The sequence below is a fragment of the Pleurodeles waltl genome, chromosome 12 (assembly GCF_031143425.1).
Source record: "Pleurodeles waltl isolate 20211129_DDA chromosome 12, aPleWal1.hap1.20221129, whole genome shotgun sequence".
NCBI lineage: Eukaryota > Metazoa > Chordata > Amphibia > Caudata > Salamandridae > Pleurodeles > Pleurodeles waltl.
In genome coordinates, this window is record NC_090451.1 from 445,115,863 (window position 1) to 445,187,951 (window position 72,089).

The following is a 72,089-nucleotide window of genomic DNA, read 5'->3' on the forward strand; positions in this document are numbered from 1 at the left end:
TGTGCAGGGGCATTGTTTTGGAACTGGGCAGGCACCTCAGGGGGAATGCGGGTGGGGGTACCTCAGCTGAAGTGGGGAACTTGCCCACTGGTTCTGGAGGGAGCTCCATGCTTATTTCCCAATCCTGGGAGTGCAAGGTCACAGTATCTGTGGTGGGAAACTTGCCCACTGGTTCTGGCGGGGCTCCATACCCATTTCCCAATGCTGGGGAGTGCAAGGTCACAGTTTTTGAGGTGGGGAACTTGTCTACAGGTTCTGGAGGGGGATCCCTGTACAACAGTCCTTGTGGGGTGGCCTACATGCCACATTCTGCTGGAGGTGAAGGCTGTTTTGTCTCAGCTGGAGGTAAGTGTTGCTTTGCCTCTGCTGGTGGAGGTGTTTCCTTGGCAGCCTCTGCTGGAGGTGAGGGCTGCTTTCTCTCTGCTGGTGGTGAGGGCCTCTGTGCCTCAGCTGGAGGTGAGGGCTTCTTTGGTGGTTGAGTGGGCCTCTTGCCTTTCATTTGTGGTTGAGTGGGAACCTTTCCTTTCATTGGTGGTTGAGTGGGAACCTTCCCTTTCCTGGCTTGTGGTGTGGGATCCTTCCCCTTCTTGGGTGGTGGAGTGGGATCCTTCACTTTCTGGCCTCCATGACTAGGAGGTGCTTCCACTGTCCCTGTGGACTGTTTGGGTGAGGGGCTGGGCTGAGTCATTGTAACCATGCTCTTAAGGGGATGATGGAGGGGTGCAGGGGGAGAAGATGTCAAGTTGGGCAAGGTAAAGCTTCTTAGGGACGGTGGGGCGGGATGAGGGAGGAGGGATGGGAGTGGAGGTTGAGGGAGTGGTTTTTGGAGGAGTACTTCTGCTGAACTTGGGTGAAAGTGCAGGTGCATGGGCAATGTGCTGATGAGAGGTGGATGGCTGTTGGGTGTCTGAGTGCATGCGTTTGTGTCCCTTAGGAGGGGGGACACACAGGGTGGGAGAAGACACAAGTGATGAGTGGATGGATTTTGTGGAGGTGTCTGCTAGTGAGGTATGTGTGCTGCTTGGTGTGGTGATGGTGGTGGTGGCTGTTGAAGCAGTGCATGCAGGTGTGAGTGCGGATGTGACTGTGAGGGAGGAAGAAGAGAGGGAGACAGTGGAGGCAGTGGATGTTGTTGTGTGTGCAACTGCCTGTTGTTTGTGTGAGTGCTTGTGACCTGAAGTGTGCTGCCTGTGTTTGTCTGTGCCACTCTTGTGTGGTGTTTTGTGTGCATGCTTGTCTGTATGTGTGCATGGGATGGGGTTGAGGAGACTGGGACTGGGAAGTGGTAGTTGGAGGGGGAACGGTAGGAACAGGGACAATGGCTGCCATCAGAGAAAAGGTCAGAGCCTCGAACGATCTCTGTTGGGCCGTCAATCCACGGTGGATGCCCTCCAGGAATGCATTGCATTGCTGCATCTGGGATGCCAGCCCCTGGATGGCATTCACAATGGTTGTCTGCCCTACAGAGATAGATCTCAGGAGGTCAATAGCCTCCACACTCAGGGCAGCAGGGCTCAATGGGGCAGGGCCTGAGGTGCCTGGGCGAAGGAGCTGCCCACCCTCCTGGAGGAGTAGGCACGGGCAACTCAGTGAGGGGCTATTTGGAGGGGTTGCTGCTACGGGGGTGGCAGCTGTAACTGTAGCTGGGGTGGGTCCAGAGGTGTCCACCACCACCAGGGAGCTTCCATCGGAGGAGGAAACAGAGTCAGTTTTGTCACCTCTTGTCTCCTCTGTGGTGCTCCACTCACCCTTTGTCCCACTTCTTCCCTCGACATCGGTGGACTCTGCCTCCTGGGTCCTGTGGGATAAAGCTCCCTCTCTCACCAGTGCCCCTGCTCCTCTGCCAAATGATGCTAATGCACACGTGAACAGGATGACAGAAGAAGAAAAGGGGAGGAGGGAGAGAAAGGGAGCCCTGGGTCAATTGCAGCACCAAGACCCCAGGATCAGGATTGAGCACTATGCATTGCAATTACATTCAATTGGCTATATGCCACAGCAAGGTGAGGGCCAAACACCGCCGACTGCACCTCTCCTGGGTCCCAAAAAGACCTGACTGACATGGAATGCAACCGAGTTAGGTTACCTGCATTTGCCACACATCCATTACCCTTAAGCTAGATCACGCTGCAATGCCTGTCCTGGCATTAAGGGGCACCCACTAACTCACACCCACCACCTGGATCCCATTTTATCTACAAAATATTGTAGTAATGCCCACTGTACTCACCCCCTTGTGATTTCTGCAATGCTGTTAAGTGCCCATCCTGCTCTGGGTAGGCCATCAGGGGATTCAGGTTCCAACGGGCACCTCTTCTTCATTGGGAGGACATCCCCAGCTGGGCCTCGGTGGTCTTCCGTGCCCAGCATCTCAAGTCCTCCCACCGTTTCCTGCAGTGGGTGCTCTGCCTGCTGTAAACCCACATGGTCCGCACGTCCTTGGGGATGGCACACCACAATACCTTATTTTGATTGGGGTTGACCTTCAGAGGTAATACAGACAGGAGGACAGCATTACACAGACAATCCAGCCTGTCACATATGTGGCCCACTCCTTGGCACACACATTGCCCAGAGCACATTATGTACACTACCACCAGACATCCCCCCCACAACTGACGCGATGCCTGCACACACATCTCCATGCAACCTTCCCACATGCATCATGCCCAAGGTGTACTCACCTGTTGGTCTGGAGGCCCATACAGCAGTCCATACTGGAGTAGGACCTCATCCACCAAGCGCTCGAACTCCATCGAAGTGAAGGCAGTGCCATGGTAGGTTCCAAACACAGGTCACAGCAGCACACCCAGTGTAGGTGCTGTCCTGTGGAAAGTCAAGAATCAAGTGAGGTTATAGACAGAAAATGGCAGTCACGACCGCGGCGGTGTACACCGTCACTGCCGCCGCTGATCCCCATTGGCCATTGCACTCCATAGAGCCCCGTGTTAGCCAATGAGGAATTGCACGGAGGTGCAAGACCGCCTTCTGCCACGACGCCCAACCTCGACGGAGTTACCTCACTTCCACTTGTCCCTTGATACAGGATAGGCGGTCGCCATTTCATGGTGGTGGACAACATTCAGATCTTCCATAACTGCGTCATTGCCGAAAATTGCACATAAATTGCCATTCCCACTGTTCTATCACATTAATGCTGTGTGCACACTGAGGTGGTGGTTCCATTATTCAAATTGTGACAACTTACTCACTCTTGTGTCCCTTAGATACCTATCACTGCAGATGAACAGGAAGAGCAGACCAACCCCTGTTTACAGACCACTTGTGGACGTGGCTACACTGGAGGACAGGCACATAATAATCAATTATAGACTGGACAAGGCCACAATCACAGAGCTGTGTACCCAATTGGAGCCTGACCTGATATCAGCTGTCCATCATCCAACTGGGATCCCCTCTCTTGTGCAGGTTCTATCAGTGCTACATTTGCTGGCAACTGGTTCTTTCCAAGTGGCAGTAGGCTTGGTAGCAGGAATGTCACAGCCAATGCTCTCAATCATGCTGGCAAGGATATTGACTGCCTTGGTGAAACACATGTGCAGCTACATTGCTTTCCCCCAGGTGGAAGATTCTGTCACTGTGAAGGCAGGATTCTATGCAATGGGACATATGACCAATAATATTGGGGCAATTGATGGTACACATAGTGTGATTTTCACCCACCACAATGAACAGGTGTCCAGGAATAGGAAGAGTTTCTACTCACTCAATGTGCAAATGGTGTGCCTGGCCGACCAGTATATCTCCCACATCACTGCCAAGTATTCTGGGTCAGTGCATGACACCTTTGTTTTGAGGAATTGCAGCATCCCAAATGTGATGGGACAACTACAGAGGCACAGGGTATGGCTTATAGGTGAGCCTGAGTTCCCACCCAATGTATGTCAGGGTATGCCTTCTGGTTATAACCCCATACTATTATGTAAGGCTAATGTTTGTCCCTCAGTACTTGCAGGTTACTCAGGCTACCCAAACCTATTGTGGCTCCTGACCCCTGTGAGGAATGCCAGGACAGGGGCTGAGAATCGTTACAATGATGCACATGGGCAAACCAGGAGAATTATTGAAAGGACCTTCGGCCTCCTGAAGGCTAGGTTCAGATGCCTCCATCTGACAGGTGGATCCCTGTGCTATTCACCCGAGAAGGGCTTCCAGATAGTAGTGGCATGCTGCATGTTGCACCACCTGGCCCTCAGTTGAGCTTATCTGCAGGAGGAGGAGACTGAAAATGCCCCTGTGACAGCAGTGGACCCTGAGGACAGTGAGGAAGAGGAGGCAGAGGATGAGGATGTGGACAACAGAACATCAGTTACACGTCAACACTTCCAATTACACATAGATGAGACAGTGGACCTCACCATTCCTCTGAATATTGATGTTTTCTGTGTGGCTGAAGCAGGATGCATTAACTTCCTTTGCATCTCAACTTACTGTAACATATGGCTACTCATTTTGCTGATGTTGGTGTTATAACAACTGTGTACTGATGTGATGACTACAGACAGCTACAGGTCATTAATTGTATGCTATCACAGTGTTCAGGTCATTTGCACATGATGTGACTGTTTCCATAATTGCACATTTTCATCACATAAAACACTATCAGTCGTGTTCAAGGGTGTTTATTGTAGTGCAAATAACTGACAGATAAGTGCAATGGCATGGGGTGATGGTAGAGGATAATCCAGGGTATTGTTCCAGTCTGTTTGTAGCATTGGTCCAGTGTCCACGGGGCCATAGGAAGGGGAGCAAAGGTAGTTCAAAGTGAACAAGGTGACAGGGTCGGACCCAAGGGGGACATTCAGGAGGGTCTCATTTCCTGGTGGTGGTCTTGGGCATGGCAAGTGTCTCTGGCTTCTGTGTGGGTCGCAGGGAGCATTTGCGGGGTGGTTCACTTTCTGCAGGGGGAGGGGTGCTGGTGGCCTGTGGGTCCTTTGGCAGGGCCTCCTGCCCACTAGCTGCAGCAGAAGTGGAGGGCTGACCAGTAGACTGGCGAGTGCTAGGAGCCGACTGGTGTGCTGTCCATTCCCTCATTATGTTGGCCATATCTGCCAGCACCCCTGCTATGGAGACCATGGTGGTGTTGAGGGCCTGAACATCCTCCCTGATCTCCTGATGGTGTTCCTACTACAGCCACTTGTTCTCCTGCATGTTGGTAAGGATCAGGCCCATCTTGTCCTGGGATTGTTGGTATGCCCCCAGGACATTAGTGAGTGCCTCCTGGAGAGTCAGTTCCCTGGACCTGTCCTCCGCCTGGCGCACAGTGGACCTCCCAGTGTCCATGCTCCCCTGTGCCTGTGTCCCCTGAACGGTGTACCCACTGCCACTGACCCCAGGTCCCTGATTGTCTTGGGGGTGAGGTGTGGACTAGGGTCCCTGTTCAGGTGGGCACACTGCTGATTGACGTGTCCTGGGGACAGAGGTGTGGGGACCTTGGGTGGGTGCTGTGGTGTTGGATCCTGATGGGGGAGGCTCTGTGGTGGACTGTGAGTGGGCTGGGGTGGCTGATTGACCAGTGGTTACAGATGGGCCAGGTAGTTCTTCCAGATCCTGAAGATCAACATGCTGTTTTGATGCAGTTAAGAAAACCGTTAATTGTGAGTTTGTCATTTCATATTTTTTTTTATTTACTAGTAAGCTAATAACTTACTATGTTTGTTTCCAGAATTATGGTCTCAGTACTATGTGGTGAGGCTGCACACTTTGCCGGGCAAACAATTTAGAGTGCCCGTAGATAACAGCATGTACCTGCCAATCATACTACATATTTACTTATTATATTTTTGAAAGATTGTACAACACATAACATTACATACTTCTCAAACAAAGAGTGAGTGTTCAATTATTAAATATGTCTCTGATTCTAAAAAACATATTTCAATGAACTGTAAAACAATATAAAAATGATTGTATGTAAGAGAATGTCCCAAACATGTGGTAGAGTTGCCTTGCCCCGCTGTGAGTGCCTAACTGAGACAATCTGGTGTCCTGGTTTTTACCTTTGTTCTTGGCTCATGCAAATCTACTGGGTATGCAAAGCTCTGTCCTTTGACAATAGAGAGATCCTAGACCTGTTGTGGACCTGAACTTTGTTTTGTTAAACAGCAGTGGTGATCAGACCTTTTTATCTGTGTCACAGATGTAGAGGACTAGTAGCCCTTTCATATAAACATTTACTGCTGCACACTATCCCAGGTCCTGTGCTAACATTCACCTGCAGGTTTGCATGCCTGTGTGTGGCCTCCATGATGCAAACCTTGGGGGACATTACGAGTTTGGAGGTCTTTTAGGAAGACCACCATGGTGGTGGCTGTTAAAAGACCGCCATGTTGGCAGTCATCCAACCTCCATATTAAGAGTTACACTTTGAAGTTTGTGAAAAAACAGCAACATTTTGTAAACCGACAGGACACTGGAGGATGGAAAAGAGGCGGTTCCACCACCAGCTCAACAAAAATCCTCCCATCAGATTACGATTCACAAATCACAACAGCGGTTCTTCAATGGCAGTAAATCATTGGTGGTGCGAACTGCGGCGGTCCCAACTCAATTCACACTGAAAACAACACCACATTGAATAGTTTGAAAATCACACACCGGACACACATCCACACATTCAACACACCTACACACTTCACTATATAACACACACCTACATAACCCACAACCTTTGCAAACAAACCCCACACACAGCCACAGAGGAGCAATGCAGATATCCTAAAACAACTTCTGGCACCTATGCACATTCCACCATGGATACATGAAACACCTGCATAACACACAATTTACGTTTACACACAACTACCAATACCCACTCACATCACAGCACCTACACTCACATTTTTTCAGCCTTTTTTATTTTAATACTACCTCACCATCCTTACCTCACCGTTACTACCATGTTCCCACAAAAACACACATGTTTTACTGATGATGAGTTGATGGTCATGGTGGACAAAATTGTCAAGGTAGAGCCACACCTATTCAGAGCACAGGTCCAGCTAACATCAATAGCCAGGAAAATGGAGTTGTGGAAAAGAATAGTCAACAGGGACAATGATGTAGGCACCTATCCATGCAAAAGGGAGGACATCAGTAAGAGATGGAATGACCTCCTTGGGAAAGTGCGTTCCTTGGCATCCAAGCACCAGCTGGTGCTACTGAAGACTGGTGGGCCCTCACTTCCTCCCCCTACTTTCAAATCTTGAGAGGAGAAGGTCTTAGACATATTGCATCCTATGGGCCTGACAGGAATTCCTGGGGGAGTGGAGTCTGGTAAGTCCCCACAACATTCATGTCACCCAATCGTTTTGTCCTGCATGCTCCCTTACCACTGGCATGCACACAAGCAACATTCAGATGCACACACAACAACTGTCACAACCTGCTGTGACACCCCCAGCATCACTGACAGCACACCCAACACACCGGCAAGACACTACACCAACATTCACAGATCCATCCACCACACTAATCTTACACACAGACATCCCCACAGCAGACCCTCAGACATCCACACCCACAGACACCACAACCACTGACACACCTACATGCATCACATGCACCATAGCTACAGTCACCACCCCAACAGACAGTCACCCATCCACCACGGCATCCCCCAGCACCTACACCCCCATCCCAAGACACATAAATGCCCAAACTCACCCGCCCAAAAGACACCCACCACCCACAAACATACCTCTCATAGCCATGTACCCAAAACATCCACACAAACACCTCAGACAACCACTCTCTCTCCCGCCACACCCCAACCCTTTTGCTATGATCGTCCCTGTGTGTGAAAAAAGGTTTCCTTTTGGAGTTTGCCTTTTTCCCTACTTCTCTCCCACCCTGTGATACCCCTAGAGATTCTGGCCCTCATTACAAGTTTGGCCCACCATGTTGGTGGCAGCGGTCATACCGTCAACGGCCCAGCAGTGAAGACTGCCAAATTATGACCATGGCAGTCCTCCCAACAGGATACAACCAACCAATCACCAGTGTCACCAGTGCGGACATGCTGCCACGGATGGCAGTAGGCACCTTGAGGCTCGCATGGACCATGTTTCTGACAGACATATTATGAAGCAGCACACCCCCAAGGTTTCTGCCGCAGTCACACCACCATGAAAACCCTGGCGGAAACCAACTCTATAAAAGGAGACATTCAGGAACACACACCTGACTGGAGCCGGCATGGAACTTGAACTGGAAGTCCTCCCATTGCTCCAGCTCACACAATGACTCCAGAACCGGTGACGGCAACAAAGTTAACAACCATGAGTACACAGATTGGAGGGAACACCCAAACTACAAATGCATACACAGCACAAACATCCAAGATGGCAGGTGACGGCGACACCCACACATGTAACCACACACCCAAATGCACATACACACACACAACACATACATACATGCACCCATACTGCACACATGCACACCCGTACTACACACACCACGGCCAACACACATGTGCCATACACACACCGATCTGCACACACAACACCAGCTGTGTCTCACACAACCATCCGCAACCAACCACATCAGCACCAATACACACAATGCAACAGAAACTACACAGATGCTACATCAAGCGATATCATTGCACATCTCAACATGATATTCCATTCAGGCCCTCTGGATGCAGTATGCCCACAATCTTCTCCTCCCACATTGTGAACTGTGGGGGAGGAGGTGGGGGCCACCGCCAGTCTTCTGCACAGAAATATGATGCCTCGAAGTCATGGAATGTGCCTTCCCACGTAGGTCATCCCACCTCTTCCTGATGTCCTCCCTTGTGCGTGGATGGTTGCCTAATGAGTTGACCCTGTCAACAAATCTCTGTCATAACTCCATTTTCCTGGCTATGGAATGTTTGCTGGACCTGTGCTCCAGACATTTGTGGCTCTACCCTGACAATTTCTTTGACTGTGACCCTCAACACATTGTCTGTGAAGCGTAGGTGCTTTTGACAGTACATGGTGGTGGTTTTGTTGTGGGTAGGGGTGGGTGTTATGTGTGTAAGGGTGCAGTGTAGGGTGTTTGGTGGGGTGGGGGTATTTGGTTGTGTGCTATGGTTGGTTTTCGTGTTTGTGTGTTGTTGTGATGTGTGTATTGTGTGGTTCGTGCAGTTGTGTGGTGTATGCTGAGTGTGAAATATATATGTGCCTATAGTGTACAAAGGCAATATCATTAAATTTTGGCTCCTCGTTGTCCATGAATGTCGTTTTAGTAGCAAAAGATTGTGGGTAGTGTGGGCGGGTGTTATATAGGGCAGTGAGTAGGTGTGTCCGGTATGTGTATGTGTGTCAGGAATGGGGAATTCGAACTGTCCAATGTGGTGTTGTGTTTTGTCTGAAGTAAGTTTTTGAACGCAGCAGTTAACTCCGCAAATAGTTTTACGCCATGGAAGGACTGCTTTAGTGATTTGTGGATTGAAATGTGGTGGGTGGGAAGTTGTCGGGCTGGGGATGGTGATGGTCGAACCGCCTCTTTCCCGCCCTCCATTGTCCTGGTGGTCTCTGATTTTTGGCTGTATTTTGACGGTCTTTACTGTGTGAATCTTAATACAGTGGTCATATGACCCCCATCATGGCAGTCTTTTGGCCGCAGCCACCAGTGGCGGTCTTCCGAAAAGACTGCCAAACTCATAATGAGGGCCTCTGTGTCCCTTCCCAAGACTAGCCCTACAACTTCCAAGACCTACGCTGGTCCGCCTGCCAGTGCCCATGCTCCTTTTCCGCCAAGAAGTCTACCCCTCCTAAAAAAAACAACCTTCCCCTAAACCTGAGATGAAGCCAAGACCCCCCTCCCAAACCAGATCCGAAAGGCCTCCTCCAAAACCTAAACCCAAACCTCCCCTCTGCCACCCCCCATTGATAACCCTTGAAGTGCCTGCCTGCCCCATATGTGCCCCTATCGGTGGAGGATACATGGCAGTCAGGAGTCAAGTGCTGGGCACATATATGTGCACTGTGTGCATTAAGACTGTTATTTAAGGACTGGGCGATGTGTTTCTTGGTATGTTGTGCAGCTTTGTGTGCTTTGAGTGTGGGCATGTGCGTGTTTTGTACATGGTATGTTAGATACGATGTTCTGTGTAAGTCGATCGGTAAGGAGTATGGTTGTGTATTTTTTTGCCAAGAGAATGGAGATGGCACAGTTGTGTTGTGGTTGTGACCTGTTGTGGTGTTGTGAGGTACTCTGTGAGTGTAGGCCTGTGCAGTGTTTCCGTATGTACCTGTGTGTGTTTGTGACGTGTATCTGGGTGTATGTGTGGTGGCCATAGTGTGGTTGTTTTGTATATGGAAGTGTCTGTGTGGCTGTAAATGAGTCTTCGTATTAGTGTGCGTTCCGTATGAGTGTCCCCTTCGCACACCTTTCCAGAATATATGTTGTGTGAGTGTACAAAAATTAACATTCCAATACAGTAACAGGTAAGTGTGTGCACTTAGGGTAGCTGTCGTCGCCATCATCACCAATTCCGAAAGTCTTTGGGCGAGCAGGAACAGCGAGAAGACATCTAGTACAAGTTCTATGGAAGCTCCAGACGAGTATGGCTTCCAGAAGGTAGGCGTCTTCTTTTATGCAGTTGGTTTCCACCTGGGTTTCCATGGTGGTGTGACCACTGTGGAAACCTTGGTGGTGTGTAACCTCGTAGTCTGTCTGGCAGAAACATGGTCTGTGCCGGCCTGCAGGTGGCTACCCATCGTTCATATAGGCCAGACCACAGAGGTGGTGCCAGCGTTGCTTTGGCTGTTTTGTGCACTGAATGCCACCAATGACTTAATTTGATTGTCTTCTCTGCCAGCCTCTTGGTGAAACAACCACCACAGCCAACATGGCTGTCCTGAGACCACCAAACTTGTAATAAGGCCCATTTTGTCAATGAATGAGCTACAGTAATGAAGGCCTGTGGGTTCCAATGTTTAAACCCATGGACTTCTCTTGTGCAAAGGATGGAGATGAGGTTTTGACAGATAATTGAAGTACATGGCTGACATTTCAAAGGCTGTTTGGAGGAGCCCTAAACAATGAAATAGAAAAAAAGGAGGCTCTCTTGTTTTTAAATTTCAATTCCTACTTTTAAGAGGACCAATTGATGAGTCTTCAGGAACACCATCATTTGGTAGATGACGGTGCTGAAAGTTCAACCTAATTCCGTGTTGTTCAGAGTGTAAATAGTCCTTTAGTTGAGGCTAGCCTTTTGTCACTCTTCATAATAATTGGAAGATGACCTGCAACCACTGTTGCCTGTTATTGATGTTGGAGCCTGCTGACGTTGGTTTGCAACTGGTATTTCCCAAACCACATCTGTTGTACCACCACTCTTGCAACCAGAGCATCTTTCTCTGTGAAGAGTGTGGAGAGACCAGACACATATTGCTGGCCTGACAAGAGCTGGAGGCCAAATAAAATAATTGCAGTGCTGAGATTGATATTGAAACTATTCTACAAACTCAAAACACCAGAGAGTTTTATGAGTAAAACCTACCATATCATACTTTCACAGAGTTAAGAAGAAACTTGTGTGGGAAAAGCCAGTCTAAAATCTGGAGTACAGTGGCCCCTGGGCAGTGGGTTAGTATCCTTTATTATAGTAATTTCAACCTTGATTTGATTAATAATTATTATGTTTTCAATATAAATAGGCACAGGGTTAGACAATCTTTTTGTGAGCAGCTGCTTCATCATTATTGTTTGAGATTCATTCTCTCTCATACTAGCTTCCTGAGGTGCATGTCATCCATAGCATTAAGACTCCAGTGAAGAAGGGGTTGCATTTGGGCTATTTTGTAGCGCCATAGTAGGATATGCCCTAGAACATCTGAGGTGCATAACCAAGCCCCCAAGCCTGTGGTCCAGAAGTCCTTGCTTGACCTTTGTGAATCCACACTGAGTTTGAGAATTATACATTTTAAAATGTTATTAACTTTTATAACCTACAGATCTTTTTTTAGCATTGATCAAAGAATCTATTTCATCCTGTTCAAATGGAGGTGGTCTACCTAGAAAAATGACATTTTCAAACAATGTTAATTTAAAGTTATACATGGTAAGATAGTGGAAGGTATCTGAATGGAGAAAATACACATTAATAAAATCTAAAAATTAGCTAAATTAACCTTATTTTTTATATTCTATTTTTGAAAATGAATTCTCACCAATTTCACTGACAATTCAAGGCCAGGTAGTGTAGAAGGTCACGATTCCCAGAGACCACTTCAGCCTAATGATGTTGCACTTGTAAGAATGCCCTCTCTATGTTGTTGCCATTAACTAAGTGTTGGGTCACTCTCTCCCATCAGTAACGCCTTTCTTATAAGGGTTAACTGTGCACAACTCTACCACTTCCCACTAATATAGGTGGAATGTAAAAGAGCACAAGCCAGCACAGAGATTTGGCATCTTTTTCCACAAAATTAGCCTAAGAAATCCCGTCCCTTTTTGTTCCAGATATACAATACAAATATTAAAGTGAGAAACAAATTGTAGTACTTTACAAAATACTTTGCAAAATTAGACAAAGAAATGCTTTACAGAACTAAAAATGAGCCAGGCACAATAACAAACTTCAAACACAACTACAGGAACAAACACAATAGCTAAACTCTTAAAGCTCTGCAAAACACCACAAATTCTCTAGCCAACTCCAGAACACATCATCTCACACCTTCTACTAAACCCACAAAAGAAAATGGCTAATACACCTTATGTATGTTTTTTTCAAGCCTAATGACATTCTGTGACATAGAACTCGACTTTCTCTGTGCATTGATAAAAAATAACAATTATTTACACAAATAACAATTATTTACAAGTATTTACAAAATAATGAATTTCTATTTTTAATAATTAAAAAGTTAGCATATTACTAAATCATTTTTAAAAATGTCAACATTTTATTTACAGTACCTCATAATCAAATATAACGATGGTCAGAGGTAAATATAATAATATTACAATATTTTCATAAAATAACATCCCTGTTTATCATTTTAATTTAATGTTTATTTAAATAGTTTAATAAATACATGCATGTATTACTATTTATATTGTATGTTTATTAAAAGCTATTATAGGTATTACAAATTAGAAATAAATAAAAACACATACATACTCGTTTGCCGAATAAAAGCACATTTCTTCCAACATTTCACATGTGTTCTACTATCATGTAGTTGGAATTTAAAACTTTTTGGGGGGGTCAAATTGATCAGTCTCAGATGCAGAGCATCATTTAAAGTGATTAACCAATTGCCACTTGTATACATTTTATAATTAGAAACTTTCAGTGGATATGCAACAGTGGACATTCTTTATTTGAAGAAGTCGAACATGATGCATCATAGTTAGCGCTTCACTACGATGTTGGCAGTCTTGAGACCACCAGCCTCGTAGTGGCGGTCAAACTACCATACCCCTGGCAGTCTGACTACCACATTACTACAGTTGGCCTGCCAGGAGACCGCCGTCCCATTCAGGAACATGTTTCTCCATGGGTTGATGGCGGTCAGACACTTTTTTCCAGCCTTTTCATGGCAGTTTAACCGCCATGAAAAAGCTGGCAGAAAGGAAATGCTGGGGCCACAGAGGGGCCCTTGCACTGCCCATAAGCATGTCATGGGCATAACAGGGTCCTACCTGCCCAGAACCCTCGGAATGCGCACTGTCTGCTTTGCAGACAGTGCGCATTCCGAGGTTGCTGTTCTTCTATGGTATTGGCCTTGGCTTCCTGAAGGGAGCCAAGATGAATACCGTAGCACTATTACCACAGGACTGACCAACGTGAACAACATAATACGATTTTCCCGCCAGTCAGCCTGGGAGGACCATCATAATAGGTCTGGGTTGACAGCAGTCTCATCCCTGCGAGTTTGGCAGCCGGCTCATCCAGCAGCTATGTTTTTTTTCTTTATTTGTATCACATACACAGCATGTATTGGTGTTGCTATGCAGCTGCATTCTTTATAGGCATGTGGCTCTATGAGGTAGATATATGACTCAGGCAGTTGTAAATTTACTTCTAGGCTTTACAAGAAATGTAGCTCAACCTGCATAATCAAATATTGCACTCTATGTCAATGATTGCTTAGGTGCTGCAAAATGTTTCTCAGTGTATTTTTATATACAATATATTTGTAAAATCCTTGGATGTGAAGGAGGAGACATTCAAGTACTGCCCCTCTCCAACACAAAGGAAGTGAACAGCTGTCTACGTTCAGGCAAAATTTTAATTAAACTTGAATAATTCATGTAATTTCAGGAATTTCATGTTATACTTGTGACTCGAAAGTCCTGAAATTCCAACGTTATGACACTTCACTTAATTACATGGTATTCACTATAATAATTTAACACAGATGCACCATTCATGGTAAAAATGTATATCATTTCATATACTTACACAAGACGTAATTGTCCAGATTTCACACACCCTTAACTTGGCCTTTTGGGTGCCCACAGTGAATCCCCAGTTGCTTTCACAGAAGAAATCCTTCAGTTCATTAAACCAACTGTGGTAGATAATGGGGGTACTTTTGCATCACATTAGACCGCTCTCCAACACTCATCAATGAATTAGTATGCTGTATGGTGCAGTGTCATCATTTCCTCACTGACAATGCAAGTGCCATCAAGAAATAGGTATTACACCATGCAGCTGTTTGTGTACTCCATTCCCAAGGCTAGTACATACAAGTGAGATTTGCTGCTTTGAAGGAGCAAGTGTGACCTTTCCAGCAGTGCCACTTAATTTTTTTTATAAAAAGTTGTGATTGTGTATGGGACCACAATTCTCAACACTGAGGGGCATATTTATACTCTGTTTGCGCCAGAATTGCGTCTTTTTTTTGACGCAATTTCGACTCAAAACTACCTCCATATTTATACTTTGGCATTAGACGCGTCTAGCGCCAAAGTCCATGGAGTTAGCGTAATTTTTTAGCGTGGACACCTACTTTGCGTTAATTATATGCAAGGTAGGTGTTCCCGTCTAAAAAATCGACTCTGAGGCATGTTCGTCGGATTTATACTCCCGGGCAAAATTCACGCCCGGGAGTGGGCGGGTCAAAAAAAATGACGTACGGCTGCTTTTGCGCCGTTTTTTAGCGCCTGCAAAAGGCAGTCGTTAAGGGACCTGTGGGCTCTGAAGGAGCCCAGAGGTGCCCTCCCATGCCCCCAGGGACCCCCCTGTCACCCTTGCCCACCCCAGGAGGACACTCAAGGCTGGAGGGACTCATCCCAGAGACATTAAGGTAAGTTCAGGTAATTTAAAAAAAAAAAAAATTGTGGCATAGGGGGGCCTGATTTGTGCCCCCCTACATGCCACTATGCCCAATGACCATGCCCAGGGGACAGAAGTCCCCTGGGCATGGCCATTGGTCAAGGGGGCATGACTCCTGTCTTTGCTAAGACAGGAGTCATTTCTATGGGGGTTGGGAGTGAAAAAAAAATGGCGCAAATCGGGTTGAGGCGAAAAAATTGCCTCAACCTGACTTGCCCCATTTCTTGACGCCCAAGCCCCATATCCCCATACGCCGGCGCTGCCTGGTGTGCGTCGTTTTTTTTAACGCACACCAGACGGCGCCGGCGGCTAACGCCGGCTAACGTCATTCAATAAAAACGGCGCCCGCATGGTGCTTCAGAATGGCGTTAGCCGGTGCTAATTGTTTTGACGCAAAACTGCGTTAGCGCAGTTTTGCGTCAAAAAGTATAAATATGGGCCTGAATCGCCAAAAGAATGCTAATGTGCATTTGAGAGGACTTGTCACTCCCCTTAGTATGGGTTGACAACCACAGGAGGCATGTGCACAGATTTTAATGGATTTTAAGGTCTTTGGGGAGGAGTAAATGGGTTGTGCCCCCAATAATAAAGCGTATATTGATGCCACATTGTTATAGTTCTGTTTTGTGTGTTGCAAGTTGAGGTTATTATTAATTTTATTTATTTTTAGTGCTGGTTTAATGATTGCTGTGATCTAGAAGATACTTTAATTTTTTATTGATGCACTTCTTTTTGATGACACTATTTTTGGTGCACTTACACAGCATTTCATTCCAATCTATCTGATCATATTAAATAAACAGTTTTAAGTGCATTAACATTTAAATGAGGGTGTTTCCTTTGTAGCAAGCATACCTATTCTAAGAAATAGAAGTTTGAGAACGTAAACACAGATGTTGTATTTTTTAACTGCTGCTATCTGGCTTTAACTCACTAAGTAAGGGGAGCTCTGAGGCAGTTTATGACACAGAGAATGCACCTAGATGAGAAGATGAAGGTTAAGTAAAAGGAAAAGGAAGAGATATCCTATGTGTTGAAACGCCATCTGTTAGAAATGGGGTATTTGGATGGCAGTCAGGCTACCCCTGTCCAAGCAAGGACCCTCACTCTAGTCAGGGTAAGTCATACACAATCCAAATTATCCTGTGCCCACCCTCTGGTAGCTTGGCACTGAGCAGTCAGGCTTAACTTAGAAGCCAATGTGTAAAGTATTTGTGCAATAAATCATACAATAACACAATATAGCACCACAACAATATACCACATAGTGTTTAGAAAAATATATAATATTTATCTGATAAGATGCAGGTCAAGACAATTAAAATGCAATAAGTATATACTGAGATATCACTGTAAAAGTGATACAAGTGTCTTACATCTTTTAAAAACAATCAATGTCTCTTTCAAGCACAAAGTACCTGGTTTGTGAGCAAACTCTCTGCAAAGAACCGCAGAGGAGGAGATGTGTAGAAACAAAGGGGTGTGCATTGATTTCTCGGGCAGAACACGGCGATGCATTATTTAGTTTTCATGCAGGGACGGCTGTGCATTGATTTATGGTGCTCGGTCATGGATCCTCTTCAGTTTGCGGGGTTTTCAGATGCTGCGGGGATGATGTGTGGATTTCCTCTGCTGGCAGGACAAAGTCACAGAAGCAGCGTCGATTTGATCGGCATTGTGTCAAATGTTCTACCGCAAGGCAGGCGCTGCGTTGATTCCTCTCTGGAAGTCGGGCTGTGTCATTCCTGCTCGGCTGTGCATTGATCTGGTGGGCCATACGCCAAATTTCCGGTCACTACGCTGGTGCTGTGTCGATCTTCCTGATGCGAAGTTGGGCTGTGTTGTTCCAATTCGGCGTGCAGTGACTTTTTTTACTGCGCTGCAGGCTTTGTGCCGTTTCTGGTGGGCTGTGCGTCGAATTTCGCCGCACAAGGAGTCCTTCTTGTAGAGGTGAAGTCTTTTTGGTCCTAAGACTTAGGGGAACAGGAGGCAAGCTCTATCCAAGCCCTTGGAGAGCACTTCTCACCACAGCCAGAGAGCTGCAAGGCAGCAGGGCAACAGCAAGGCAGCAGACCTTCACAGAAAGCAGACAGGTTAGTCCTTTGGGCAGCCAGGCAGGTTTTCTTAGCAGGATGCAGGTTCTGATTCAGGTTCTCTTCTCCAGGAAGTGTCTGAGTTGGTAGGGGCTGAGGCCCTGTTTAAATACCCAAATGTGCCTTTGGAGTGGGGGAGACTTCAAAGAGTGGCTTAGAAGTGCACAAGGTCCCCTGTCAGTTCAATCCTGTCTGCCAGGGTCCTAGTAGGGGGTGTGGCAGTCCTTTGTGTGAGGGCAGGCTACTGTCCTTTGACATGCAAGTGTCAGGCCCTTCACCCTCCCAGCCCAGGAAGACCCATTCAAAACACAGATGTATGCAAGTGAGGCTGAGTATCCTGTGTTTGGGGTGTGTCTGAGTGAAAGCACAAGGGAGCTGTCAACTAAACCCAGCCAGATGTGGATTGTAAGGCACAGAAGGATTTAAGTGCAGAGAAATGCTCACTTTCTAAAAGTGGCACTTCTAAAATAGTAATATTAAATTCAACTTCACCAGTCAGCAGGATTTTGTAACACCATTCTGGTCATACTAAATATGACCTTCCTACTCCTTTCAGATCAGCAACTACCACTCAAACAATATATAAGAGGAGCCCCAATGTTAGCCTATGAAGGGAGCAGGCCTCACAGCAGCGTAAAAAGGAATTTAGGAGTTTTACACTACCAGGACATGTAAACTACAAAGGTACATGTCCTGCCTTTTGCCTACACAGAGCCCTGCCCTATGGGTTACCCAGGGCGTCCCTTAGGGGTGACTTATATGTAGAAAAAGGGGGGTTTAGGCTTGGCAAGTACTTACAAATGCCAAGTCGAATTGGCAGTGAAACTGCACAACCAGGGCCTTGCAATGGCAGGCCTGAGAAAGGGTTAAGGAGCTACTTAAGAGGGTGGCACAATCAGTGCTGCAGGCCCACTAGTAGCATTTAATCTCAAGCCCTGGGCACATATAGTGCACTTTACTAAGGACTTATAAGTAAATTAAATAGTCCAATTGGGTATTTATTTATTTGAGTTCATTCGGTCTAGAGATCTAGGCCATTTTGAGTAACAAAGATAACAATCATACATGATAAAATAGTATCTGTTAAAAAAAAACAAGATAACAATAAAAAAAACAGTAATAATCAGGACAGTATAACAATAAGATCAACAAGACTAAGTATTTGATTATAGATAAAAAGTACAATAAATAAGACATGGCTAAAATATTAAGGATAAAAAAAAGATAAAAACTAGAATATAAAATTCTGTCTAACATACCAATGTGTGCAATTGCTTCCCCGTAAGACCTGGCCCTCGTCAATCCTCATATAGAGGCAAAAAAATAACAGTTGAGACTCCTTCTGTCGACTAATGTCAGGATGGCTCACATGCCCTTTGAAACAATAAGCCTACGCCGGATGTACCAGGCCTCTGCTAAAAATTTGGTAACTGTAATAGCTACCACGGAGGTAGAGTCGTATGTACAGATTCTGGTGGCGTTTGCTCTATCATGTAATGACATATTTTTGCAGAGGGGAGTGATCCACCTCCCTCTGGGACTTTTATACAGAGGGCAGAAAAATAGTATATGCTCTATTGTTTCTTTACAATTTTGGCAAGAGATACATCTATCATTTGAAGCGGTGTTAGATGACCAGTGAGCCGTAAAACCATTAATAGGCAGTGTACCATATCTTAGTTGGAGATATAAAGCACGGGCGTACGGAGGCATGGGAAGATTCAAGAAGTTCTCAGGCCAGGGCTCGTGCTTGAATTGGAGAAATTCCATTGTTAGCCTGCCCGCCCCTTTTTGGTGCAAGGAGTCTTCGTTAACTTTCTCCCAATATCTTTTTGTGACAAGTTTCTTTGCATTATTGGGGATTTGATCCGGATAGTTCCAGTAGGAAGGAAAACCTATTTTGACCCAGGCAGATTTCATTTCCTTCAGCCATGGGATTTTCTCCAGTGCCTTGGGGGTGGCTATGAGCTCTCTTATAGCCAGCCTATAGGGTTCGAGTTCAACAGATTTCCATAAGCGAATCCAATAGGAGAGAGGCCTTAGGGCTGCTGTGGTTTTGATACTGTTTAGACCTAGTTCTAGCCTTGGAGGGGTCATTGGTGAGCCCATACCTAGCCGGGCAATCTGTCTAAGGAAATGGTTTTCCTTGGTTTGTAGAGTATCAAGGTTTTTTTGGGACCCCCAAAGTTCCGCTCCATAGAGGGCCGCTGCTCTGATTTGGACATTGTAAATCTCTGCAAGTATGTTCAAGGGGGGACTCGGAGCCTTTCTCGATCTACGGACAAGGGCCCCACCTCTCTGGCTTATAATGAGAGCCCCTTTGTCAATGGCTGCCATCCATTTGCCTGTGGTCGATAGTCTGAAACCCAAGTAGTCAAACTCTTCTACTTTCTCCAATGGAATCGAGTTCATTTCTATGCTAACGCGCGAGCGTTTCTTGGAGGTACTATATATCATGAGTTTTGTTTTCTTAATGTTTACGTCCAGACCATAGTCACTACAAAAAACACAAAATTGGTTGATCAGGTTTTGGATTCCCATTGGCGATTTAGATATCAAAATTGTGTCATCTGCATATAGCAGACACGGGATTTTTTTCCCAACCAATTTAGGTGAATCATTTATACAGTTCTCTAAGGAGTGGATGCAATTATTGATATATAGCAAAAAAAAGAGTGGGTGCCAGAACACATCCCTGTCTAACTCCTTTTTTAATAGCTACGGGGTCAGTCAACTCACCCCCCTGGCCACATCTAATTTGAGCGAAAGTATTTTCATGCAGTTGAGCAATGAGTTTCAGGAGACCAGATGGCACTCCCATGTTTGATAATGTTGACCACAGCAGGTTCCTGGGGATCAAATCAAATGCGGCTCTGAGGTCTATGAAGACCAAATAGAGATTACCCCTCCCCAGGTCAACATTCTTCCATTTTATTGACATGAATCTTAGGGCTTGGTCAACTGTACTCACTGCAGGTCTAAATCCTGCTTGTAGGTCAGAAAGAGCTTCGGACTCCATAATCCATTCCTCAAGATGGAGCAAAAGATGCTTTGCATAAATTTTTTGGGAGTTATCAAGGAGACTAATCGTACGATAATTGGCAGGGATGTTCGGATTTCCTTTTTTAAAAATGGGTACTATTTCGGCCCCTTTCCAAGTGGGAGGAGCGGGGGCCCCTGTTGCAATAGCATTGCAGATAAGGTTGAGATATGGTGCCCATATATCTGGTCTTGATTTGTATAGATCGCCTGGGATCTTGTCTGGGCCAGGGGCCTTTCCCCATTTCAATGAGTCTATTGCTGCTCTTGTTTCGGTTAGAGAGAATGTGATCGGGGTAGTCTCATGGTTTATTGGGGCATCAGGGGCCCACAAAGATGCTTCAGAAGGCCCTTCATATAGTTGCCCAAAGTGCTCTACCCATGATGCTGAGAGAATTGAGGAGCCAGGTGCGGCAGGGGAGATGCTACAGTCATCAGTTATTAGTTTCCAGAACCTAGATGTGTCATTGGATTTAGCAGTCTCCAAAATAATAACCCATCTGGCCTCTTCCCAACTTCTGCGTGCCTTAGAACATTCCTTCTTATAAACTTTTCTGGCTGTTCTTAACAGCCCAACATGGCCATCTTTTATTGCTTCCAGGAGAGACAGTTGTGCTTCTCTGCAACAGTTGTCAAACCAAGGAGCGCAGTGCTTTTTGTTAGAATTATTGAGAAACTTGTTTGTGAAAAGATGCTTTAAAGATTGGAACAAGTCAGTGTGGGCTGCTAAGACTCTGTCACCCTCCCCGTTCTCGTTTAGGCGGATCATACACTCCATCTGGTTGGCAAGCAGGTTGTAAATAGATGCCAGGTGTTTAGGGGAAGAATTAACAGATTCCCATTTTAGGTTGCGTCTGTTATTAGTTAGAGCCAGCTGGGAGGCATGGCTCTTGGAGTAGGGCACAGTAAACGAAGTAAAAAGTCCTCTGGTCGATAAAATCAACGGGTCATGATCACTCTCAATTTGCTTTTGGACCCTCATATCAAACATGTGGCTCCACAGTCGGATGTCAAGAAGTATATAGTCAATACGACTGCTGAGCCCTCCGCGCCTAAAGGTAGCTTGTAAATTTACATCCGAGCGTGAGCGACCGTTGCAGGCTCGGAGGCCATGGGCTAGTGTGATGTCGGCCAGTAAGCGCGCAGATTTATTCAGCCTTGGTCTTTTGTTGGAGACTAGCTGAGGGATGCCCCAATGGGCATCCTCTTCTTTACATATTCCTTGGACTAGAGGATTAGGTTCAAAAGTGACATTAAAATCCCCTCCAATCAAAACAAAGGAGGAAGAATTGTTTTTAAGAAAACTGTCCAAAATGGACAGGACATCAGAATCGGTGTGGGAGCTCACATTCCTGTTATAGATATTAATTAAAAGTAACGGTCTCTCTTCAGAAATCATTATTAATAGGACTTGCAAGTCAGGGCAACCCGTATCTATTTCTTCTATCTTGCACCTAAGAGAAGTGTTGATCCACACAAGCAGCCCTCCCGATGGTCTCCCAGAAGAGGACTTGCGTGCTGGAACCCAATAGCTTTTAAAGCCTAGTCTATATTTGGGTTCTAATGCCCACGTTTCTTGGAAGAGGCAGATCAGGTGATCATCAATAAGACTGCCCCATCCTGGACTTTGTAATTTGCTTTCCAACCCTGCTATGTTCCAGCTGAGTACCTTATCGAGATCCTCTGTTTTTATGGACCCTGCTTTATTCTGAGGATATTTCCTACAGGGGGAGGAACTGCTAGGAACCATACTAATTCCCTCAGGTATATTAGGACCAGTGGCTTTCTCGCTATGTGCCATGAGAACCTCGCTGGATGTGGCCCCAGCTATATATGAATTAGGTAGGTTGGACATGCGGGTGGACACCAGAATGTATGGAACAATTGACAGGGACGGAATACATTCCTCGCTGACTTGGCTCGTGGTGCTTATGGGTGATCCCTGGTTAACAGGATCTGCCAAGGTAGAAGGGGCAACAGAGTTAGAGATGCTGAGGGCAGTAGGGTGAATGTCCTCAGCCTCACCATTGCTCGGAGCCACTTCCGAAAGGTCGTCTCCTAGTCAGTCTGTTTCAGAAAGAGATGACGAAGGGCATCTGGGGCCAAATAGAGGTATAGACTGTGTGTGGATAGCCGGGGAAGCCCCGTATAACGTTGGCGGTTGTCTACTCCAAACTGGTGTGGGAGGTGGATAAAACACTTGTTACCTGCAAAGGGAGGCTTTTCCAGTTATAGGATAAGGTCTGTTAGAGTTTATAAAGAGCCGTTGGACAAGGTCTGGAGAATTGAAGTTGATAACTATGCAGTCCCCTGAACCGATCTTTGCTAGGGAACCCACCCACCCTACCCTTCTCACCATCAGTATAGAGGGTATCATCCAATGTTACCATGTTTAAAGGGAGAGAGCATATGGACTTTAGCAGTGGTTAGCAGTGGTAAAGTGCGCAGAGTCTTAAAGCCATCAAAAACAGTATCTAAAAAGTCGAGGGAGGCAGGCAAAAAGTTAGGGATGACCACCCTAAGGCTGTCAGTTCTAACACTATCCAATGATGACACATCTCCCAGTGATTTTGAAAAACATGACTATGACCATTACCAAAGAAGTAACATATTCAAGACAATTTCTATTAAAAAAAACAATATTTCTGTCACTCAGGGCCTGATTAGGACCCTGGCAGTCTTAACACCGCCACGGTCGTGGTGGCGGGTAGGACCGCCGCCAATGTGGCAGTCGGACCACCACATTACGACTGTGGCAGTTGCATCACATCGGACCGCCAGCACTGAAAGTTTTCCTCCACAGGAGGTGCTGGCGGTGGTGGTGGTGCTGGCGGTGCTGGCCGTCCCAATCCGCCAGGGCAGAGCTGCTCGCAACGTTGCCCTAGGGATTACGAGTCCCTTTCCTGCTGCCGACTACATGGCAGTAGCGCCATCATGTAAATTCTGGCTGAGACAGTGCGCAGGGGGCCCCTGCATGGGAAGTGCAGGGGCCCCCCGGCCAACCCTTTTGTGATTTGCAGACAGTGAACATCGCGACGGGTGCTAGTGCACCCTATGCACAAGAGCATTGCTGCTGGCTCTATTATGAGCCAGAAACAATGCTGTTGTGCGTTTCCCGGTGGGCCAGTGGGAGGAAACATGGTTTCAGTGGGAAACTCCTAATGGAGCCTGTGGGAAGGTAACCACACTGGTCAAATTGATCAGTCTCAGACTTTGACAGACGGTCTTTTCCATCCACCAAAGTTGTAATGACCCCCTCAGTGTGTAGTGAATATGAACAGATTGGAAATACTTGTGGCCTGCTTGCTACCTTGTACTTCCATCAAAAATGGTAGATCCTCCTATTAATGGACATAACAGTGGCTATGACATTTGCTACTTTTTGATAGAGTACCATGTCCACCAAACACTAGGAGCACCAGGTTTTATGGACTTTCTTTTTTATATCTTGGGAAGTTTGTCCCAGTATATTTAACTTGGACCTTTAATGTAGTTATGTCTCTACATAAATTATAAAATGATAATGCTTTTAAAATGTCAATACAAGGCGTTATCAGCAAATGTAAAATTTGTCATTTGGAATGGTGCCTTATCTCTGAGGCAAAATTTGTGTTGTAAAATGTGTATCATTCCATCTTTATTATTTTAAGAACTAGAACTTCACTGTATTTTATTAAAACCAAAACAATATATTGTCCACATAAACAGGCAAGAAGCACAAAAAAGGTCAATACATCTCTCCATTATTCAGGCTCACACAAACAGTCAATGCATGTACAACTTAGGCTACATACTTCAAACTACAATATATTGGTCATATAATGTAGGCTACAGATTGGTTCTTATAATCACACTAGGAGTTAACATTGAATCCACTGTAAAAATGTTTTGTGATGTAGCAACCGCTACAATTTTATAAAAGAAATTACTCCAGTAACATCACTGAAAATGCTGCAATAGCATTAATGATTGTAGTGTAGTGTCTGATAACTAGGGGAAAAGTCAGTTAACTCCACAAGATCACAAGGAAAGAAAAGAACCTCACTCATGTCAAAGCAAATTACTTCTTGTGTACTTTAATAGAGAGCAACTATATAAAATGTAAAACACCAGAGGAATGTCCATGTGTAGGATGCAAAGCAATCCAGATCCTGACCATGAAGCTCTGTCTTGGTCTTCATTTTTATGCACATAGTTTAAGTACATATAAATATATATAAATATAAAAACTATGTTATTTAACCTTTATGTAATAATGCAATATCTTTATGTCTGATGTCCCTGTTCTAAAGATAATTATTTTTATTTTTTAACATGTTTTTATAGAAAGTAATAATGCTTATTTTTTTTTAGTAATGTTGTTAAACAATTAAACAATGCACACAGATACAGTGATTTTTCTGATTTTTCTACACTACTTTGTTGTTGACATACTACAATATTCTACATCTGGGGATTTACAATAATATTGGATTTAGCGTATTTTAAGATACAGTTTTCTTATTTTTTATCTATTTTTGGTTTTGCATTTACAAAAATATAATGAAGAAATAAAGATTGTCTCTGTTTAGTCAATACCTTGGACTTAAATGAAAGGAAACAAATCATAATATAATTACAAAAACATAATTAATCACATACCATATTAGTGTTTTTAAAGATTCTATATTTATTAGGATTAATATAAAAACACAATTTCAAAATGCTTATAGTATTCAATCAAAACACTGAATAGAAATTTTAATTTCACCGTTTTATATTCATGCAATATAAATTCTTTAATAGTGGAAAAAAAAGAAAAAAATCTTCCAGTAGACAGGAATGTCAAATGGTTTTAAAAGATAACAGGACTGTTTTGAAAGGAGTAAACAATGACATGATTGCAAACACAGAACTAAGGAGAAACCTTCATAAAATATTGCACAGATGTCTACTTTTGGACATTGAGGAGTACTAAATTTAATTCTTTATCATCATTCTCTAATACCTTCTCATGCTCCCTCATATTTTGGAAGGAGCAGACAGAGGTGTAGATATCTGCATAAAAGGAGATACGAAATGTGTTGTAGGCCGCATGCCCTCTAGGGCTCCAGTGAGTTGACTGAAGGCCGCACTTTATCCCCACCAAGATTCTGTTGAGAAATCAAAACAGAGACACTGTTTTGATTCAGGACATTTTATAATTGTGCAATAATATTCTCTAAATGTTTCTCTGTGTTTATAATTTTGCATATTAAAAGCCACATTATGAGTTTGGTGGTCATGAGACTGCCAAATGTGCGGTGGTGGTTGGACTGCCATAGTTTTGGTGGTCTGACCCTCAAATTACGCCTTTTGTGGTTGGACTGCCAAATGACTGTCAGCATGACGGCTGTCAGCTTCGCAACCAGCCGTGGCGGTGCTGAACTCAGAGCTGCCTGGATGATTACAATCCCTCTTTCTGCCAGCTTTTTCATGGTGGGGAGCCCTCCATCACAAGGCTGGCGGAAACGAAGTGCTGGGGACCACAGGGGGGTCCCTACACGGCCTACAACTATGTTCCGGGCAGTGCTGGGACCCCCTTGCCTGCACCATCAGAATGCGCAAGGTCTGATTTGCAGACAGTGCACATTGCAAGGGTGCTGGAGTGTTAGGATATTGGCTTTGTCTTCCTTAAGGGAGCCGAGGGTAATATCCCAACACTCTTCCCACCAGTCAACCCAGCGGAAATAAATATTACAATGTTCCCATCGGTCAGCCCCTGCATTAACATTGTACTATGCACAGTGGGGATGTAACTGCCATGGCAGTGGCATCCTCCCCGTGACTTTTGCGGTCTGACGGAGGGACTGCCAAACATACAATGAGCCTGTAAATCTTTCCTTTTTGTTGTTCCTTTTTAATGGCTTTAGCAATATCAGCTAGTAACCTACAGATGCCATGTTGCCAAGAATGAATTTCTTTATTGGTCCCGGATAGTTTTGTTTTTGGCTCAAACATATTCAGACTCCACACATAGGGGGTCATTCTGACCCCGGTCTTGGGGACCATGGAAGCACCGCCAACAGGCTGGCGGTGCTTCCCAGCCCATTCTGACCGCGGCGGTAAAGCCGCGTTCAGAAAAGGGGATCCGGCGGTTTCCCGCCAGATTTCCCCTGCATGGGCTGAATCTCCATGGCGGCGCTGCAAGCAGCACTGCCATGGAGATTCCGACCCCATTTCCACCATCCTGTTTCTGGCGTTTTTTACCGCCAGGAACAGGATGGCGGGAATGGGTGTCGTGGGGCCCCTGGGGGCCCCTGCACTGCCCATGCCACTGGCATGGGCAGTACAGGGGCCCCCTAACAGGGCCCCATAAAGATTTTCACTGTCTGCTTAGCAGACAGTGAAAATCGTGACGGGTGCAACTGCACCCGTCGCACCCCTGCAACTCCGCCGGCTCCGTTCGGAGCCGGCTTCCTTGTTGCAGGGCCTTTCCGACTGGGCCGGCGGGCACTCTTTTGGCGATCGCTCGCCGGCCCAGCGGGAAAGCCAGAATGGCATCAGCGGTCTTCTGACCGCAGAGCGGCCATTTGGCGGTTCCTGCCACGGTCAGAATGACCCTCATAGTGTCAGAGAGTGTTGCCATTCCCTTCTTCATTTTTACAGCAGTCTGTTTCTATGTCCTGTAGATGTCTCTCAAAGATGACTTCTGAATCTTCATCACCCATAAAAGTGTGCCTGGAATGCTTGTTGATGTATCAGAGATGCTCTAGCATTGTCTTCCACTTCTGGTTTTGGTGAACTGTTGTCCTTCTCATCAATGACACTGAAAAAAATATCTTCATTCCAGGAGGGCAGGTTTAGCAGTATTGAATCCAAGATTTCGTCCTGAGTGGTGAGTGTATTAAAGCAATGTCAGGATCAATATTAAAAGTCGGAGGGACTGCCAAACATACAATGAGCCTGTAAATCTTTCCTTTTTGTTGTTCCTTTTTAATGGCTTTAGCAATATCAGCTAGTAACCTACAGATGCCATGTTGCCAAGAATGAATTTCTTTATTGGTCCCGGATAGTTTTGTTTTTGGCTCAAACATATTCAGACTCCACACATAGGGGGTCATTCTGACCCCGGTCTTGGGGACCATGGAAGCACCGCCAACAGGCTGGCGGTGCTTCCCAGCCCATTCTGACCGCGGCGGTAAAGCCGCGTTCAGAAAAGGGGATCCGGCGGTTTCCTGCCGGATTTCCCCTGCATGGGCTGAATCTCCATGGTGGCGCTGCAAGCAGCACTGCCATGGAGATTCCGACCCCCTTTCCACCATCCTGTTTCTGGCGTTTTTTACCGCCAGGAACAGGATGGCGGGAATGGGTGACGTGGGGCCCCTGGAGGCCCCTGCACTGCCCATGCCACTGGCATGGGCAGTACAGGGGCCCCCTAACAGGGCCCCATAAAGATTTTCACTGTCTGCTTAGCAGACAGTGAAAATCGTGACGGGTGCAACTGCACCCGTCGCACCCCTGCAACTCCGCCAGCTCCATTCGGAGCCGGCTTCCTTGTTGCAGGGCCTTTCCCACTGGGCCGGCGGGCGCTCTTTTGGCGATCGCCCGCCGGCCCAGCGGGAAAGCCAGAATGGCATCCGCGGTCTTCTGACCGCAGAGCGGCCATTTGGCGGTTCCTGACACGGTCGGAATGACCCTCATAGTGTCAGAGAGTGTTGCCATTCCCTTCTTCATTTTTACAGCAGTCTGTTTCTATGTCCTGTAGATGTCTCTCAAAGATGACTTCTGAATCTTCATCACCCATAAAAGTGTGCCTGGAATGCTTGTTGATGTATCAGAGATGCTCTAGCATTGTCTTCCACTTCTGGTTTTGGTGAACTGTTGTCCTAATCATCAATGACACTGAAAAAAATATCTTCATTCCAGGAGGGCAGGTTTAGCAGTATTGAATCCAAGATTTCGTCCTGAGTGGTGAGTGTATTAAAGCAATGTCAGGATCAATATTAAAAAAATACATAATAAACATTTTATTTAAATTAGCCTAAATGACAAAGTGTAAAATAACATAATTTGAAAGAAAAAATCAGTTTTAAATACCTGACAATAGAAATCTCTAAGAACAGATAAACTAAGTTAGTGCAATAGTGTTTTTTATGAGAAATTGGCATGTACTTAACATTCATTAAGAAAATGTTTTTTTAAACACAGTGAACATCAAATCAGTTTCCCTAATGCACATTGTTTTAAATAAATATGTTTATAAATAGTCTTTGCAACAATTAATACATGATTACATTTAAGGCATTCCTAACATTTTGTGACTGGGACACATCTCAAGGCATGCCTAAACATCAACTAACAATAATATGGGCCTCATTACGAATCTGACAGGCTGAGGACCGCCAGACTTGTGGTGACTGTTGGATTGCCACACTCCTGCTGGTCCGTCCGCCACATTACAACCCTTTTGGGCAGACATGCATGGTTCCGGAGGAGTAGGCAGTGGTCTGAGTTGTGCTCAGCAACAGCGGTGCTGAACTCAATGCTGCCATGCTGCTTGCAACTCAGCTTTCCACCAGCCTTTCCATGGCGCTCACCAAGGTATGGAAAGGCTGGTGGAAGGCTAGTGCCATTGGCCATAGGGTGGCCCGGGGCCCTGCACTGCCCATGCCCATGGCATGAGCAGTACAATGCCCCCTCTGCCCAGCACCATTGGAATGTGCATTGTCTGCTTTGCAGACAGTGCACACTCCGATGGTGCTGGTGTGCTCCTGTATTGGCTTCAGAGACCAATATAGTAGCAGTATTCCTACCGGTCAGCCCAGTGGGAATGCATAATACAATGTTCATGCTGGTCAGCCCAGGTGGAATATTGTAATATGGCTGGGGGAACACCATAGGCATGGTGGTGACTTCCTTCCTCTGGCATTGGCGGTCCTGTGGTGGGACCACCAATATCGTAATGAGCCCTTATATTTAAATTAAATTAATGTATTTTATACAAGTTAAGCCTAAAACAATATAGAATAGGGAATAAGTGACTGCACAAATTAAATTATATATGGGAGCCCAACATCTTGATTAATAAAAAGAGGTTTGGTAACATTTAGAGAGGGTAAATTTGTGAAATATTAAGCAGCTTACCAAATGACTAATTGACAAATGACAAATATGCAATATTTTGCAATAATTTAAGGCTACTTTCCAGCACAAGTCAATATTAGTTCTGGTAATTAAATCCCATTCAAGACTTTGCACTAGTTGACACCACTTTTTGTGACACTGTACTGGCACGAATCCTTGATAAATCTGACCTATTTATTTTACTCTGTAAAATATCTATGTAGCACATTTTCAGCTTTGAAAGGTAAATAAATGGATCTATTATTATTTTGCTCTAATTGTAATTTTTTAACATTTAATCAGCAGAAAAAACTCATTAATGAGGTCCCAAGTGGCTTATATGATGAAAAATAAAAAAATATCAAGGAACGTGTATTGCTAACATGTTACTGTTTTATGATAATTAAATAGCCATATTAGAACAAAGCCTATGCAATTAGATGAGAAAAATCAAAAGTAGACAAACCCAGCGTGACAATTCTCACACACAATAAAATGAAACAATTTAACATGAAAGTAACATGAAAAAGGGTAATTAACACTAAAACATGAAACAAAAATATATAACATACTATTTGTGATACTTGACATAACGTACCTCAAGATCTGGTTGTGTCCGCAAGGTGGAGGTATGTGTGACCTCAGTTCCAGCATCCATTATAGATACTATAACCAATGCCATTTACTCCTCCATGAGCATCAACTCCTCCTGGGTGTCCAGAATTCAGACATATACCATTGCACCCCTCAAGTTCTTCTCCAGTTTCTTCTAAGTACTTCCCTTGTAATCAGGTCACCATTTTTTTACACTTATCCACAGCTTTTTCTGTTGGTGCCACTGAAATTACTTCAGCCACATTCACTCTCCACAAAGCAACCTTCTTAACTAATTGACATTTTAAAATGACAAACAGATATTTTTCATTTCCTAGTAGTTGCCTTAGTCCCCTTCCATGTAGCTGGTTGACCTCCTGCCTGGTAGCTCTTTTCTAATTGCCATGCTGTTTCTAGGAGGAAAAATCCCAAAAGTCTGCATCTGAGCTGCATTACTTTTTATATAATAATGCTACAATGGATCCCTTGCATCATGCGTCAATGCCTTAAACCATGCAGTTTTGTAAGTATACTGTGCATCATGCACCAAGTTGCATTATGACAGACTGAGCTACAACACCAAGCTTTGCGTCCTTGTATGATGCATAGTGAATGGTGCTGTCCATCTTAAAAAAGTGTTGTAGCAAAACTTTTTTCACTTAATGCAGCAATGCAAAACCTGCCCCTCAGTATGGCTTTGAGTTAGTCTTCAATTTTGAGGCTCCTCTTCATGCAGCTGGGGTTCCTTCCCTCTGCAGGAGGCCCACTCCAAATATGTTTTATGGAAAAAAGTGCTTCATGCTCCTCAGTCAAATGACCTACACATCAATCGATCCATTTGTAGTAGAAACCTACTGAAAAATGCTCTACAGTGCATGTAACCACCAGATTGTGAGAGTCTACTGTTGACAGTACTTTGCTTGACATTATGACACCAACATTTGATGCAAGGACGCATTTTGCACTAAAATAAAACAAGAAATGATGGATTTGCTTTTCACATAATTATGCATAACTTCCTAGAAATTTCACAAGTTAACTCAAAAGCAAATTAAACAAACTTCACACTACCCGATTGATGAGTTCCTCCTGCTCACTCTAAATAACTTTTCTGAACTACAAAGTGTCAAAAGAGTATATAGATACTATGTGATAGACAAAGAGACACTGATTTAGTGTGGTGGGACAAGGAAGGGAGAGAGATTTCTCCTAGAATGTTGTGCCCAAATTTAGTGTTACTACATCACAGTGTTGCTAGTGTTAGCTGAGACAACCTGATTCGTGCCTCAAGTATTCACTGTTTCGCTCCCTTTTGTAGTCCATATCCCACCAGCATTGTCAAACTTGTGTCAAGTGCCAAGTCTTCAAACAAAGTAAAGGTTTCAAGATCACCTCCATGGGACTCCTTTATCCACATGGAAATAGATTTCATTCAAATACCTTGATGCTGCACTTATGTTTGTGTAATTGTTCTAAGCTGCATATTCTCTGGATGTACTGAAGCCTATCCATCTACCCAAGCTGACCCTGTCATAGTCGCTAACAAAATACTTTGAGACTTTATCCCAAGCTTAGGAATTGACCTCTGAATCGGAAGTGGAGAATGAAACCATTTGACGTCCTCTGCATGTCAGGATCTCTGTAAAGATCTAAAGTTTATGCAACACTTTAATTGTGCTCATCACCCTGAGTCTTCTGGAAAAGTTGAATGATGCAGTAAGTCCTTGAAAAGAGAAATAGCTTTATTTCAGCAGAACTTGGCCTCAAAAGGCCCATGCGCCAACTTTGCACTCTGGTTAATTGTAGCCACCCATAACCAAAACATTAATTGTGTTTATATGATTTATCATCCTATGCTACCTCATGTCACTCCTAAATTGTCTACAGCTTTATGTGATTTGCACTTGAATGTCCATATGACTGGGACTTAAGAGTACTGATTCTCTGTCCCTGATGTTTCTATTCCTAGATCCTATCCCCCTTGCTCACCAATCCAACAGAAGCTATCTGTGGTCTGCAACCTTGAGACTGGGTCAATGTGAAGATCTCCCAATGCAAATCCCCTCAGCAATCCCAGTGTTGTCACCCTTAACAGGTCCAGCACCACTGTGAAATACATTCCTGGTCCTCACATTGCACAGCCAGCTAACTACCAAACCAGGAGATGCTGAAACTACAACCCACAGCTCATCTGCACCTGCACATCGAAGCAACACAGCACCCAGAAATGGAAGAACTTCTTACTCTGCTTCAGCTCCCACAAGCTTCAGATTTCTAGCTTCTGTAAGCTGCAATGCCCCCGCTCCTCTTTTTTGTGCTGTACCACTGCCCTCAGAATGCTGGCTTTCCTTGTGCTCATGGCTACAGCTTGAGACAATTGATAGGTCTGGCTGCCCTCTTCACTAGCATCAGGCCATATGGAGGCCTGGATACTACTAATTGTGTGGGAACAATGCCTATGTGCAGTTAACTAAGGACTGGTCTTGATCTCGCTATCCCACCTACATCATGCCTGCAATGTTACATTCCTCAGTACACTCTCCTGTTCCAAGCAAGAGCCAGGCCAGAGATATTTCTGAGACTGCTGGATTTTCTGCTGTCATGATCCCAAGCACTGGAGTGGGGGTGTCGATCTGTGAGATACGTCAAATTCCCAAAGTATTGGAGGAAGTAACAAACTCAACTACAATCACCTTGGCATTGATCTTTGAATAATCCACAACTGTTTTTGGAGACCCCTATTCCAGTGCTCTATCACAGCAGGTCAAAAATAGTGACCCGCCTTATTAATTTTAAATAGGGAGGGCAGTATGTGAAGCCCTGTGACTGGATATTGTGTGATTTGATCTATTAGTATGGGTCACATGCCAACATCTGTAGTATTGATCCCATCACAAAATCAGACAGGTTGCAAAAAGTGATTATGTGTTTTATAACCACTTATTGCATCCTGTCTCATAGTACATCAAACCCTAGTTCACAGCAAATTGTTAGTGCAGGAGTGCAGGAGCAATGAGTACAACCAAAGCATAGAAAACTGTTGTTCTCAGAAATGTATTTATGCTTTTTGGTGCAACGTGCACCTTTGCATTACAAAATACCGTCCTAAATGATATATTTTAATTTTGGAAATGATGAATAATTTATAGCGTTCCTGAGATTTTGCAATTACACATATTTTGTAATTACACAAAACCAAATTGTGCAAATTCAGCAGACCCCTAGTGATAACTACTGCTCTAATAGACTACTTTGTCATTTCCTATAAGCTGTTCATTCATATTGTGTTCACATTTATCATTCAGTGGACTGTAGCAATTGAATAATCATAGTTGTTTCCAAAAAGCAGGCAATGCTAAACAAAAGAGTAGGTAATGACTAATTCATGCATAAATTACTTATACTAGGGGTATTAATAAGTCAATTCGGCAACAATAAATAATACTTGCAAATGGAAACCTGAGGAGAATCTCAAATTTTAGTCCCAGTTTCCCAGATAAGTTTGCATTGTCCCTTACAGGGAGATTCCATCTTCTTGACGTTGCACGGATAAGTGGATTTACCATGGGTCTTCTTACTCCTGACATTCACCAATCCCAATTACTAGGGTCTTTGTAATGAAGACCTTAGTGTTTTATTTGAAGAAGTGGAGGACAGAGAATGAAATATCTGAACTAAATAGAGATGTTCAATTAGAGCACAGACTGAAATGCACATGCACACAGAACATAGGCATTGTTTAAATTGGGAATAAACTTCAGTGTCATGTGCTGTCAAGTTCAGACCTCACTTGGAATCTACTGCCACCTGTTGCAATATACTTATGCTGCTATTCTCGGTAAGAATTTAACCTTTCTCCAACTACAAACAATTGACAGTATTTGCCCCCACCCAAGTCCCTAAAAAATAACAACCACTACATTTATTTACACCTAACCCATACATGGTATTATTAATAATTGCAATTTCCTGTTGAATACTTTGATACAATTATGGAGAATTGTTTATAGAAAAAGAGAGAAACCTGTTCAGCTAAATATCTTCCTACACTACACCATGCAACAGTTTGATAACCCATCAGAAAGTTAAATTCAAGATGATCCAATGACAGACTAACTCTTCAATGTGCATGAAAGAATGTAGTACTATCAGCTGAATAAACAGGCAAGACCCAGGCAAGAGATCACACAAGGGACTTTCTGATAACAGGAGGATCAGGTCATCCAAACTAATTCTGGGACCATGAAAGAAGAATAGAATTACTGTAACAATTGAAGGGCCTAGATGTAAATGGTCGATGAGGAATAGGGTTAGATTTTTTGAATATCCAAATCAAATGATAATTCATGGAACATAATATTGTCACAGCATTTATTTTGGAGCAATTAGTAACAATTCACTAAGCGTTATGTTTTATAAACCGTCATCCATATAATCATCAAGTACCTCAATTTTATCATCTATTGATCGCCATCGATCATAACAGGATGTCTAGCGCCTACCACCGGCATCCCAATCAGCATGTCAAGTGAAACTCGAGTAACTGTTCAGCAGGTGCTTGCAGAGGATTCCAACTTAGGTGAGGTACTTTCTAAAGAACTGGTTTTACATTGCAGGGCATGGTCTTTCATAGTTCTAGCATCAGTGCTCAAATGTAGACCTTTGTTCCATTGCAAATTCTCAAGCAACATATTTTGGCAACAGTCTTTGCATGTGCTCATTAATACACCACAACGTATACTACCAGCATATTGAGTTTTAAATGCTGTTCTTCAAAAATAATGGCGGCAGAATATTGATAATTATCAAAAGATTGTGAAAGTAAGTGCCTATAATATGTTTAGATTTACTATTCTTATCTTCACAGTGGACCTTTATGAGAATTATATATCTTGAAGCTAAGTAGATACTCTTATATTTTAGCACAATATTTTGGTGTTTGATTATCTGACATACAGTCACATATGAATACTTTTGTGAAGGTGGGTGAGCCGATTGGATTTCTCTTAGCACCCTCCCGACCAGTACCCAGGGTGTGGTGTTAGGGCCAGACCTGTAGACTTTGTTCCTGGGGAACCTGGTTCAAGTGGTGTCAGCTCAACATACTGTGATTATTTCTGGGCAAATACCTTCATTTCCCCATCCTTGTAAACAATGAAAAGGTTACCTAGTGTAATGTAATTGATGCGTATGTAAAGGATCTGATACCTTTGGGTCTAGTTTGTGCTACTTGAAAACTGCCAAAAGGTGCATGAAGAGATAAAAACAAAGCTTTAACATAAGGAATGTTGGTCTATAAACATCTGGGCCATGTATGGGGTCTACATGACAATTACATTGACTCTCAGTTTACTAATGGTTCACACTTGAAAGCCTTTCATCAGTACTTCTGAGTGCAGTGCCATAGTAAGATGTATCAATGTCAAAGCTTCCATGTGCTAAAGCAATGTACTTTTTTGACAGCTGAAGAGACTTTACCCTATTTTAAGTGATTTTTGTTCTGTGATTTGCATGGCAAACACTTTCAGGGCTCAGCTTGGCACGGGGTCTAAGATCTGAGCATGATACTTGGCTCAACTCTGACTCAGCTCTCTGCTAAATTGTTGGCTAACCCACCTCGAACACTTGGGAGTGCACAGACTCAGACATATTTTCTTCTTTATTGCCAGACCCGCCTCCGCAACATTAATTTTGCATTTCCATCTCCCCCAGTTGTATAGAAGGTTCGAATCATGATAATTAGGGAAAAGTAACTTGCTTGCTTGCCAAATGAGAGGCCTCGAAATGGTACTCCTTGTGGACAGAGCTTACATTTCCAGTGCAGCAGGGATGCTGCAGATGACTTCTGTTTTAATTTTGTCAGTTTGACAGACATTATTACCACCTTAAAATGGATCAAAGAGAAGACCCCATTTTTTGGATCCAGGTTTGAAATTGCTGCTATTATGTTTCAGGAAACCTGAAGAATATGAATAATAATTTTGTAGGAAGAACTATGAGATGAGAAGGAAGTTCTCCTAAGCCGAACTATATATGAAAATAGTTAACACAAAATGTGTACTCCACGTTCTTGGAAAAATGTACCAGCTTACTATATAAAATAGAGGCGGTTTGCCAGAAAAGGCAAATGGAAGAGAGCACTACCTGGATGCAGGGGGTCTACTCCAGCCTATCCACTGGCAATCCTGAATTTGTGAATTGCAAAGAGCACCCACAAAAAAACATAAGTTGCAATCAACCAGCACATTGGTTCCAGCAAAGTTGCAATGACGAAGTCATCCCAGGCCCTTATTAACTTTATTTAGTACCAAAAACAGAAACTGTAGCAAATTACACTATAAAATAAATGAACCAACACATCTGTTCACACTATGCACTCCATTTTAACTGAACAGGTGTCAGATCAATCCCCACCCAAGACCCAAAGACCCATAGCTTGCAAGGAAGATGTGGTTCTAGCCCAGCACTCTTGTATGGAGCCCCTGAGATGAATAACAGAAGCTCTTTGGGTTTATCTGGGATGAGGACGGTGAAATATAATGATGGAGTATATTGGAGTCAGATAAGGGATCGGATTGGGTTGTTGGGTGTGTTTTTGGTAATAGACGAGTTTTGCTCACAATGTACAATATTAGGATATTTGGGGGCATACTTAAGAGCCACTAGCGCCACCTTAGCGCCACCATTGCGTAATTTTTTTACACTAAGGCGGCGCTAAAGTGACATTTTTCCCTGCGCTATATTTACAAAGTGCTCTAACCAGGCGTTAAAAGGGGGCACACCATTATCTATAACAGACCTCTATGTACTCTGCAGGAGTAGCACCCAAAAATGACACCATTGCCCCCTACCCTACGCCATGGTGTGCCGTATTTTAAATATGGCACAAACATGATGGCAGTAGAGGGGCGCTAAGGGGCGCAAGGAAAGGTCTTTCATATAGTTTTTTTTTTTTATAATTTGAAAATGTTTCATTTTAATTCTAAGATTCAAACCAGTTACCGGAACCAGATGGCAAATTTGCATTATCATATTTTACTTTCCTGCAATCATTTGTAATTTCTTCATATGACTTTTCTGAACATCAATTCATCGGCCATCCTATGTTCCTTTTCTTAAGGTCCATTTCATATCACTGTGCAAATAGCCAAGTCCTGATTTCATTCATTTGGTAGTAGTGCACATATTGGCCTTTTAAAAAGAAAATAGACGGGCATCTAGAATTTAAATGCTCAGCTCTTCACTATCCGCCCTTATCTTTCAATTTATCTTGCATTTGGTTGGAAAATACTCTCTTTCCAGCTCTTTATTCTGTCTAGGGTACACATTTACTGTGATCCTGAAGGATATGAAGCAGATTTTAGGAAAACATTTGCTGCAAACCTTTTATAATAAATATGTTGTTAAATTTAGAGGAGTTTGAAGAACATAGTTTAAATAGATGAATAATAGATGAGTGCAATATATCATTATTTAGCAACTATAGACTTACATTTCTCATAAAAAATGCAACAGATATGTTTTTGAGCAACCATATCGAGGAGTGTAATCTAAATGTTATTTTGGTTGTAACATGTTAAAGATTGAGGCCGGCTTTAAAATTATTGTCATCTTTAAAGAGATGTCCCCTGGAGAATTTTCGATTATGGTGATGAGCATACTAACATAATGCTTCATTGATATTTCTACTATACCTGTGTAAATTAATTTAGGACCACAAACAGTTTTAAATCAATCATCTGAAGCTGATTGTATGTGCCCAAAGTTTTCTTTAACTCATCGAAGGGTTCACAACAGAATAACGTTATTATTATGATACAAATATGTATATATTTCCGTTGGAAATGCTCTGTGTTATGATTTGTATTTATTTTTAGTGTCAAATAAACATATGTTCTTGACTGGTATACGTAAAGAAGCTTGATAAGCTTATGTCATAAAGGTTAATCCTGCGTTTAGTAGGCACCTGTGTGACCCCATCACCTCGTGCTGTAGCACCTGCTTATAGAAAATAATCATGTGTAAATGTTTAATCTCAAAACGTCTGTTTTTGGTGAATTGTTCACTATACAATCCAATAATGTTATGGATTTCCTGAAATTGGCATCCAGACACCATTGGTTTCTGAATGAAAATAGGTGTAAATCCTGTAAGTTACGATTAATCTTAGTCTCTCTATGTAGGCAGGCTGGTCAAGCCTACACAGTGACATGGCTAAAATAAGCATTCTATCCACTTATTATTGGCCGAATAATTTTGACCGCTGTGTAGATGGATGGTAGAGGAATTTAAGCCTTTGAATGTTTGGGCCCTGAGTTGCTGAAGTAAAACCAAGTAGCACAACAACTATTGACAGAAGCAATGATTTATTGCTTCTAGTATGGCTAAGAACGGTAATATTAAAAACAAATGCTTTAAAAGGCAGCGAAACAAATTCATTGCACCAACTTCAATGCTTCAGGGCAGCATTCGTTATATCCGTCAGAGTGGTAAATTCTGATTAACTGTATCTAGGACTAGACTCAAATATGAAGAAGGTACATTTTCCAATTTCTGTCCAACTTTCTGGAGTTTCTATCCCACAGCCTGCCATCACTACTTATCACTAAACTCGTTTAAGAAATAGCCCAAAAGCATCTTTTTTTAAGTAACCATTGAGACCTGGGCTGAGTCCTTCAGGGAGTGAGTGCAAAGAATGTAAGTAATGAATCCATCAATCAATTAGCTACATCTTTCCATGTCTACCCTCAATATCCATGTACACATACAGGAAAAGTACAGTGGCAGAATACACTCACATAATCGCAGCATACAATGATAATTCCCTACCACATTGTGGACCCAGGACACAGGTTACAAACCCTGCTGAGCTAGAAAGACCCCATGTATCTACAGACCTGAAATTAAAGAAGGCAGCAATCCTTCTCATGGTCAAAGACAACAAAGCATGCTGGAGGAAATCCAAAGGTAAGTGGGTAAACAAGCAAGTGCTGACCGATTAGTTTAAAGACCAACAGCCCATATTAAACCAAAGAAATGTTACTTTTGATGTTTAGAACGGAGTTCGAATGAAGGATACCTTTCGGCAGTAAGTCTACTCACTGGCCTCCATCACATGGTATGTCTAGAATCCTCATGCTTCAAAAACATGAAGTTTTGAAGAAATCTGTTAGCCTGATGTGAGTGCAGTAGGCCTCCCAGAACACTTATGCCTTGAAAGGAATGGTCTTTCCACATTGGCTGCCCAATTTCCCAAAATGGTGGCTGTTTCAATCACGGTAGCTGTTTCGAGCACACAGGGAGGGTCCATCTATGGACTGGACTGTCAGTATCTAAAATGCTGTGTATAGCACGGTTGCAAAGGCAGAAGATAAAGGGGGTCATTACGAGTTTGGCAGTCTTTTGTGAAGAACGCTGCAGTTGCAGCCGCCAAAAAAACGTCATGTTGGCGGTAATCCAACCGCCATATTAGGTGTCACCCTGTAAAGTCTGACAAAAAACAGCCACATTTCTGAAACCCCCAAGACACTGGGGGACAGAAAAGAGGCGGTCCCACCACCAGCACGGCCCGGCTGACAAAATTCCACCCATCAGATTATGATCCACAAGTCACGGCTGCCATTCTTCCATGGTGGAAAAACATTGGCAGTGCAAAATGTGTCGGTCTCAACTCACAACACACTGAATACAACACCACATTGGATAGTTTGAATACCCACACCTGACACACATCCACACACCCGACACACCTACACACTGCACTATAAAACACACCCCTACCCTCCCACAATCCTTTGCAAACAGAATGCCACACTCAACCACAGACAAGCAAAATCTTTCTCAAATATAGAAAAACAATTGTAGGCATCCACATACATTTTACTATGCATACATCCCACACCTGCACAACATTCACAACACACATTTTACTACCATACACTTTCCACAAGAACCATCCCCCACTCACATCACAGCACCTACATCTCATCATTTACCTTTTCCTGCAGCCTTTTTCTTTGAACACTATCACACGGTCATCACCATCACTACCATGTCCCCACAAAAACACCCACGTTTCAGGGATGATGAATTGAGGGTCTTGATGGATGAAATTGTCAGGGTAGTGCCACACCTGTTCAGAGCACAGGTCCAGCAAACATCAATTGACAGGAAAAATAAGTTGTGGCAAAGAGTAGTCGACAAGGTTAATTCTGTAGGCAGCTATCTATGGTAAGGGAGGACATAAGGAAGGGGTGGAACAACCTCAGGAGGAAGGTGCCGTCCATGGCATCCAGGCACCAGCTGGCAGTAATGAAGACTGGTGGTGGGCCCCCACCTCATACCCCTTCTTTCACATCTTGGGAGGAGAAGGTCTTCAACATACTGCATCCTGAGGTCCTGACAGGGTTACCTGGGGGACTGGAGTCGGATAGGACCCTACAAAATACATGTCACACAATTGTCATGTCCTGCATGCTCCCTCACCACCTTAACCCACCCTAATTAACTTACGACCTACTACACCTCTGTCCAAATATCCTAATACCCCTCTCTGGCATGCCACATGTCCACTAAACTCACCTGGCTCCACGGCCCTTGGAAATGGCACATGAAGTACTGGCAACTGATAGCACTACTACTTCCATAAAGCAATATCACACCATTGTGAAAACCTGAACAGTGCACCAAATGAGTGATGTCATGCATGTGAAACTAACTACCAATCTAACCCATCTTGAATGTCCAACTGTGAAACAGACAATGTCAATGACAGCAGTGCAATGGCCCACTCCCACTATCATCACAAGCAAAACACAGCTATTGCCAAGTGCCCAATCCGAATGCCCTTATAATACAGATACCTAAGACTGAAATGTACTCACCTGGGTTGGAAATCTAGATGCCAAAGGGCATATGCATGCAGTACATCCAGTTACAGGTCAATGTCTACTGTATTGCTTACTCTCATACTGTGTCCCTTCTCTGACACTAATGTGCATTGTTCAGCTCTTTTTTGTGACATGTATCAAGTCAGACACTTCAATAGGCAACAAAGATGAACACCTATGTCAGTAATCAGACAACATAAGATGGTATCAGCAGTCCAATCACTATCAACATAGTTATACAGCTTCAAGTATGGTGTTTGGTATTGAAATTACGGAGTCTCATGTCGTACTAAGTAAGATTGTGCAGCAGCTGTCATTGTCATTTCTGGGGATCACATTAAGGCACTGTCTGCATCTCACACAACATCAATAATACCCTAAATGTAACAGCGACTCTGTGTTCCACTTCTCCCACAGGTAACCCTGTCATTGTCACAATGGACAGGATACCAGTGACTGTCACTACACCTCTAGGTGAAGGCACCAGTGAGGACAACACCCCTGGAAGTGTGGACACTGAGGTTGAATCTTGCCCATCAGGGACACCTGGTCAGTTATCAACTGTCAGCCTCACCCTGCCCACATCCACTCCTGTTGCATATATATCACAGGCAACCAGTTGCCCACAAACCTGTCTCCCAATGACTGTCTCATCCATTGTGTGCCCCACATTACAGGTACCTGAATCTCCTCTTATCACCCCTGACAATGATGGTCCTGCCACCACTGGGAGTGGGCACACTCTGCCAGGGGCACGGGCAAGCGGGGGTAGTGTGTGTGGGGTGCTGTGGGCAAGAGGATGAGGGCTCAAAGGGACAGAACTGACCAGGAGACCATCTCCCAAGTCTTGGGAGCCTACCAAAATACCCAAGGCAAGATGGCCCATGTAATCATCATAATGGAGGAAATCCAAGAGCTGCAGAGGGACAACCAACAGGAAGTCATGCAGCAATGGCAGGCACAAAATGCCATCCTGGCTTCCATTGCTGGGTTGATGAGGGACATCAACACTACTCTGAGTAAGTCTGCCACACAACATCAGGCCACTTCCACTAGTAGTTAATCATCAGGCCCTTCAACATCTGCAGCTGCAAGTGGAATTGAGGCCCTGTCAGGGAAAGGACATCCCTTAGACACCCCATCCTCTATAGCATAGGAACCCCCTGCAAATCTGGACATCCATCCAGACATTTAGGTGCAACAGATGCCAAGTCCAAACCCCGTGCCAGGAAGAGAACCTCTCCTGACTGGTTCCCTCTATGCACCACAGATACACCCTGTTGACTATTCTGAAACCTATCTCTATTTTACTATGGTGCAGGGACACTGGACATGTGTTTCCTAATGGTGTAGCAGCTACCCTGATGATTTCGTCCCCACCATGACTGAAACATACACAGTTTACTTTGCATTTTTTAGTTACTAATCACACATATTGTTTTACTATCCACAATAAATTACACTTGAACACAGGTCCTGTATAAGTGTTATTTATCAATCATTTACAACTGCTATGCCTGCAAATATGAGTATCAGTATTCCCTCTGTATTGTACAACCTTTGTTATGGGATCGTAACATGGACAGATTCCAAAACATGTGTATACTACATGTACACACATTTATTGCTATATATGCAAACATCACATAGAGTATAACAGATACTGACATCAGGATGTTTGCTAAGGTCTCATACACTACTAAAGCAGCACAGGATACAGAAGATAGGGACATGTCAGTCTTCCTACAAGCCAAGAGGCATACAGATTGGTCATGTGTCTCAAATGGTAAAGCCTCATCACATACTCATACCTTAGTTTCGTAATAATCATACCCCATGGTACAGACAGAATTCAGTACTGGTATCCCAAGTCCCGGGATCTTTCACTTACATTGATCATATACATGAAGGCTTGCCACTCACCTGTGTCAGTCCACAGAGACATGCCCATTGGTGTGCAAAGTAGGAACACACCGACAGCTATGTACAAGGTAGATTACATACAATAGGAACCATTGTGATGGTAGAGGCTATGGTTCTACATTGTCACGTGTCAGACACATATGGACACACAAATGACACCATTTGATCACCTCCCATACCATACAGGCCATCCTGATAAGAAAACACAATTCCACCCCAGTGACTTGTCAGTCTGGCCATGTTAGTAACATGTCCACTTCTCATGTCTGCCTGTACTTCCCCTCTGCTTCTCACACAGTTGGTGGCTTACCAAGGATGAAGAGCCAAACTGGAACTCGGAAAATCTGTGATTAACAGACAAAAGGGACAGGACATAATAGAAAACATTCATCTATCCAGACAAGTCATATTCACACGTGTGACTTTCCATGTGCATTAACAAATAATGACACTATACACCATTCTGTTCTGTACACAATACCAAGTTACAATCTGCATGCACAACTCACTCATTGGCATTGGAGCTACCTAATAACTCATAGATGATAGAAAAAGAGAAGGTGACATGCTAATCATCAACTCTAGGTTCCCAAAATGAAATCTCAGTATTAAGAAGACATCACATACCCTCAGGGAGTTGAAGTACTCATTGATGAGTTCTGGCCTTAAGTCTCCAGCTTTATCTTCATCTGGCTCATCATCACTTGGTAAATATGCATATCCACCCACAGGTTCTGCTGCCTCTCCCTCATCTGGTATGAATGGTATCTGACATCTCAGGGCAAGGTTGTGGAGCATACAGCAGGCAAAAAAAAATTGACATTCCTTGTTGGGTCAGAAGAGGAGGGCCTCTGGACATGTCCAGGCAGCAAAATGTTTGCCTTCCAAAGCCCAAACGTCCGCTCTATGACATGCCTTGTCCTCCTGTGGGCCTCATTGCAGTAGACTTCCCCTTGGGTGGTTGGGTACCTCACTGGTGTCAACAACCAAGGACTGTTTGGATAGCCAGAGTCCCCTGTAAGGACATAGGTAGGACAACAAAAACACATATCGAGGGCATGAACAATTGTGATAGAAGGAGATAAACTTTGCAAACACACATGTAAAATCTGACTTACCAACATGCCAGGCCCTTTTTGTGTAGAGTTGTATCATCAGGAGTGGGATATTGCTGTTCTGCATGATGAAGGAATCATGGACTGATCCTGGATACTTTGCACTGACTGCCAAGCACACCACTTTAACGTTGATGGAATGGTAGCTTTTCCTGTTCCTATATACCTATTCATAGGCACTGGGGGGAACCAAGGCTACATGGGTGCAGTCTATGGCTCCAACCACATGTTGAATGTGTCCCATAGCATAAAACCCTGCTTTCACATAGGCCAAATCTGCACCTCTGGGAAACCTGGTGTAGCTGTCCAGGTGTTTCAACACTGGACACAGTACATCCTTTAAAACCAGACTGAATATGGGCTGATATATCCCTGCAGTTAGGGCCACTGTATTCTGAAATGACCCAGTGGCCAGGCAGTGTAGCACTTACATGACTTGAAAGATGGGAGATATGCTATAGGGATTTTCAATGGCAGGTATCAGATCGGGCCCCAACTGACCACAAAGATCTATGATTGTATGCCTATTCAGGGGATATGTCTGTATAGTATGTCTCTCCTTCATGGTGTGCAGGTCTACTAGTAGGCAGTGCTCTGGAGGTTATTTTCCTCTCCTCGTGCCAGTGTAACTATGTGGAAACATAAAGATATTGTATGTGACATGAACAATGCACACATAATGTATATGTCCCTTCACAAGTCAAACATGTGCAGTAGAGGTCTGTTACATCTGACATCTACAGTACAACATATTGCTATGCCTCCTATGACACTCCCCTTGGTTCACATTCCCTGAGTACACGCCTCCTATGACACTCCCCTTGGTGCACATTCCCTGAATATTCTTATGTACTATACATGCATATTTAACTGTGACTGTCAGTGTTTAATAGTCCAACCAAGTTTACATGTGAAACACATTTTGTAGCACCTCTTCTACATTACCCACGTACATAGAATGTTGAGAATAGGTGTACATTTCTATCACCACAAATCTCTCTGTTACACAGCTCTAACTACTCACATGCACAAATACAATACTAAACCTGAAGGCAGTAATTTCTGATATTTATCACCATATAAGGAATCGTTAATGACGCAGATTTCAAAACTTTTCAATACATTGAATGTGCTGAAAATGGCAGCTGCCTGACATACTGTAATGGACACGTGGATGTGACCTAACTTCACCGGCGGATGTCGTAATGGCAGAAGGCGGTCACAACCGCAGTGGAACACATTGCTGCCTTTGGCGGGCTTGGGCCGGTTCTGTATGTGGCGGACATGACCCCCATCTGCTGCAGTATTGCTCACTTGACTCCTGACACTGCTGCCAGCAAGACCTCCATTATCTGAGCTTCTGTGTACTGGATCTGGGAGATATCATGCCACGCCCTGCAGGTGATAGGGCCCCAGCCTTCAACTGAGAAGACCTGGACAAGCTTGTGGAGGAGGTCCTACCCCTGTATGAAAAGTTATATGGTGCCCCAGAGGAGCAGGTGAGTCCAATGGTATACCAATGTGTGGTAGCTGTGGGTGTATGATGGTGTACCTGAAATGTAAAGTAGTGAAGGTTTTGCTGCCTGTAGATGCCAAATTGTGCAAAAGTGTGAACTGAGAGGATGTGAATGTTTGCCTACTTGCTGTAACTGAAGTGTTCTGTCCACTTGTGTTGGTATGGAGCATGTGGACATAACTTTTTCCTTTAGTCTGTATCATCCCTGCAGGTCAACGCCCATCAAAAAAGGCAATCTGATGTGCCATTACCAAGCAAGTGTGGACCCTGGGGGTCCACAGCCGGTCGACCACCCACTGTAGGAAGCAATGGGAGGACCTGAGATGCTGGACCTCGAAGACTGCAGAGGCCCAGATGGGGATGTCCTCCCAATGAGGGAAGGGTTTCCATTGGACCTTGACCCCACCCCTACTAGCCCACATTTTGGCTGTGGCCTACCCTAAGTTGGATGGGTGTTTGAGGGCAGTACAGCAGCTACTGTGGGTAAATACTGGCTAAACCCATCTATATGCCTCGGCCAGTTAAGTGTATGATGTCTAAGTAGCTCAGCTGTGACAATGTGGTAAGTGCTGTAGGTAAAGTGTCTCCTAGAGTAGGAAAGTACCATCTTCCTTGGCATGTTACCCCCAATTTTACCTGTATGTCAGTATGTTTTTGCCTGTCACTGGGATCCTGCTGGTCAGGACCCCAGTGCTCATAGTTTATGGCCTAACGTGTGTATCTATATTGTGCTTGACTGTGTCACTGAGGCTCTGCTAATCAGAACCTCAGTGCTTATGCTCTCTCTGCTTTTAAATTTGTCACTCTAGGCTGGTGACTTCATTTACCAATTTCAATTGGCACACTGAACCCCCCCTTATAAGTATCTAGTATATGGTGGCGAGGTATTCAGGGCATTGGGCTTCAAGGAGATCCATATGGGCTGCAGCATTTCTTTTGCCACCCATAGGGAGCTCAGACAAACTATTGCACAGGCCTGCCATTGCAGCCTGCGTGAAAGAATGCACACATTATTTCACAGCCATTTTCACTGCACTTAAGTAACTTATAAGTCACCTATATGTCTAACCTTCACTTGCTGAAGGTTAGGTGCAAAGTTAGTAAGTGCCAACACATAGTTCAGGGCCATTTTCTGGGATTTTGTGAGTGCGGGATGCCATTAAACACATGCACTACATATAGGTCAATACCTATATGTATCTCCACAATGGTAACTCTAAATATAGCCATGTAACATGTCTAAGATCATGGAATTGTCCCCCCGTTCCAAATTTGGTATTGGGGATCCATTTCCATGCATCCTGGGTGCTCCACCATGGACCCCCAGTACTGCCACAACAGCTCTCTGAGCCCTGCACTGCAGTTACAGCTGATGCCACCTTACAGACAGGGTTCTGCCCTCCTGGGGTCTGGGCAGCCCAGTCCCAGGAAGCTGCAACAAAGCATTTCCTCTGAAAGCACCCTCTCCCTTTGGAAATAGGTGTTACAGGCTGTGGAGGGGTAGCCTCCCCCAGTCTACAGTATGTAAAAGCTTTGAAGGGCACAGATTGTGCTCTCCTTGCATAAGCCAGTCTACACCAGTTCAGGGACCCCCTGTCCCCTGCTCTGGCGCGTAACTGGACAAAGGAAAGGGAAGTAACCACTCCCCTGTCCATCACCACCCTAGGGGTGTTGCCCAGAGCTCCTCCAGTGTGTCCTAGACTTTAGCCATCTTGCTTTGCAAGGTGTGGGGGCACTCTGGAGGGCTCTGAATGGCCAGTGCCAGCAGGTGATGTCAGAGACCCCTCCTGATAGATCCTTACCTGATAAGGTAGCCAATCCCCCTGTCAGGGCTACTTAGGGTCTCTCCTGTGGGTTCTCTTCAGATTCTGCTTGTAAGTTTCCTTCAGGAATGCTCTGCAACTACTACTTCATCCTCTGACCTCGGATCAACCGCAGCCTGCTCTAGGAACAGCTGTAACAGCAAAAAAGTATCCACAAGGGATACTTCTCTTCTGCAACTTCAACTCCAGCCAGCAACTGCAACAGTTTCCATGGTGTGCACATTCTGGGGACTCCCTGTCTTCATCCTGCACCAGAAGGACCGGAGATATCTCCCATAGGGTGATGGAGTCACTCCGCTGCTCACACAGGCACCTTCTAAGATGACGACCAGTACCCTTGGACTCCTCTCACAGTGATGAGCATGCTCCTAAGGACACAGAGGGTGGACCCCATCGACATAGACTGCCCTGAGGTCCTGCTGATGCAATTTGGAGGAGGTAAGACCTGGCCTTCCCTGAGAGTGACGGTAACCCTGTGTACTGCATCTACTTCACCTCCTGAGACCTCTGTGCACTATTTACAAAATTCCTTCATGCACAGCCTGGCCCAGGTCCCCAGCACGCCATCCTGCTATGCTCAACTCGCTGAGTTGTTCTCCGGTGGCGTGGGACCTTCCTTTGTTGTGCTGCACCAACCGCATTTTGCACCCCGTTTGTCCCTGTGTCCTGGGACTCCCGTGGGTGCTCCCTGGCATCCTGAGGACTCTCTAATATGCTGAGAGACCCCTCTTCCTCCTCACACAAAGTTGAGGCCCCCAGGTCCCTCCTGGGTCCAGCCAGCGCCATTTTGACGCAAAGCCTAATTCGTCGTAACTAAGGCTTGTTGGCAACTTCCAACACAAAATCATCTCTGCATCCATCTTCGCGTCGTGGGACATCTTCTGCATCATGCAGGAACCCACTGGCATCTTCCTAGGGTGCATTCCTACAGTCTTCGACTAACCAGGGACTCTTCTTTTGGACCCTCTTCTGGGTTGGCATGGGTTCCTGCCCTTCCTGGAACTTCTTTCGACTTCTGAACTTGGTCCCCTTCTTCTGCAGGTCTTCAGGTCCAGGAATCCAGCAGTTGTTGTTTGCAGACTTGGTTGTTTACTGCAAAATCCCAATCATGAGGTGTAGTGTGTCCTAAGGAAACTTGCAGTACTTTACTCCTGCTTTTCTGGGCTCTGGGGTTGGGTAATTTACTTACCTTTACTGTATTCTTACACTCCCAGCAATTCGGCACACACTACACTTGTCTAGGGGGGAATTTGTGATTCACTTTCCGCTTTCTTAGTATATGGTTTATGTTGCCCGTAGACCTATTTTCTCCCATTGCATTCTATAGCATTTCCTATTGTTTGCACTATCCTATGTCTAATGACTTACCTTATTTTGGTATCTAGTGTATATATTGTGTATAATACTTACCTCCAGAAGGAGTGTTGCCTCCAAGATATTTTTTTGTGCTGTGTCCCCCAAATAAACCACCTTAATTTTTGGTAACACTGAGTATTGTCTTTACTTGTGTATACGTGCTGTGTAACTATAAGTGGTATTGCATGAGCTTTGCATGTCTCCTAGTTCAGCCTAAGCTGCTCTGCTGTAGCTACCTCTATCAGCCTAAGCTGCTAAAACACTACTACATTTCACTAATAAGGGATAACTGGACCTAATATAAGGTGTAGGTACCCAAGGTACCCACTACAAACCCGGCCAGCCTCCTACACCTAGGAAGACATAGGACTACAGTTGCCAACATTGATACACAGATGTGGACATTGTATTGTGTATAGGAACATATTACTCACTTATGTTAACCAAATTGCATAACAGCATGTGGTGATGCACATGTAACTATGTCACATGTGTACCTATATACTCTTATGTATATGTGTAACTTGCTGTGTCGTCCTTCCCACCTACTGATCCACAGTCCATATACCCAATTGGCAAGTTGTTCAGCTCCTAGGTCTCTGGCAATTCCTATTCCACTGGACCTAGTTCTATGTGCAACATAGGGCTTGACAGATGAGTAACAGGGCCAAATATTCCTGAGTTATGAAGTAGATGGCAACTTCATGTGAGGGTGTCATCCCAATTGGAAATTTGACATGGCATACTTATAACACTCCCTCTGAGATGTGAGGAGGTGTCCCCAATTGTTATGTCTAAACTATACATTGGCAAATGTGATATTTGATCAGGGTGGACATCCTACATGAAGGAAAGCATAATGGTGATGATACATTAACAGTACAGGACATATTGACATGTGTGTTCAGACAATGTGTACCATGTACATGGTATTGAGAAGGTAAGTGGCTAGCAGGCTGATCCCTTAGGCCATGTAATTTGTCCATCCTACATAGGGCAGCACCATACATATATGGGTGCATTATGCACTGTTTTCTGCCTGCATCATGTGTCAATTGATACTTTGTGCCTTTTATATGTTGAGGGCTATACTTTGCCATACTTACCTTTGCTAATCTGAAGCTGTATTGACACATTTTGTAATGGAACAGCTCATTTCAGCCTGACTTAATAGTGTACCAGGGGTTCTAGTTGACATTCACATGTTGATGGAATGGGGTATGTTGTCAGTCAATTTACTGGAGTCTAGGTGTGTGTATCAAACATGATTACATTAGAAGTGGCTTATGTCAGTGTTACTTTAGTCATAAGATGTTAGGTTACACATTTCTGGACAGTTGGTAGTGATGGAGGTATTTTGATGTTGTCATATAGAGGTTCATACTCAGCATGAATTGTGGAACAGTATCTGGCCATTATGCACATGATTAGTGTCAATTGTTTTGAAGGTGTTGGTATGCTCCCTGTGGTTGTCTGTGGGTATATTCTGTGTGCTAAGTAGGCCCCTGTGCTGAACACATCTTTGTTGTCTTTGTGTCAAAGAGTAAGATAAGTGGGTCCAGAAACTTTGTCTAAACCTTTGCTAAACACTTTTGGTAGATGTTTTGCTCACACATTATGCAGTTTTATAAGCCTCACAATACGGGTATGCCATATGTAATGATTTTATTTTTGGTATTTGACACTGTGAATGTTATGGACAGAGTCACATGTTAAGTATGTGATTGCAAAGCAACATGTTGTGTTGTAGTTGAAGTGAGATGAGTTTACTTTCATGAAACATGGCTACTGGTGATGGACGGGGCAAGTGTGAATCAGGGCTAGGCATGATATTGTGATGTTAGTTAACAGCATTTGCTAAGGATGATTTCTTGATACACAGTGAGAATCTGTATAGGGAGCGACTTGATGTTTCCAAATCATCTTGTGCATGAATAGTGTGTGTTACAACTGAATTGATGGGATGGTGAAATAGTGGTCAGATGGCTGGCTTATGTTGTGGGTGAAACTGTTGTCAAATAGTATTGTTGGAAGTATGTAGTTGTGACATGATGTAGGTTTTAAATGGTTCTTACCTGGGGCTTTCTTAGACATGGATGTGATGGTACTGTTGCTTATGGTGTATGAATGTAAGAATGCGGTGACCTTACCTCTCTCTCTGTTTCTCTGCATCAGCATCAGCAGGTGAAGGAGACGTGGTACAGCCGAGTAGGGAAGCTGCTGGTCACAGGACCCGGAGTGCTGATAACACCAACACTGAAGGACCCAGTGGCACGGAGGGTGATTGGAGTGCCACGGGGGGACAGAATCCACATTTTCATCTTCGGAATCCACTTCCAGTGGACACTCCCTGGGAGTGGCAGACCCATCTGGGACCACCCCAGCACCATCTCTGTCCGCCACTCCTTTTCTATCACTGCCCTTCCTGTATCTCCCACCCGGTTGGCTGTGCCTGCTCACCCAAGAGGGTGGGCGTATCTTTTGCCGCAAACCTCTGCCACTGCCCCTGTAAGCCCTGCTGCCCTCAGTGAGGAGGCTATTGATCTCCTGTGGTCCATCTCTGTGGGTCAGTTGACCATCGAGAATGCCACCCAGGGACTTACATCTCAGATCCAACAGAGTAATGCGTTCCTGGAGGGCATTCACAGTGCACTGACTGGTCTACAGAGAGCCTTTCAGGCTCTGGCCTCCACACTGATGGCAGCCAGTCATTCTTTGTCTCCCATAACCCCTCCATCTTCCTCTTCCAAATCCCAAACACCTCTTCTCCGACCCAGCCAAAGCACACAGACAGACAAGCATGCATCCACCTCAATATCCAACGGTAGCTCAGACAAATATAAGCACCACAACACACACCATCAGTATGAAGACAAGCAACATATGCCTCCAGACACATAAACAGTCACAAGCTGCCCTGATACCCCACCACCCCAGCATCACTGACAGCACACCTGCAGATACCACACTACTATTCACAGATCTAGCCACTACACCCATATTACCCATAGATACCACCACAGCAGACCCTGAGAAATCCACCTGTCACCACACCAGCAGACACCACAACCACAGACATACCTATATGCAACACATCTACCATACCTGCAGTCACCACCCCAACAGACACTCACCCACCTACCATGGCATCCCCCAGCACTTCCATCCCCTCGCCTCTCAAGACACATAAATGCCCTCACTCACCCACCCAACAGACACCCATCACACACAAACATACCTCACACAAACATGCACACAAGACATCCAAACCAACACCTCAGACAACCACTACCTCTCCCTCTCCCTCCACACCTAAGCCCTTCTGTTTTGACCATCCCTGTGTGTCTAAAAAAGCTTTCCTTTCAGAGTTTGCCCTTTTCCTACCCCTCTCCCACCCTGTTATACCCCTAAATGGTCTGTGTCCCTCCCCAAATCTGGCCCTTCCTCCTCCAAGACATCCCCTGCCCCACTGCAAGTACCCATGCCCCTCCCCCTGCCAAGATGCCAAGCCCTCCACCAAGAATCCAAACTTCCCCTAAATCTAAGACCTAGACCAAACTCCCCTCCGAAGCCAGATGCCAAAGGCCCCCTCAAAAACCTAAAGCCAAATGTCTTCCAAACCAGATCCCTTGGGGTGCCTGCCTGACCCATAGATGCCCCTACCTGTGGAGGTTACATGAAAGTCAGGAGTCAAGTTCGGGGCACATATCTGTGCACTGTCCGCATATTGACTTTTCATTTATGGACTGGCCTATGGCCTTTGTTGTTGATAATACTTTTTTGGAAAATAATAATTTCAACCAAAATGTAGTTGGATTCCTGGTTACATATTTGTCATGCATTTTTTTCCTGGCTTGGCTAGTTGTGTGTCTGTATGGCTGTGTGTGTGTTCTGCTTTGGCTACGTGTGTTGTTTAGGCAGTATGTGAGGTTGTGTGCAATGCTTTTGTTGAAAGTCGTAGGCTGTGTGTTGTGTGATGGACATTTTTCTATTCAAGAGTGTTTGTTGAGCTTGTATTGTGTGTTGTTTAGCTTGGGTTGTGTTTGTTGGTGTGTTTTGTGGCTTTGTGTGCTTTGACTGTGTACATGTTCTATGCATGAAATGTGAGAGCCCATGTTCTGTGAAAGTCAATTGGTAAGTAGTATGACTGTGTATTTGTATGTATTTTTTGCCAGTGGTGTTACGTTTGTAATTTGTGTAGGTGTGTGTGTGTGTGTGGTGGCTGTGGCATGTTTGTTGTGTATATACGAGTGCATGTGTGGCTATATGTGAGTGTGCATGTCAGTGTGCTGTTACATGTGAGTGTTACACTCACACCCCTTCCCCGAATGTATGTTGTGTGAGTGTACAAAATTTGACAATATCCAACAGTACCAGGTAAGAGTGTGTACTTATCGTTGCTGTCGTAGTTGTTGTCTCAGATTCCAAAGTCTTTGGGTGAGCAGGAGCACCGGGAAGATGTATGGACGAATATGGCTTCCTGAAGGTGAGCGCCTCCTTTTATGCAGTTGGTTTCTGCCTAGATTTCTGTGGTGGTGCGACCGCAGCAGAAACCTTGGTGGTGTGCATCCTCGTACTCTATCCAGCGGAAACATGGCCTCCACCAGCCTGTAGGCAGCTACTGTCATTCATGGTGGCCAGACCAGTCTGGTGCTACTGGCGGTGCTTTGGCTATGGTGGGAATACCACCATAGCCATCATTTGGTAGTCTTCTCCACCAGCCTGTTGGTGGTACAACCGCCACAGTCAACATGGCATCCTGAGACCACCAAAGTTATAATGAGGGCCAAAATTCAATTCCTGTAAAATATGCTGCTAGAAATTCAATCTTTTGATCAAGATGATGTTGGATGGAGGAAGAGGGTTGATTAAAACAAAATATCTAACCAACTGAAGCTGAAAAATAAGAGGTAGTTCAAAACTTCAACCTGCAAAATAGTCTAAACACATTGTGAGGACATATTACAACAGCATTTGAAGATTGCACAACCAAAAATAGTTGCAAATCTTAAAATAGTTTATGGAAAAGACCCATCCATGATTAATAACCCATTGCATGGCACACCACTGTTTTTTACAGAGAAAACTGAAGAAACAGAACATTGTATGTGTTTGAGACCACAAATATGAGCAGCCCAGGCTCTAGAGATGAGAATCCTCATTCACCACTCGCAACTTTTTAACCAGCAATAGATGACAGGTGCTGCAGTTCCTCGGGTAACAGAGGAACCCTTATGTATCTGCCTTAATCCAGAGGAATTCTCTAATGAAGCAGAGATGAGAAAGCAGGTGGTGACTTTTACAGATTGTCTCAAAGATCGGATACTGGAACTCTTTAACTTTGGAAAGGATGATAATGCTTAATTTGCGAAGGGGGTTGCAGGTGGCAGTATACTGCACTCAGTTTTGAGGACCAGTAGTTTTTTTTCATATGATTTTGCCCTAAAGCAATGAAGAGAAAGGCACAAAAGGAAGGGAAAGGGGAAGATAAAGGATGCAAAACTGTGATAAAGTGATAAAGTAGGGATGAAATGAAAGGAAGTATAGGGTGCTCGACGAAAGAGGCATGAGGGAGCACCAGAGAGGAAGAGCTTTGGATACTTGCACTTATATTTTTAACAAACAGAACAGTGAGGACAAAAAGATAAAGGAAAATTAGAAAAGCTTGTTAGTTCAAAATGCACTTTCCACCAGATAGACTCTGGTTAGTGCACCCTAAAAATCAAGCAGTCATTTGAATGTAAAGGATTGGAATTCTGTAATGAATATGCCTAACCACAGAAAGGTAGTTAACATATTGAAAGGCAATAAGCAGGGAACATGACATTTAAACACAAGTGAAGAGTTTTCTGATCTGCGTACGTGAGCTTACTCAATAATAAGTATGTTATTTTTGAGGAGGAAATATTCTGAATATTAAGAAGGAATGAATGTAAATAACTATTGTTATATATTGTATGCTACAATTCTGTGAACTATTTTGTTTGTGTGGGATTTAAACTACATAGTAAATAACTACAACAAACTATTGGATGTTTTTTCAAGTTGTTTGTTTTTTGTTGTATAGTTTGTTTTCACGTTTTCACGTTTATTTCTGTGGGCCAACATCCTCCAACCGTTCTACCAGCTCTGGTGTTCTAATAACATCTTCTCAAGCTGGGTGTACGAAACTGGGTTATTATTTGGGGTGGGTGATTGCCCAACTCAGGGAACAATCACAGCTCTTGCAAGGGTGAATATTTAGGCCCATATTTATACTTTTTGACGCAAACCAGCGCGGGCGCTGGTTTGCGTAATTTCTTTTACTGCCGGCTAATGCCATTCCTACGCGCCATGGGCACTTTATTTAAGGAATGACGTTAGCTGGCGCTGCTGACTGGTCTGAGTAAAAAAAAAAATACTCAAAACAGGCAGCGCCTGCTTAGGGGAAAATGGGGGTTGTGCGTCAAAAAATGGTACCAGTCTGGTTTGAGGCAAAAATCATGCTTCAAACCAGACTTGCGCCATTTTTTGACGCACAACCCCTATTGAAATGACTCCTGTCTTAGCAAAGACAGAAGTCATGCCCCCTTGCCCAATGGCTATGCCCAGGGTACATCTGTCCCCCTGGGCATGGTCATTGGGCACAGTGACATGTTGGGGGGCCCAAATTGGGCCCCCCTATGCCACTTTAAAAAAAAAAAAATCCTTACCTCAACTTACCTGTACTTACCTAGGATGGGTCCCCCCATCCATGGGTGTCCTCCAGGGGTGGGCGAGGGTGGCAGGGGGTGTCAGAGACCATGGAAGTGAGCCCAGAGGTCCCTTAATGCCTGACCTCACCCAGGCATTTAAGGCCTGCCCCATCCTGTGCATCAAAATGACGTGGGAATATAAATAAGGCGCACAGACCTTAAAGTCATTTTTGGCCAGGAACGGCTACCTTGCATGTCATTAACGCCAGGAAGTTTCCTGCATCCCAAAAATTACGCACACAGAGGAATTTTGATGTCCGCAGGCTCGGGCGTCAAAGTTTAAATATGGTGCACGGTTTGCGCTGAATGTGCATCAAAATCTTTGAGGCACATTCGGCACAAACAGAGTATAAATATGCCCCTTAAAGTCACTTAAATAACCTGAGTTCCAGACCTCCTCCTCCCACCCTCCACCCACCATTCCTGGTACCCTTGACACACAACAGACAGGCTTAACATAGGGCAATGTGTACATTATTTATGCAATTCAAAAACAGCAATAAAATTAAAACACCAAGCAATAAAAAGCCCAAACCAAATTAGAAAAATCCAACTAGAAAAATAAAAATGGCACAAAAATAAGAAAAATCCAAAAAGGGAAACTGGAGATATTAATTTTAAAATTTACATTAGAAATAGCTCCATAAAGTGTAAGCTGCCAATGAAAGTGAAAAGTCATGGTAGACAAAGAGCGAGGGGCAATGTGAGGCTGACTGTGATGGAGCTCTGTTTAGATATAATGAGTAGATTGCTCCAGCTGAAAAGTATAGAAGTCCAAGTAAAAACAAATGTCTACGTCCACATTAAAAGTGCAATTTGTCAGTTTTCTGGGTTGAAACTCCTCTTTGTGTGGGTTTAAACTGAAATTGTAGTCACCGCTTTGGAACACCAGGTCGGAGACAGGAAGCAGGGTGTTCCTACTAATGCTCTGGAGCTTTGCAATTTTTGGTCAAAGATCTTCTAAGTCCCATCTCAGTAAAATACTTTGTCATTTTTCAGAGGTGTGGAGATTTCTGTGTGGGACAAAGCTGACATTCAGTGCACACTGTGGATTAGTGGGTCAGATACTTCTGTACAGCTGAGGCTCAGGAGCTCAACAGCAAACGTTTTTCAAAAATTGCAGACTATGTTCTGGTGCCCATACAATCACCGGAATACACATCTATGGTCCCCAGCACCTCAGGAGAGGACACTTAGAGCCTCTCAGGGTATCAGGTAAAGACCAACAGCAAAGTCTAGTCCAAGTCCACTTACCATTGGACAGCACTTTATGAAAACGGCTTCTTAAAACTTGTTGTGTCCCTGTAGCCATACATGAAGTGACCCAATTGACCCTTGGAGATCTACTTCTTCATACTGGTACAAGAGGGAGCAGGTCCAGTCCCTAAGGACAATTCTCAGTTTGCAGGTAGCAAGTTGAGCCCTTTTCTGAACTTCCACAGGCCCAGACAACACTCTGACATTGGTTGCCTTCGGGTGCCACATTTATGGATGGCGCTAGCTAGTAGTTAGGGGTGACTAGGTACTTCGTAAGCAATGTGATAAACGTTTCCTGGCCCTTGCCTACTGATGTTTATTAAGAGTTTGTATTTACCTTAGTGCAAACAGGCTTAAGTGCCATAGGGAAATCACTAGTGTTCTCCCACATCTAACACTAAAATCTAGTTTGGAGTAAACCCAGGACACCATTAAACCAGGAGACAGAGGATTATTGAACTAAAGCAGGGACACTCAGGGCCTGATTATGAGTTTAGCAGATTGGATGACCCATCCCCAAACTTCTAATGTGAAGGCTGCCTCCATAACGAATTTCCTGCTGGAAAACAAGGTTTCCACCTGTCAGCCCAGTGAAAAAGTGGCAGCAACATTGTTGCTGGCTTGTAATCGAGCCAGTGGCAATGCTGCCACCTGCAGGATGCACCAGCACTCTTGCAATGCTCACTGTCTGCACGGCAGACAGTGAGCATTGCGAGGGAGGTGGGCATGAAGACCCCTGCACTGCCCATGTCAAGTGCGTGCACAGTGCGGGGCCCTCTTGTGGCCCCCTGCACTTGTTCCCCGCCAACCTTTTCATGGCAATAAAACCACCATGAAAAGGCTGGCAGTAAACCAGGTCATAATCAGCAGGGAGGCACTGACTTCAGCACCGCCCTTGCTGATTTTGACCTCGGTTACCATCAGCCCAGCAGAGATGGCGGTAGGTTGGCAGGGCTGCCTGCTAACCTCTTACTGCTGGCCCGCCACAACCAGGCGGTTCAACCGTCACTGCGAGTGTGGCGGTCTGCGGACCGCCACATTTGTAATCAGGCCCATAGTATGCAGACAGGAGATACACAAAACGTTTTCTCTTGCCCCTTTTTGATCCCTTTCAGAGTGCAAAATATTGAATTTATATATGCCTCATATAGACCTGTCAGGCAGAATATGACACTGTTACACCAATGTGATGTTTATAGCCCATATCCTGGATATTCTGCTGAGCTTAGAATAGTCATCCCTGCCATTTAGGTCAATCTATTGTACAGCTCATGGGAGAAATTTCACACCTTTTCAGTCCAAGTACAGACTTGGAATTGTTGGAGAGTTAATTAAAATTAGCCTTCAGAAGCTCCAGGCAGGGTAAATGTAACTTTTTGAAAGTTACTTTCCATTAATATCTATTATAATCAAACTTCACCATCGGATTGGATTTGAATTAACTATTAAAAATAGTGATTTCATTATTTTTCTAGTTGGTCCCATTCTTGAAATAAGCATTAATATTTTAATCTGTAGACAATTAGGCCAGCTAGCCCTTGCACAATGAAAATAGGTATTTGGGTCTTGTCACTATAATTATTCACTCCGTCAAAGCAATTGGTTTTGTTCCACGACAAAGGGGTGTTTTTTTTCTAGCTGCAGATGATGTTTTATGAAAAGGTGTGTTTCCTCTGATATGTCTGACCTTACCACTTTGCTTCCACTGTCTAGATATCCCTCATCAGTTCATAAACTGACCTAAATAATTAGATAAAGACAATAGATAAATACTTCCAAATTTTGCATTCTTCAATTATTCGCATATGTTTACACTACTTGTTGAACCTGGCACTCTTTCCAGGGTCACCCCCAAATACAATTCTTTTTTTGGCCATAGAATTCTGTGCACTTTACCATTGCTAATCAGTTCTAAAGTACTCGTGCTCTCTCCTTTAAAAATGGTAAAATGGACTTGCATCTGATTAATATATTTAATTTACTTATAAGTCCCTTGTAGAGTGGTATACCATATACCCACAGCCTGCAAATTAAATGCCATTAGTGGGCCTGCAAAGGCTAAAAGAACAGATGATGGATGGAATGCTGAACAATGCAAACATTCACCCCCACTCACAAAGATCTGGTGTTAATCCATTGTTTTTTGCCCACCACGCCACCCAAGTTGGACCCAACCATATGCAAATCATTCTTGACCTTGCTTCCCATGGGAACAGTGAAGCACGAACTACAAGACCAGGTCCTCGCTTGACCAAAAACAAGCATCCTGGGACTTATTTCAGGGTTTCACCCCTCATCAGCCAGGCTAGCTTGAATCCATTGTCGCAGCGAGCATGGGACCCACATCTGAACATACCCCTCCCACTTAAGGTGAGAAAGGCAAAAAGAAGAGGTGTTGGACGAAATGCTGAACAAAGCAAACATTCACCACCCAGTCAAAAATATCTGGGTTTCATCCATTATTTTTTTGCCCTAGGTCTGAATTTCACCACAACTTCGTCCAGCATCATCCCAATGACGTCTCCTCCTCAGTCTCCGCCTACGACCTCGCCATGCTGCATTTTATCTTCTCAGAATATTTTCTTCAAACTTTCTTCTAAATCTGAAGGTAAGCGCTGACAAGGCCCAATCCACTTTTTGTGTCCTACCTGCATTCCATTGCTATCACCCATATTTTTCAACTTTGCCTCTTTCCTCTTTCTCCAGTGACTGGATGTTCACGAGTAACGATTTGATCTTTTAGGCGCTAGTTTTTTACTGAACACTTTAAAAAGTCATAACTCTAGTTCTACTATTTTTTTTTATCATCTCAGCATCAACTAATTTATGACAACTTACTCTATTTTTCTAAATTGGTGTGGCATTTTTCTTGTGTTGTGTTTTCATGCTATTACTGTTTGTGTGCTGCACAAATATTTTAGACATTGTCTCCAAGATAAGCATCACTGATTTTGCGTCAAGCTATAAGAGGGTTAAGCACAGGTTAATTTAGTGACTTTTGTGGTTCACTCTGACAGGGATAGTGACTCCCTAACATCAACTGTTCCAAAATGATTTCTTCAAACCATTTTTAATTGAGGTATTGATGTTTTTAGTTGCTGGTGCAAATTAGGAAAAAGGAGTTTAGTAGCAAATTGCAACTTTTCTCACAAATATCATCCTAACACGCTATTAACATAATGCGTCACAGACTTTTACTAGAGTCTCCACAGTCCTCTTGGCAAGGTGGTTCTGTCATGAATTTGATTGGTTGAGGAAGCTCTGTGCATCTTTGTGGATTTTATATTATTGCTTTGTGTTACTGACAAAATATCTAACTGTTGTGCTCATATTTACAGTATGCATTTAGGGGGATCAAATAGATATGGTGTAAAGTTTTAGTCAATCTAAATTCACAAAGTCTGAGTCATAGATTAACAAAAGTAGCACTGTTGTTCCAGCCAGTCCTAACATGTACACTTGGAGCTTTCCAGGATGACTCATAACACACAAACAGTAAAGTAGGGCAAATTAAAAGTGAAGAGCACATACTAAATAAGAAAATAATGTTTTTTCATACAACAAACTCTTACAGTAATACATGAATGGTAGGTGAACACCAGCTGAGATAACATGAACTGTTTTTAATAAAATACCACTATGTTTACCTAATATCAAACCCTTTTCAAAGCACACACATGCATGGGTACAAACACTGGAAAGGGTGTTCCCTTTTACTGAATGGCCTACTTTCAGAGAAACAAGACATATATTAATGATTTTTACTAATCTCTTTTGACTCAGCTTACCATCTCAATGTGTTTCTCCTCTATCACTCCATTTGTCTGTGCCTTCTCACTACCTTTTGACCAGCCAAACTTCATCAAAAAAGTACAATGCATACACATATTCTATCAATGAGTTTACTGTAGAACTACTGAAATCATGATTTTAGTGTCTGGGACACACTGGTATAGTGTTACCATACTCCTTGGCAATACTATCCAAGATTACCTTACTGTGTTGGGAATTGCATAGCATCATATTGCATCAAGCCACACAAATATATTTTAACTTTTATACACCATTCTTGGCAGTGTAAAATGACAAAGTGATGGGTTGGAGTAATTGTCTAGTTGTGTCAATTTCTCAACAACATAGCTGTGATTTATGTCATTTACATTTGCCAACTGTGTGTGAATGAGTGAGGCAATTAATCAATCACAAAATCGAGTAATCATTGTAAAGAGTTAAATAATTAACAGATGTAACACACACATAAAATATAAAACAAGCACAAATATGAAACATCCATAAAAAGTCATATATATATCCTATGATAAAAAAGAATATATCTGGAGTCAAAGTTAAAAGGGTATGGATTTGCAAAATTTACCAGCTGTGCATAAAAAAGAAGCAACTGCAAAACATGTTTGAGAATCAGAAAGCATTTGAAGATAGAGCAGGTATACTTCTAGTAAAACTATTTTTGCTATGAAAAGGTATGAGGCAGAGGGAAGACATGGATTTATAGAAATTGCACAGAGAACAAAGGGGCTCATTTACAAGTCCCTAGCACCACCGGAGCATCACTTTCTGCGATGCTCCATTTGCGCTGTGACCTTTTCCATATTAACAAGGTGGCGTTAAGTCACTTTTTTGGCTTAACACCCCCTTGTAAATACGGCCCCTTTACATGCATCACTTTGTATGAAAAAGGTGTGCAATGTGTATTGCTGTGTGGGCTCCACTGCAACACTCATTGCATTTTGACGCTGTCCCATATGTACAAGAAATCATAAAGCTGAGGCAAAGCCAAATACTAACACCATCCCAAATCCTCTTTTTTGCTTTTTCTATGTGTGCTGCATTCTGCAACACACATAGAAAGAGCAAAACGCCATTAATGATTGTTTATGTGCAGGAAGGTGTCCCTTCCCCCATATAAACATTCATTAACTAATGATGATTTGATATTTCTATATGTGCTGCAGAACGCAACACACATAGAAAGAGCAAAACGCCATTAATGATTGTTTATGTGCAGGCAGGTATCCCTTCCTGCATATAAACAATCATTAACTAATGACGATTTGCTATTTCTATATGTGCTATAGAATGCAGCACACATAGAAGTAACAAATCACCATTATTGACTGTTTATGTGCAGGAAGGGACACCTTCCTGCATTTATACAATTATTCCTTGCAACGCAGGCACCCTTCACGCAGGCACCCTTGCACTATGGTGCAAGGGTGCCTGCATTGACGCTAGGAAACTAATTTAGCACCGGCACAGGGGAGAACACAGAGATGCAGAGTATTCTTATAAATACGGTGCATCCCTGTGTTCTGGAAATAATGCAGTTTGGTGTGGCAAAATTGCACCAAACTCTGCCATTTCATAGTAAATGAGGCCCTACACATGCAGCAAAATTTGAGAGGGAAATTCATGACATGGACAGCAACATACAGTATCTGAACTACATCAACCCTTGAGAAAAGATAAATGATAATGGACAATTCACATTTTAAAATGACACAGTAAACATTGATCCTAAGAGTTTGTGATAATGGATGAATAATGCTCCATCAAGGTTAATCTTTTTGGTATAATATAATAATGTGTAACAGAGGGCTTTAGTTGTTTGATAGCTTTGCGCTACACTATTCTTTGCAGCACTGACATAGCACATAGCTACCCTTAGGCACCTAGGGGCTGATAGTGTGGCACAGGGTTAAAGGAGGACTTAAAGGAGCCAACCTTGTAAAAGCCAAGTTTTCAGTGATTTCTTAGTGAGGGGCGTAGGCTGTTCCACAATTTGGTCACATTATATGTGAACAATCGCCACCCGTAGTTTACTTTTTTAATGATGGGAGTTTTGGCCAAGTGGACATTTGAGGAGCGCAAAGATCTTCCAGGAGACTATGGAGATACCAAAGCATGGGTGATAAAAGGACCCTTGCCATGAAGAGCCCTGTGGGCAATGCAGAGAAATTTGAATTTGATTCTCTCCATCACAGGAGGCCAGTGAAGAGAGCGCAATTCTTGTCTAGCTGATTGATGTCTGGGAATGCTACAAAGTATTCAAGCCACAGTCATGAGCTATCTTCAATTTTCTTATTGTGGGCTTGGGGGCTCCCAGGTAACGCAAGTTACCATAGTCCAGGTGAGCAAGAATGAGTGCCTGGACTACCAGCCCTTTTGACTTAGTAGGAAGAAAATGGAGAACTTTCCTTAGCATTCTCAGCATCCCATAACAGGTGGCTGCGAGTTTAGTAGTTTGAAGGATTTGTCCAGCCACATTCCCAGGATTTTTTCAGATGCTTTGGTGAGGCAAAGTTCCCTATGCAGCTTGGCCAACCCAGGTCCAAGGCTGGAATAAAGTTATTACCTAAGATCATAAGCTCCGTCTTATGTCCATTTAATTTGAGACGGGAGCTATTCATATACTTGGGCACCTTTTCTAAGCAGGGGCCCAGTGAGGAACAGGGGAAGTCTTGCCTTAAACTGAGAGAGAAGACCAATTGCATGTGGTCTACATAAGATACTAATGAAATGCCATACGGAAGGATGATGTCAGCAATTGTCTTCATGCACAGATTAAAAAAGATCGGGCTCAAAAAGAACTCCACCTTTTAAGGGGAGAATTTCTGAAGTACAATCCCCATCGAAGACCTGGAAAGACATAGGCCCTCATTCCTACTTTGGCGGGCGGAGGTCGCCGCCCGCCAAGCGGGAAACGCCAGAAGACCGTACCGCGGTCAAAAGACCGCGGCGGTCATTCTGACTTTCCCGCTGGGCTGGCGGGCGACCCCCAAAAGGCCGCCCGCCCGCCCAGCGGGAAAGCACCAGCAACGAGGAAGCCGGCTCCGAATGGAGCTGGCGGAGTTGCTGGTGTGCGACGGGTGCAGTTGCACCCGTCGCGATTTTCAGTGTCTGCCAAGCAGACACTGAAAATCAATGTGGGGCCCTGTTAGGGGCCCCTTCAGTGCCCATGCCAGTGGCATGGGCACTGCAGGGGCCCCCAGGGGCCCCACGACACCCGTTCCCGCCAGCCTGGTTCTGGCAGTGAAAACCGCCAGAACCAGCCTGGCGGGAAGGGGGTCGGAATCCCCATGGCGGCGCTGCTTGCAGCGCCGCCGTGGAGGATTCACAGGGGCAGCGGGAAACCGGCGGGAAACCGGCGGGAAACCGCCGGCTTCCCTTTTCTGACCGCAGCTTTACCGCTGCGGTCAGAATAGCCCCAGAAGCACCGCCAGCCTGTTGGCGGTGCTTCCTCCGTCCCCTACACTGGCGGTCTCAGACCGCCAGGGCAGGAATGACCCCCATATTCTCTAGAAAGGACTTTGGATAGGCTATGGCGAAACCAGAGATTCCTGCACTCAGTAGTCTGCCATAGCTTATAGTGTCAAAGGCTGAATTTAAATCAATGAGGCTGAGGGCTGCCGATCCTACCTGATCCACCAGCCTTTTGGCTTCTTCACCACTGCCAGAAGAGCTGTTTCTGTGCCCTGGTAAGGGCAAAATCCAGTTTGAGTGGGGTGCAAAATATTATGGTTTTCCACCATCTCTAACAGCTGTAGATTACACATGTTTTTCCATGATTTAGCTTATCACCAGAATAAGACAAATTGAGCAATAGTTACTGAGGTCTAGAGGGCCCAAATTGGGCTCTTCAAAAAGGATTTAACCATGGCATGTTTCCTTGCTTTCGGGACACAGGCCATTGTTAGAGAGAGATTCACCATTTCTTGCAGCATGGGAAGTATTTAATCTGTCATACTGGTTAGAATACATGGGGGAGCTGGATCTTTGGGAGAGGCAGATTAAATTTTACTCATAATGTTTGTGATGTTGTCCAATGTCATGAGACGGATCACATTCAACAAGTGTGGACTTGTGCTCTGCAATGCGTCCTTAAATCTGTTATTGCCAGTTTCAGATGGCTGATGGAATGTATTAAAGATATTCAGATTTTTTTCTAAGAACAAATTTGCCAATTTGTTACACCGTGATTATGATGAGGGTTCTAAAGCGGCACCAGTTGAAGCAGGTTCAAAAAGGGTTTTACTATTTGAAACATCTTGTGTGAGGAGTTGGCAGAGCAGTTAATTTTTCCCTCAAAATAGCTGCTTTTGTTTTTTAATCTCAGTATGATAAACTCGGATTGTGTCCCAGTATTTCTACTTTGTTATCTCTCCATAAACTCTTCTCGAGACTCTTTCTGCTCTTTTTTAAGCTTGTTTGAGCTTTTGGAGATTGGGAGTATAACATTATGAGGCTTTATATTTCACTCGTCTAATCTGTGTCTTAAGAGGAATAAATTGATCAAGCATGGATTTAAACCACTGCGAGAGCCTGTCATTTGCCAACATTGTGTGTAGCCCTTGCGAAGGTCTCTGGTTCCTCAGTGCCTGTTTCCACACAATGATTGGCAATTTAGACCAAGGTCAGTCTTTTGAACTAACTGGATTGGAGTTTACGGGTAGAAAGAATATTCTGGAGTCAATGGGATCAGAAAATGATCTGACCAAGTGATCGAGGAGTGTTTTAAAAGTTGTAGCAGATTGTAATTAGAAAAGATGGAGTATAGAAAATAGCTTTTCTTGTGGGTGGATGAAATCATCCTTTGCGATAGTTGAATAGCAAGTAAGTCCTGTAAAAGGCTTGTGACTTGAGCATTTGCTGACTGTTTCAGATGAAGGTTAAAATCATGTAGAATAGAGAAATTTGCTCTTGTGCTAATTAAGTTTGCTGTTACTTCAGGGAGTGAGTGGAGAAAATGATCACTAGATAAGCTGCCAGCTGGTTCGTACAGTTGTGTTCTATAGAAAGTAGAGGTGGGGAGAAGGTAATGACAAAGGTCATACTTTCACAGTCAGGGATAAATGTGGATTTGATACAACATCAGCATTCCTCCTTGAGTATAATAGCTATCCCTCCACTCTTCTTATTCCCGCAGTCTTTTTGCAGGATATAATATCCTGGATGCAGAGCTTGTACATTGTCTGGCCCTGAGTCAGCATAAACCCAAGTCTCAGTTAGAAATACTGCATCCGGTAATCTATCCTCAATAATGATGAAAAGAACTTGCTTCTGACTCAGTAGCAATCTGCAATTAATTAGGAACATATACCACCACCCTTTCTCATTTATGTATTTCTTGGAGTAAATCATTTTGGGGAAGGAAAAGGAGCGCTGTATGCAAGAAGTGTTCCCCCTACTTATATCAATACAGTGGTGGCAACCATCATTAGTATTCCCTCATAACTCCAGTAATTGGGAAGGGGAATAGATTTGATTGCTTACCTGTGACGGACCAGGGGTCCTGGCCCATGGACCCGTTCAGACACAGCTGGGTGCAGACGGGCTTTCCTTAGGTGTGCCACTGGCTTGTCCACTTTACGTGCCCGCACACCTGTCCACATTTTATAGAATAAGCCTGAAAAAAGCTGGAGCGCTAACAAAAATGGCGACTCTGTGCATCCAACAAAGTGCAACAGTGCAAACATATGAATTAAAAAAATAGCCCTTAAAACACTTTTTAAAAAAAAACTAACAGTTGTAGCAGTTCCTTCAGTAGCAGCAGCAGCAGGATACGTTCATCCTGTGTGCAACACTAATAGCATGCCCGCAATCCTGTCCACATTTTACAGAATAAGCTTAAAAAAGCTGGAGAACTAACAAAAATGGTAACTCCAAGCATCCAACAAAGTGAGTGCAATAGTTCAAAAACAAGAATTAAAAAATACCCTTAAGTCACTTTTTAAAATCCCCCTCTAACAGTTGTTGCAGTTCCCTCAGTAGCAGCAACAGCAAGATGAGTTCCCCTTGTGCGCAACACTAACAGCGTGTCCACACACCTGTCACACATTTTATGGAATAAGCCTAAAAAAGCGGGAGAGAAAACAAAAACAGTGACTCTGAGCATCCAACAAGGTGCAACAGTGCAAAACACAAGAATTAAAAAATAGCCATTAAAACAATTTTTTAAATCCCCACAACAATTGTAGCAGCTCCCTCAGTAGCAGCAACAACAGGATAAGTTCTCCTCTGCGCTGGACACCAACTAACTTTTTGAGCATCTGTGCTAAAAAATGCATTCTTCACTTATAGTTTGTCCTCTGGAGTCATGACGATAGGGCTCAGGAACCAACTTCATCTGCCTAAATCGTCACAAAACAACTTCACTTACATAATCAGGTGATTTCATGTGAGTTGTCCTATTTCAAGCAATTAACAATAATGGCTCTATTGAGTGTGCCGTTAGGGTTGACCCAAACAGAGACACATATTATGATTGAGGCAAGCTTATTTATAGTGTAGCAAATGTAAAGTTCCTTATGACTAGAAAAGTGGGGAGTACTATGGGGACGCCCAAACGATGAAGACACAAGTAGTTGTCTTCAAGCTATAATAAATTGATTGTTGGGTAACCCCAGATTCCAACTCCATAGAAGAGGATTGATATACATTTACTTTTTTCAGTTTATATAATGTGTTTGTAGATTACTTCCTTAATTTAACAGAAATATCGAAGATTGCACCCAAACACTTTAAAAAAAAAAATATATGCCTCTGAAATCAGCAAGGAAAGCCAATACAATGCTGAACCAAACATAATACTAAGGTATGATAAGTGGCATACCCTCCTAATTGTTGTGTTCTTGATGGCCAAAGGTCTGAAATTAATGTATGTTGGTGCATAAATCATGATAAAAGTTTAGAAATGTTGGTATTCAAATCCATCTCACCAATATATAAAACAAAAGCTTTGGTTAATATTTTAGACCATCTGCTTTTGCAATAATAATACAGTATGAATGGTGAAGCATATCCCACAGTTTTGTAATGCAGATATAATATAACTCAGATGCCAATGACAGCAGCTCAGTATACAGGGAGTTCAGAATTATTAGGCAAATGAGTATTTTGACCACATCATCCTCTTTATGCATGTTGTCTTACTCCAAGCTGTATAGGCTCGAAAGCCTACTACCAATTAAGCATATTAGGTGATGTGCATCTCTGTAATGAGAAGGGGTGTGGTCTAATGACATCAACACCCTATATCAGGTGTGCATAATTATTAGGCAACTTCCTTTCCTTTGGCAAAATGGGTCAAAAGAAGGACTTGACAGGCTCAGAAAAGTCAAAAATAGTGAGATATCTTGCAGAGGGATGCAGCACTCTTAAAATTGCAAAGCTTCTGAAGTGTGATCATCGAACAATCAAGCGTTTCATTCAAAATAGTCAACAGGGTCGCAAGAAGCGTGTGGAAAAACCAAGGCGCAAAATAACTGCCCATGAACTGTGAAAAGTCAAGCGTGCAGCTGCCACAATGCCACTTGCCACCAGTTTGGCCATATTTCAGAGCTGCAACATCACTGGAGTGCCCAAAAGCACAAGGTGTGCAATACTCAGAGACATGGCCAAGGTAAGAAAGGCTGAAAGACGACCACCACTGAACAAGACACACAAGCAGAAACGTCAAGACTGGGCCAAGAAATATCTCAAGACTGATTTTTCTAAGGTTTTATGGACTGATGAAATGAGAGTGAGTCTTGATGGGCCAGATGGATGGGCCCGTGGCTGGATTGGTAAAGGGCAGAGAGCTCCAGTCCGACTCAGACGCCAGCAAGGTGGAGGTGGAGTACTGGTTTGGGCTGGTATCATCAAAGATGAGCTTGTGGGGCCTTTTCGGGTTGAGGATGGAGTCAAGCTCAACTCCCAGTCCTACTGCCAGTTCCTGGAAGACACCTTCTTCAAGCAGTGGTACAGGAAGAAGTCTGCATCCTTCAAGAAAAACATGATTTTCATGCAGGACAATGCTCCATCACACGCGTCCAAGTACTCCACAGCGTGGCTGGCAAGAAAGGGTATAAAAGAAGGAAATCTAATGACATGGCCTCCTTGTTCACCTGATCTGAACCCCATTGAGAACCTGTGGTCCATCATCAAATGTGAGATTTACAAGGAGGGAAAACAGTACACCTCTCTGAACAGTGTCTGGGAGGCTGTGGTTGCTGCTGCACGCAATGTTGATGGTGAACAGATCAAAACACTGACAGAATCCATGGATGGCAGGCTTTTGAGTGTCCTTGCAAAGAAAGGTGGCTATATTGGTCACGGATTTGTTTTTGTTTTGTTTTTGAATGTCAGAAATGTATATTTGTGAATGTTGAGATGTTATATTGGTTTCACTGGTAATAATAAATAATTGAAATGGGTATATATTTTTTTTTGTTAAGTTGCCTAATAATTATGCACAGTAATAGTCACCTGCACACACAGATATCCCCCTAACATAGCTAAAACTAAAAACAAACTACAAACTACTTCCAAAAATATTCAGCTTTGATATTAATGAGTTTTTTGGGTTAATTGAGAACATGGTTGTTGTTCAATAATAAAATTAATCCTCAAAAATACTACTTGCCTAATAATTCTGCACTCCCTGTACACTCACATACCATGCTTGGAGTTTGGTTTGATATATATTCAAAGCTATGGTGTACGCTATCAAATGAGATTGTTACTTATTCGTAAACTTCATCCCACTGATCAAGGTCTTCCTCATCTCTGTCCTTCCATAGTGAGGTGGTTCCCCTGCTCCCAGATAGGCACTTCACACGCTAGCCTATTTTTTCTTTCTTTTCCCCTTAAATGCTCCTTTCCTCAACCTACTGCAGATGTGTAAGTAACACATAAGGATAGGTGTAAAACTGACAGAGAGGCATGGAGGGACCATGGGACAAGCAGGACCTTGATCGAGATAATGACGTTTACAGGTAAGTAATGATCTCATTGCCCCCTCATATGTCCTTCTGATTTCTGAAATGCTCATGTATCCTTTATTAATTGCAACACTTACTTAATTGCTGCCTTAACCACACCAGAACCAAAATTGTCCAGTGTAAGATACATCATATCCAGTCAATAGTCATTAGAAAATATGTGATGGGATGCCCACACATCTGCTCTACAAACTTGCTGAATAGGAACCTCACCTGCTTCTGCTCAAGAAGTAGAAACTGATGTTGTTGAGCGATGTTGATCTCCAGAAGAGAGAAACTTACCCAGGGATTTGTAAGCCTGGCAGAAAGCCTGACAATAACCATTTGCCAAGAGTAGCAGGAGTAACCTTCTTAACTTTATTGACACTGCCGAAAGAAAGAAATATAGTATTGGACAACCGGAACTCCTTTTCACTTTGTATGTAAATCAATAAGGATATTTGACGTACAACAGAGAATTTGACGTACAACAGAGAAGGAAGCTGATCATTTCCTTCTTGAAAAACTGAGAAAGTTATCTCCTGCTGGACATGAAATTAAAAATTCACCTTAAAAATGAACTTTGGATCAGGCCTAAGCACTAGTTTAGCAACCCACGCTCACCTAAGCATCTGGCAGATGTTAGGGTTGAAAAAAATAAATAAATAATTTCTGCTTCCCAAACATAACTTGCCTCTTCTAAAGGTTCAAACGGTAGAGGTTCTAAGCCCAGTAGGTAAATCCCAAGTACGAAGAATGAGCTGTGTGACTGGCCAACGCAAAAGAAAGCTCTTCAACAATGAAAGAGCTAGTAGAGTAATTTTCCCCAATCACCATTAGAACCTTTAAAAATGTTAAGAGCCACCAACTTGGCTGCAAGTGCTGATGAAAACAGATTCCTAATGAAAAGCTCTCTGAAGAACTCAAGAGTTTGAAAAGGGTACACTGACACCAGATCAGAACTTCTCAGAGAGCATCATTTAGCAGAAATACTCAACTCTTTTTATATGAAGAAGCAGTGGATTTCTTTCTAGACAACTGGAAATCTTCTGCCACCTAGGTAGAGCACCCCAAAACCTTTAAGACCAAACTGTCAGGAAAACCATTGTCAGCGTTGTTAAGTTGTTCCCTCAGCAAAAATGATTCCCCATTTCCTTGTACCCACGCTGGTTGCAGAGGCTTCCTCACTCCCAGTGGCTCTTGCGCTGGCTTCTCTTAGAACTAGCTTCCTCAGGATTAACTGCCACTCAAGGTGGTGGCCGCAAATCCTTGTGAAGTCAGCGCTCTAGAGCATCGGGGAGGAAGCAGTGGCTATGTCCCTGGACATAGAAAAAGCTTTTGATACACTCAGCTGGGACTATCTCTACCGAACATTCGGGTTCCAACACGGCTTCATAAATTGGATTAGGACGGTAAATCACAAGCCCATAGCAGGAGTCAAAACTGGTCAAATTATATCCGAGGAACTTCCAATAGGCAGAGGCACCCGGCAGGGCTGTCCGCTGTCTCCCCTATTATTTGTTATTGCAATGGAACCTTTAGAAATCAGACTTCGTAGAGACGCTCATAAATGGGGCATACCAGAAGCTGACCTTTATCACATAGTGTCATTATATGCCGACGATGCCCTAATCCATCTACGTCAGCACCCAACATCTATCACAGAAATAATGCTAATATTAGATAGCTTTGCACTGGTCTCTGGATTACATATAAATTGGTCCAAATCATGCATTTTCCCTCTAGTCCCCACACCAAATGAACAACACAGTAGTCTACCCCAATATCAGTTACCCTGGGCTACCTCAACCTTTAAGTACTTAGGCATACAGATTTACCACTCTATGACAGACCTAAAGGAGGGCAATCTGGACAGTTTGCTCAGATCCACCCGGAGCTCCCTGTCATTCTGGACATCGCTCCCATTATCCCCCATGGGCCGTACCGCCATAGCTAAAATGCTAATCCTACCACATTTTCTGTACTACTGTGCAGCCCTCCCGCTGACATTACCACGCACATACTTCCATAAACTACATTCCCTCCTAACTGAATTACTATGGGGCAGAGACAGACGAAGGGTATCACTAGCTATTACACAACACCCACAAGTAGAAGGTGGTTTGGGTATGCCAAACCTGGAATTATACTATGCAGCGGCCCAATTGCAATGGATAGCCTCATGGTTCAATAATTCAACCTCCCCAGAATGCGTAGCAATGAATGAATACACAGCATCACAAACAATATTAACAACACTATTAGCAGGCTCCCCTTCCCCATCCAATAGATCTCCAATATTGGAAGCTGCTAAATTTTGCTGTAAAAGATATGTCCAGGGCAAGTCCAACCACCCCCCATACTCACCTACAATACCCTTATCCCAAATCCCGAAAATACAGAACCTATCACTTCACCATGATATACGTGAAGCTACAACTTTAAATGTGGGTGACCTATACTCTAATTCCCATATAAAAACTTTCGCGGAACAGGTGACTGTGGGAGTAATGCACACTGGAGCTTTTTAATGTATGGGGCCATCATCAAACTGATACGTAACCTATGGGGCACAAGTAACAACGAGCCTAACGAATC